Source organism: Ranitomeya imitator, chromosome 2, assembly GCF_032444005.1.
Source record: "Ranitomeya imitator isolate aRanImi1 chromosome 2, aRanImi1.pri, whole genome shotgun sequence".
Taxonomy (NCBI): domain Eukaryota; kingdom Metazoa; phylum Chordata; class Amphibia; order Anura; family Dendrobatidae; genus Ranitomeya; species Ranitomeya imitator.
Window position 1 is genome coordinate 150,023,517 of NC_091283.1, and position 60,948 is coordinate 150,084,464.

Consider the following 60,948-nt stretch of genomic DNA (forward strand, 5'->3'; position numbering starts at 1 on the left):
GTTGAGCCTCCTGCCCCGGTTTTGGTGGAGGGGGAATTGGAGTATATTGTGGAGAAGATTTTGGATTCTCGTGTTTCTAGACGGAAACTCCAGTATCTGGTTAAATGGAAGGGTTATGCTCAGGAAGATAATTCCTGGGTTTTTGCCTCTGATGTTCATGCTTCCGATCTTGTTCGTGCCTTTCATGCGGCTCATCCTGGTCGGCCTGGGGGCTCTGGTGAGGGTTCGTGACCCCTCCTCAAGGGGGGGGTACTGTTGTGAATTCTGTGGCTGAATTCACTCCTGTGGTCACAAGTGGTACTGCAGCTTCTGAGCTTCCTCCCTCAGGTGTTCTGGTGAGCTCGTTAAGTGCTTCATTACTTAACTCCGCCTGATGCTGCTATCCTTGCTCCTTGTCAATGTTTCAGTGTTGGATCTGAGCTTCTCCTGATTGTTCCTGTGACCTGCTGCTCTGTATAGCTAAGTGCTTTTTGCTTTTTTGTTGCTTTTTTTCTGTCCAGCTTGCCTTTTGTTTTGCTGGAAGCTCTGAGACGCAAAGGGTGTACCGCCGTGCCGTTAGTTCGGCACGGTGGGTTTTTTTTGCCCCCTTTGCGTGGTTTTGCTTTAGGGTTTTTTGTAGACTGCAAAGTTCGCTTTACTGTCCTCGCTCTGTCCTAGAATATCGGGCCCCACTTTGCTGAATCTATTTCATCCCTACGTTTTGTCTTTTCATCTTACTCACAGTCATTATATGTGGGGGGCTGCCTTTTCCTTTGGGGAATTTCTCTGGGGCAAGTCAGGCCTATTTTTCTATCTTCAGGCTAGCTAGTTTCTTAGGCTGTGCCGAGTTGCCTAGGTAGTTGTTAGGCGCAATCCACAGCCGCTTTTAGTTGTGTTTAGGATAGGATCAGGTGTGCAGTCTACAGAGTTTCCACGTCTCAGAGCTCGTTCTTGTATTTTTGGGTATTTGTCAGATCTCTGTGTGCGCTCTGATCGCTAAGCACACTGTGTTTCTGGATTGCCTTCATAACACCTGTCATTAGCAAACATAACACTGAACCTATTTACTTAACTATATACGAGTTGGCGACTCTAGGTTCAGCACCTGTTTAATTACAGCAGGTCCGATACCCCTCCACAGAGAGAGAATTTTGGTCTAGGAAGAGGTTTCACATGTACCCATTCAGATGGAGACGTTTATTCTCAGCGAGGTAAGGCAAGTGTAGGACCTGGTATAAGAGAGATGCCGTAAAGGGGCTACCAGGTACACATAAAATTGGCCATTTTTATGCGCTAAAAGCTCTCATTTTTCATATTTCTAGTGCAGTAATGCAGTTTTCAAATTTTGTTTTTCAAGTTTGTATGTTCTAGCGCTGCAGTGTGCTGCCTTATTTACTTAACTATATACGAGTTGGCGACTCTAGGTTCAGCACCTGTTCACACTGAGTCTATGTTTGGATGTGTCGGTCAGGTTTTTGAAATGTATTCTCTAGCCTTCTGATCGTGCACTCCGCCTCCTAGCCACAGGTGTTTTAATTACAGCAGGTCCGATACCCCTCCACAGAGAGAGAGAATTTTGGTCTAGGAAGAGGTTTCACATGTACCCATTCAGATGGAGACGTTTATTCTCAGCGAGGTAAGGCAAGTGTAGGACCTGGTATAAGAGAGATGCCGTAAAGGGGCTACCAGGTACACATAAAATTGGCCATTTTTATGCGCTAAAAGCTCTCATTTTTCATATTTCTAGTGCAGTAATGCAGTTCAAATTTCGTTTTTCAAGTTTGTATGTTCTAGCGCTGCAGTGTGCTGCCTTATTTACTTAAGTGTATCTAAACCTGTCATGTGTGATCCAGACTGTTGGGCTGTGTATCTAATGCTATCACGTGTGATCCAGACTGTTGGGCAGTGTATCTAATGCTGTCATGTGGGAAAACATTGCGCGTTACCAGGTTTCAGTAGTATTGATGCATGTACCCCAGTAATGCCCTTAGTTATAGTTAAAGGGAACCTGTCAGCAGTTGTGGCCTATATAAGATACGGCCATCACCTTTCAGGGCTGATATACAGCATTCTATTATCCTGTATATCTATCTGCCCCAACCCAACCTGCAAGAGCAGAAAAATAACTTTTATTATATGCACGTGTGGGGCGGTCCGGTTCGATGGGCGTCGCTTTTCTTGGTCCGGCGCCTCTTCTTGCGATGCCGTCCTCCTGCTGCTTTGTGTGGATGACGCGTCCCTCCGTCACCCACAGTCTCCTTGGCACAGCGCTCCTGCTCCTGCACAGGTGTACTTCTCTGCCCTGCTGAGGGCAGAGGAAAGTACTGCACTGCGCAGGAGTCGGGGCTCTTCGGCGCCTGCGCAATGGAGCGGGTCACCAGCCAGAGCTGGATGATGGACGGCTGCGAGATGGTTGAGTCAGGGGGAGAAAACATACCTCCCTGACTCAATAGAGGTATGGCGGGAAATTTATAAAAGTCATAATTTCAGTGTTCCTAGGGATAATAAACATAAGAGCCACCTTCACAGAATGCAGCCTTAGGGCTCTTTTCCATTTGCGAGAAACACGTCCGTGTCTCGCATGTGAAAACCAAGCTCTGGCGCCGGCACTTGTGAGCGGAGCGTGCAGCCACACAGCAACACATGGAGCCGCATGCTCCGCTCCCAAGTGCTGGCGCCAGAGCTTGGTTTTCACATGCGAGACACGGACGTGTTTCTCGCAAATGGAAAAGAGCCCTTAGTGCTGCTGAAGGTGGCTATTTTACTTTAATAGACCCTGGGGGAGGGGGGGGGGGGGGCAGGTTCCTTTTAAGGGCTCATACTCACTTGCGAGCAAAACGGACGAGTGCAATACGATAAAAAATCTGATTGCACTCGGACCAATGTTATTCAATAGGTGACATCTCATTTGCGATTTTTTTCTCATCCGAAACTGGACTGAGAAAAAAATTGCAGTATGTTGCGATTTGCTGTGAGTCTCGGATGAGACTCGCCAACGCAAGTCAATGGGTGCAAGAAAAAAACAGATGGATTACGGACCATCCGTTTTCCGTTCGTTTTTAACAGATACCTTACCATTTCGTGGCATAGAACACTGTAAATGGTCCTGTAGATGATTGTATAAAAATAGTTCCTGAGAAAAAAAACACATTGCATACGGATGTCATACGGATGTAAAACAGGTGGTGCGATTAAAAATCGCATTGAACTTGCATGACAATCGCATAGTTTGCATCCAATTTTTTTGGTTCAGATTACGGACCGTTTTTTACTCGCAAATGTGTATGAGCCCTAAGGAAAAGGTTTATACAAAATCATATGGGAACATCAATAATGATGAACAATGTGTGTGCATAACAGAACACAATGAAACACAGGAAGCGACAATATACACCTAAGGCCAGTCTCACACGTCCAGATAATTCCGGTACCGGAATTATCCGTGTCCGTGTGCTTACCGTGAACATCAGTGTGGCACACGTGCGGCAGCCGTGTGCCGCCCGTGTGCCAACTGGGTACCACACGGACCGTGCAGGAGACAGCGCTACAAGTAAGCGCTGTCCCCTGCATCTGGTGCTGAAGCCGCCATTCATATCTTCTCTCCAGCAGCATTCGCTAGAGAGAAGATATGAAAAATCCTTTTTTTTTTTCTTGTTTAAAATAAAGATCCCTGTCCCCACCCCCCTCCCACCCCCCTGTGTGCTCGGCCGCTGTTACTAAAATACTCACCCGGCTCCCTCGAAGCGTCCTCTCCGCGCCGCACCTTCTCCTGTATGAGCGGTCATGTGGTGCTGCCCATTACAGTCATGAATATGCGGCTCCACCCCTATGGGAGGTGGAGCCGCATATTCATGACTGTAATCGGCGGCACCATGTGACCGCTCATACAGGAGAAGCTGGCACTGAGAGGATGCTGCGAGGGAGCCGGGTGAGTATTTTATTAACAGTGGGCGGGCGCACAGGGAGTGGGAGGGGGGAGGGGACAGGGATCTTTATTTTAAACACGAAAAAAAAAAAAAAAGGATTTTTCATATCTTCTCTCCAGCGAACGCTGCTGGAAAGATATGAATGGCGGCTTCAGCACCACGCTGGGGGGGACAGCGCTTACTGTAGCGCTGTCTCCTGCACGGCACACGGACTGCACACGGACAACGTCCGTGTGCGGTACGTGTTTTACACGGACTCATTGACTTTAATGGGTCCATGTAATCCGTGCGCTCCCACGAACATTGACATGTCTCCGTGTTTTGCACACGGACACACGGTCCGTGAAAACACGCTGACATGTGCAGAGACACATTGATTTCAATGTGTCTACGTGAGTCAGTGTCTCCGGTACGTGAGGAAACTGTCACCTCACGTACCGGAGCCACTGACGTGTGAAACTGGCCTAACAGGAGAACAAAAATGCATATATATATTGATTTATTTTCTTTGCTCTCTTTTTCTTCTTCTCCCCCACCTCTTTTCCCCTCATAATTATTAACAAACATTAATGCAATATATGGAAAAGTGATCATATTTTATCTTCTTGCCCTGTGGATATTTAGTGCTCGGTTTCAAAATAAGAAAGGTTCCCTCAGATAAGGTGCGTCAGCCAGTTACCTCCCCTGGGCAGTTTTTTTTAATCCTTTCTATACCATAAAACCTAAGAAAAACTCTGTGTTACTATTATGCTCTAATGCAAAGCGTTTAACACCAGGACAAATGTTCTGCAATTCATCTGTTCAGCTTTGTAATTGTACATCCAATGTAACGCGTACTGCGCTCCATACAACACACCACATGGTGCGAATCACAATAGATAAAAATATCTAGAATGCGATCTCCACCCTGCCGTTGATGGAACACAGATTTTTTTCTCTCCACAAAAGGACAAACATTTCAACGATCTCCCCTACATCCAAAAAAGCTCTCTGTGCCAACCATGTATCGTAGTCCCTGCAGTTTTATAAACTAGGAAATACCATATTGCCTATACAGGTCCTTCTCAAAAAATTAGCATATAGTGTTAAATTTCATTATTTACCATAATGTAATGATTACAATTAAACTTTCATATATTATAGATTCATTATCCACCAACTGAAATTTGTCAGGTCTTTTATTGTTTTAATACTGATGATTTTGGCATACAACTCCTGATAACCCAAAAAACCTGTCTCAATAAATTAGCATATCAAGAAAAGGTTCTCTAAACGACCTATTACCCTAATCTTCTGAATCAACTAATTAACTCTAAACACATGCAAAAGATACCTGAGGCTTTTATAAACTCCCTGCCTGGTTCATTACTCAAAACCCCCTAGCGACCTGACAGATGTCAAGAAGGCCATCATTGACACCCTCAAGCAAGAGAGTAAGACCCAGAAAGAAATTTCTCAACAAATAGGCTGTTCCCAGAGTGCTGTATCAAGGCACCTCAATGGTAAGTCTGTTGGAAGGAAACAATGTGGCAGAAAACGCTGTACAACGAGAAGAGGAGACCGGACCCTGAGGAAGATTGTGGAGAAGGACCGATTCCAGACCTTGGGGAACCTGAGGAAGCAGTGGACTGAGTCTGGTGTGGAAACATCCAGAGCCACCGTGCACAGGCGTGTGCAGGAAATGGGCTACAGGTGCCGCATTCCCCGGGTAAAGCCACTTTTGAACCATAAACAGCGGCAGAGGCGCCTGACCTGGGCTACAGAGAAGCAGCACTGGACTGTTGCTAAGTGGTCCCAAGTACTTTTTTCTGATGAAAGCAAATTTTGCATATCATTCGGAAATCAAGGTGCCAGAGTCTGGAGGAAGACTGGGGAGAAGGAAATGCCAAAATGCCTGAAGTCCAGTGTCAAGTACCCACAGTCAGTGATGGTGTGGGGTGCCATGTCAGCTGCTGGTGTTGGTCCACTGTGTTTCATCAAGGGCAGGGTCAATGCAGCTAGCTATCAGGAGATTTTGGAGCACTTCATGCTTCCATCGGCTGAAATGCTTTATGGAGATGAAGATTTAATTTTTCAGCACGACCTGGCACCTGCTCACAGTGCCAAAACCACTGGTAAATGGTTTACTGACCATGGTATTACTGTGCTCAATTGGCCTGCCAACTCTCCTGACCTGAACCCCATAGAGAATCTGTGTGATATTGTGAAGAGAAAGTTGAGAGACGCAAGACCCAACACTCTGGATGAGCTTAAGGCCGTTATTGAAGCATCCTGGGCCTCCATAACATCTCAGTAGTGTCACAGGCTGATTGCCTCCATGCCACGCCGCATTGAAGCAGTCATTTCTGCAAAAGGATTCCCGACCAAGTATTGAGTGCATAACTGAACATTATTATTTGATGTTTTTTTTGTTTGTTATTAAAAAACACTTTTATTTGATTGGATGGGTGAAATATGCTAATTTATTGAGACAGGTTTTTTGGGTTATCAGGAGTTGTATGCCAAAATCATCAGTATTAAAACAATAAAAGACCTGACAAATTTCAGTTGGTGGATAATGAATCTATAATATATGAAAGTTTAATTGTAATCATTACTTTATGGTAAATAATGAAATTTAACACTATATGCTAATTTTTTGAGAAGGACCTGTATATCCTTGATTAATAAACCTGTCTTTGACAACTGCACCTTCATCATTGAAAGAGCCTGTATCAGAGCAAATCCGTTTGGCCCATAAAAACTCCCCATACAGAATAGGTTGTATAGAGGGATTCACTCTCTCAGGTAGGCATTATGTAGCATTCACACATCAGTGTGACCAGTACGTGTGGTGACAGTTTTCACACTTACCAGAGACACTTAAGGTACCGTCACATTAACCCCTTTCTGCCATTAGACGTACTATTGCGTCCATGTGGGGTGGGCTTTACTTCCCAAGGACGCAATAGTACGTCATGTGCGATCGGCAGCGCTCACGGGGGGAGCGCCGCCGATCGCGGCCGGGTGTCAGCTGTTTATCGCAGCTGACATCCGGCACTATGTGCCAGGAGCGGTCACGGACCGCCCCCGGCACATTAACCCCCGGCACACCGCGATCAAAGATGATCGCGATGTGCCGGCGGTACAGGGAAGCACCGCGCAGGGAGGGGGCTCCCTGCGGGCTTCCCTGAGCCCCCCGCAGCAACGCGATGTGATCGCGTTGCTGCGAGGGTCTCACCTCCCTCCCTGCTCCCTCCAGCCCCGGATCCAAGATGGCCGCGGATCCGGGTCCTGCAGGGAGGGAGGTGGCTTCACAGAGCCTGCTCAGAGCAGGCACTGTGAAGCAGCCTGCACTCCTATCAGATCAGTGATCTGACAGAGTGCTGTGCAAACTGTCAGATCACTGATCTGTGATGTCCCCCCCTGGGACAAAGTAAAAAAGTAAAAAAAAAAATTTCAAATGTGTAAAAAAAAATAAAAAAAAATATTCCAAAATAATGAAAAAAAAAATAAAAATATTATTCCCATAAATACATTTCTTTATCTAAATAAAAAAAACAAAACAATAAAAGTACACATATTTAGTATCGCCGCGTCCGTAACGGCCCGACCTATAAAACTGGCCCACTAGTTAACCCCTTCAGTAAACACCGTAAGAAAAAAAAAAAAAAAACGAGGCAAAAAACAACGCTTGATAATCATACCGCCGAACAAAAAGTGGAATAACACGCGATCAAAAAGACAGATATAACTAACCATGGTACCGCTGAAAACGTCATCTTGTCCCGCAAAAAACGAGCCGCCATACAGCATCATCAGCAAAAAAATAAAAAAGTTATAGTCCTGAGAATAAAGCGATGCAAAAATAATTATTTTTTCTATAAAATAGTTTTTATCGTATAAAAGCGCCAAAACATAAAAAAATGATATAAATGAGGTGTCGCTGTAATCGTACTGACCCGAAGAATAAAACTGCTTCATCAATTTTACCAAACGCGGAACGGTATAAACGCCTCCCCCAAAAGAAATTCATGAATAGCTGGTTTTTGGTCATTCTGCCTCACAAAAATCGGAATAAAAAGCGATCAAAAAATGTCACGTGCCCGAAAATGTTACCAATAAAAACATCAACTCGTCCCGCAAAAACCAAGACCTCACATGACTCTGTGGACCAGAATATAGAAAAATTATAGCTCTCAAAATGTGGTAACGCAAAAAATATTTTTTGCAATAAAAAGCGTCTTTCAGTGTGTGACGGCTGCCAATCATAAAAATCCGCTAAAAAACCCGCTATAAAAGTAAATCAAACCCCCCTTCATCACCCCCTTAGTTAGGGAAAAATTAAAAAAATGTATTTATTTCCATTTTCCCATTAGGGCTAGGGTTAGAGTTAGGGCTAGGGTTAGGGCTAGGGTTAGGGCTAGGGTTAGGGCTAGGGTTAGGGCTAGGGTTAGGGCTAGGGTTAGGGCTAGGGTTAGGGTTAGGGCTAGGGTTAGGGCTAAGGTTAGGGCTAGGGTTAGGGCTAGGGTTAGGGTTAGGGCTAGGGTTAGGGCTAGGGTTAGGGTTAGGGCTAGGGTTAGGGCTAGGGCTAGGGTTAGGGCTAGGGCTACAGTTTGGGTTGGGGCTAAAGTTACAGTTAGGGTTTAGATTACATTTACGGTTGGGAATAGGGTTGGGATTAGGGTTAGGGGTGTGTCAGGGTTAGAGGTGTGGTTAGGGTTACTGTTGGGATTAGGGTTAGGGATGTGTTTGGATTAGGGTTTCAGTTATAATTGGGGGGTTTCCACTGTTTAGGCACATCAGGGGCTCTCCAAACGCGACATGGCGTCTGATCTCAATTCCAGCCAATTCTGCGTTGAAAAAGTAAAACAGTGCTTCTTCCCTTCCGAGCTCTCCCGTGTGCCCAAGCAGGGGTTTACCCCAACATATGGGGTATCAGCGTACTCAGGACAAATAGGACAACAACTTTTGGGGTCCAATTTCTCCTGCTACCCTTGGGAAAATACAAAACTCGGGGCTAAAACATATTTTTTGTGGGAAAAAAAAGATTTTTTATTTTCACGGCTCTGCGTTATAAACTGTAGTGAAACACTTGGGGGTTCAAAGTTCTCACAACACATCTAGATTAGTTCCCTGGGGGGTCTAGTTTCCAATATGGGGTCACTTGTGGGGGGTTTCTACTGTTTAGGTACATTAGGGGTTCTGCAAATGCAATGTGACGTCTGCAGACCATTCCATCTAAGTCTGCATTCCAAATGGCGCTCCTTCCCTTCCGAGCTCTGCCATGCGCTCAAACGTTGGTTTCCCCCAACATACGGGGTATCAGCGTACTCAGGACAAATTGGACAACAACTTTTGGGGTCGAATTTCTCCTCTTACCCTCGGGAAAATACAAAACTGGGGGCTAAAAAATAATTTTGGGGGGAAAGATTTTTTTTTTTAATTTTCACGGCTCTGCGTTACAAACTGTAGTGAAACACTTGGGGGTTCAAAGCTATCACAACACATCTAGATGAGTTCCTTAGGGGGTCTAGTTTCCAAAATGGTGTCACTTGTGGGAGGTTTCTACTGTTTAGGTACATTAGGGGCTCTGCAAATGCAATGTGACACCTGCAGACCATTCCATCTAAGTCCTCATTCCAAATGGAGCTCCTTCCCTTCCGAGCCCTCCCATGCGCCCAAACAGTGGTTCCCCCCCACATATGGGGTATCAGCGCACTCAGGACAAATTGGACAACAAATTGTGGGGTCGAATTTCTCCTTTTACCCTCGGAAAAATACAAAACTGGGGGCTAAAAAATAATTTTTGTGGGAAAAAATTTTTGTTTTATTTTTACGGCTCTCCATTATAAACTTCTGTGAAGCCCTTGGTGGGTCAAAGCGCTCAGCACACATCTAGATAAGTTCCTAAGGGGGTCTACTTTCCAAAATGGTGTCACTTGTGGGGGGTTTCTACTGTTTAGGTACATTAGGGGCTCTGCAAACGCAATGTGACACCTGCAGACCATTCCATCTAAGTCTGCATTCAAATGGCACTCCTTCCCTTCTGAGCCCTCCCATGTGCCCAAACAGTGGTTCCCCCCACATATGGTGTATCATCGCACTCAGGACAAATTGGGCAACAAATTTTGGGGTCCAATTTCTCCTGTTACCCTCAGGAAAATACAAAACTGGGGGCTAAAAAAATAATTTTTGTGGGAAAAAAATTTTGTTTTATTTTTACGGCTCTGCATTATAAACTTCTGTGAAGCACTTGGTGGGTCAAAGTGCTCACCACACCTCTAGATAAGTTCCTTAGGGGGTCTACTTTCCAAAATGGTGTCATTTGTGGGGGGTTTCAATGTTTAGGCACATCAGTGGCTCTTCAAACGCAACATGGCGTCCCATCTCAATTCCTGTCAATTTTGCTTTGAAAAGTCAAACGGCGCTCCTTCCCTTCCGAGCTCTCCCATCCACCCAAACAGTGGTTTACCCCCACATATGGGGTATCCGCGTACTCAGGACAAATTGTACAACAACTTTTGGGGTCCAATTTCTTCTCTTACCCTTGGGAAAATAAAAAATTGGGGGCAAAAAGATAATTTTTGTGAAAAAATATGATTTTTTATTTTTACGGTTCTACATTATAAACTTCTGTGAAGCACTTGGTGGGTCAAAGTGCTCACCACACCTCTAGATAAGTTCCTTAGGGGGTCTACTTTCCAAAATGGTGTCACTTGTGGGGGGTTTCAATGTTTAGGCACATCAGTGGCTCTTCAAACGCAACATGATGTCCCATCTCAATTGCTGTCAATTTTGCATTGAAAAGTCAAACGGCGCTCCTTCCCTTCCGAGCTCTCCCATCCGCCCAAACAGTGGTTTACCCCCACATATGGGCTATCAGCGTACTCAGGACAAATTGTACAACAACTTTTGGGGTCCAATTTCTTCTCTTACCCTTGGGAAAATAAAAAATTGGGGGCGAAAAGATAATTTTTGTGAAAAAATATGATTTTTTATTTTTACGGTTCTACATTATAAACTTCTGTGAAGCACTTGTTGGGTCAAAGTGCTCACCACACCTCTAGATAAGTTCCTTAGGGGGTCTACTTTCCAAAATGGTGTCACTTGTGGGGGGTTTCAATGTTTAGCCACATCAGGGGCTCTCCAAACGAAACATGGCGTCCCATCTCAATTCCAGTCAATTTTGCATTGAAAAGTCAAATGGCACTCCTTCGCTTCCGAGCTCTGCCATGCGCCCAAACAGTGGTTTACCCCCACATGTGGGGTATTGGCATACTCAGGACAAATTGTACAACAATGTTTGGGGTCCATTTTCTCCTGTTACCCTTGGTAAAATAAAACAAATTGGAGCTGAATTACATTTTTTGTGAAAAAAAGTTAAATGTTCATTTTTATTTAAACATTCAAAAAATTCCTGTGAAGCACCAGAAGGGTTAATAAACTTCTTGAATATGGTTTTGAGCACCTTGAGGGGTGTAGTTTTTAGAATGGTGTCACACTTGGGTATTTTCTATCATATAGACCCCTCAAAATGACTTCAAATGAGATGTGGTCCCTAAAATAAAATGGTGTTGTAGATATGAGAAATTGCTGGTCAACTTTTAACCCTTATAACTCCCTAACAAAAAAAAATTTTGGTTCCAAAATTGTGCTGATGTAAAGTAGACATGTGGGAAATGTTACTTATTAAGTATTTTGTGTGACATATCTCTGTGATTTAATTGCATAAAAATTCAAAGTTGGAAAATTGCGAAATTTTCATAATTTTCGCCAAATTTCCGTTTTTTTCACAAATAAACGCAGGTACTATCAAATAATTTTTACCATTGTCATGAAGTACAATATGTCACGAGAAAACAATGTCAGAATCACCAGGATCCATTGAAGCGTTCCAGAGTTATAACCTCATAAAGGGACAGTGGTCAGAATTGTAAAAATTGGCCCGGTCATTAACGTGCAAACCACCCTTGGGGGTAAAGGGGTTAAGCGACGCTGCAGCGATATAGACAACGATGCCGATCGCTGCAGCGTCGCTGTTTAGTCTTTGTGTGGTCACTGGAGAGCTGTCACACAGACAGCTCTCCAGCGACCAACGATGCCGAGGTCCCCGGGTAACCAGGGTAAACATCGGGTTACTAAGCACAGGGCCGCGCTTAGTAACCCGATGTTTACCCTGGTTACCATTGTAAATGTTAAAAAAAAACAAACACTACATACTTACATTCCGGTGTCTGTCGCGTCCCTCGCCGTCAGCTTCCCGCACTGACTGTGAGGGCCGGCCGTAAAGCAGAGCACAGCGGTGACGTCACCGCTGTGCTTTACGGCCGGCGCTCACAGTCAGTGCGGGAAGCTGACGGCGAGGGACGCGACAGACACCGGAATGTAAGTATGTAGTGTTTGGTTTTTTTTAACATTTACAATGGTAACCAGGGTAAATATCGGGTTACTAAGCGCGGCCCTGCGCTTAGTAACCCGATGTTTACCCTGGTTACCAGTGAAGACATCGCTGGATCGGCGTCACACACGCCGATTCAGCGATGTCAGCGGGTGATCCAGCGACGAAATAAGGTGCTGGCCTTCTAGCTCCGACCAGCGATGTCACAGCAGGATCCTGATCGCTGCTGCGTGTCAAACACAACGATATCGCTATCCAGGACGCTGCAACGTCACGGATCGCTATCGTTGTTAAGTTGTTCAGTGTGAAGGTACCTTAACACACATAGACCTATTGAAGTGAATGGGTTTGTGCAAATGTCAGTGTGTTTCCATGGATCGTGTGTCTGTGGACAAAATATGCTGACATGTCCGTTTTTTAACAGTAGCCCAAGTCGTAAAACGTTCCACGCACGTGCACACGGATGACACACTGGGATGTCATCAATGTGACATGTACCGGTGCTTGGAAAGCAGCGGTACAGTTAGCGTTGTTCCCTGTCGCCGGGTGCTGAAGACGGCTCTCATCATTCTCCCCTGCTCTCCAGGTGATCAGCGCAAGCAGGGAAGAATGATGAGTTATTTTCAACTGATAACAGCGTCAGCAGGCGACAGCGGATGGGACTATTACTCTCATTAGCCTTCACCCGCTGCCGCTAATAACAGCGAGAGCAGGCAGCGGCTGATGGGAATATTCATCAGCCGCCGCCTGCTCTATAAATGAATAAATAAATAAAACGGCTTGGATTCCCCTGTATTTTGAATAACCAGCCAAGCAAAGGCTAATCAGACAGCTGTGGGATGATATTAATAGCCTAGGAAGGGTCCATGGATATTGGCCCCTCCCAGGGTGAAAACATCAGCTCTCCGCCACCCCAGAAAAGGTGCATCTATAAGGTGCACCAAATATGGCACTTAGCCTTGCTCTTCCCACTTGCTCTGCATTGGTAGCAAGTGAGGTTCATGTTTGTGGGGTTGATGCCACCTTTGTATTGTCAAGTGACATCAAGCCCACAGGTTAGTAATGGAGAGGCATCTATAAGACAGTTATACATTAGTAACCCCATAGTGATATTTTATAAAAACACACACACCAGAATAAAGTCCTTTATTTAAAATGATAACACTGACTCCTTTAATGAATCTTAATTAAACCATACTTACCGAATGCCTAATCCACCAATGTCAACATCTCCTGCAACAAAAATAAAATAAACCACAATATTCCTCCCCTGTCCACCGAGAAGATAATCCATAATGTCCCACGACGATCCTGATCACTTTGAGAGCAGTCACTGATGTGACTCCTCTTAAAGACAGTCGGCGATACACTGACAGGAGGTAATCACTCCCGCAGTGTATCACTGAGATGCCGTGAGAAAGTTCTCACGCAGTGGTGCTGTAAGTGAGAGCACCAAAGATGATCAGCTGATGAACTTCGGTGAACTGTCACAGCAGCTCAGTGATACACTGCGGGGGCGATTACCTCCTATCAGTGTATCGCCACAGGCCGGGTAGAGCAGTCACATCTCTCGACTCAGTATTAGGCTGGTGTCACACTTGCGAGTGAAATGCGAGAAACTCACGCATCGATTCTCGACACTGCCGCTGGCGGTTCGGGCCAGAGCGTTCAACTGCAAAGAAATACATGCAACTTCACACTCTGGTCCGAGTGCCGGTGACAGTGCCAGAATTGATGCGCGAGATTCTCGCACTGCACTCCCAAGTGTAACACGGCCTTATATGGACTACGGCAGGCAGGTGAGTATAGGTGATTTAGTATTTTATAGTATTTCTAGGAGACAAAGGGCATCAGGAATTTGGTGTTAGGTGAGTATAATGTTTGTTTGTTTTTATTTGAATATGTATGTAACTATTTAACTTTTTTTTTTTAACTGTGAGCACAGGTGCTGGCAGATGAGACTACATCTCCCATCAGCGGTATCTGCTGTCACTGTTATCAGTGACAGCAGACGTAGCCCAATGGGAGCAGTAGTCTCATCAGTCCACGCCTGCTGAACTGCAGTAAGCTTTTTAACACAGGTCATTGCTGCGGGGTTACTCTGACAGCATGACCCCGCAGCGCTCTGACCGACGGTGACATCTAATGGTGAGAGTGTTACCGTTTGTCACAATCACAGCTGCGGAGTCATGCTGACATCTGACAGCGTTACCCTGCAGCGTTCTAAAAACGCAAACAAAAAATCAGCAAATCTGCAAACATTTTTATGCCTACGTTTTTGCTGCAGATTTGACTGACTCATTTGAAGTCAATGGGCGAAAAACACTGCAGAAACGCACAAAGAATTGACATGCTGCAGAAAAAAACGCATAATTAAGGTAATTTACTGATCATGTGCACAACACTTCAGGATTATCATTGTAATTCGCTTTAGCTTGCACAAGGTTTCCATAGCATTTTTGGCTCATTTCCGCACGAAAAAACGCACCTTTGTGGAGCACCCTGGCTGGGCCTAGGGGTACTCGGTATCAGGACTGGTCATTATTAAAGGAGTGGTCAGGGTGGTAGCGACCCGGTCCGTGGCCCTGGGCGTGCAAATTAAAGAAAGGGCTTTAAAGGGTTTGTTGAATAAAGTTTGTTCGTGACGCCACCTGTGGTATTCGGTCAGGGATGACCGACGCTGCTTAAAGGGGTCCACTGGGGTGATGTAATGGCAGCAGGAATAGTATGGCTTCCCACAGGTGAAGCTGAATCCCCAGGGCTCCCGGTGTAATAAATAAAGATGGTGTAGTAAGAAGCAGAGGACACAAGGTTGCAGTCTCTTTTCCTCTTTACTGGTGTAAGGCAGCTACAGTCCAGGCCCCCGGATCACAGGTACTGGCTTGGAAGCGACTAAGGAATCCCCTTAGCCAGGTGGGGTTGGAAGCCTTACCTTCCGCGCTGTGCTGTAGTCCCTTGCTGCCTTAGGCCTCACACAAGGTCCACACATTCTCTCTGTCCCCCTTGCTGGTAGGACACTACCCGCATGGCAGGTAACTCGTGCCTTTTTACAGGGTCTCTCAGATGACTCCGGGTTCTATCTACTACTGTGCCTTCGGGTGTTAATGGTGGACAGGCGACATGCAATCTCCTGTCCGCCGGTTTCTGCCGTGGGGCATAGAGTTACCCCCACAACCTCGGTCTTCTGGCTACCGGAATTCTGCGATTCAGCGTAGAGGAAGCTCAGTCTCAGCTTCCCTCCAGCTCTTTACTTCTCCTGCACTTCACTTCCCCTCTCAGTCTCCTACAGACTGCTCTGTTCTCGTTACTTCCAGGAGCTGCAGCACCTCACGTGGCTGCACGGCCCCAGCTTTCCTCTCAGACTCTCTCTGTCTACTTCCACTCTCTTCACTCTCCTCTCACCAACTATCCACTGCTCTCTGCCTCTGACAGACTAACTAACTCCTCCTCCAGACCAGAATATATCTATACCTAGGGAAGCTCCCCTGAAACGTTTCAGAGCTCCCCCTTCTGGCCTGGAGTCAGAACAGTGTTGCATGTACTGCCTACCTGTTAAAGGGATCCTTTCTCGCTTCCAAGCATGACATCACTCCCCGTGAGGAAAGCAGTGCCACTGTAACAGGCGGTTATCTGGGGTGTTACATGTGCACACATCCTAATTCCACAAAATCCCTTGTCTCCTGTAATAAAACAAAAACAAAAAACAACAATATCCCTCACCTGTCTGACGTTCTGTCCCATGCCATAATTCATGTCTGGGGATAAATAATTTTTAACCTGGATGGTGCCAAGATGCGACCGTCCAGGCTCCGGTCGTGTTCTGGGATTATGGTGTGTATGTGAGGGAGTATAATGTCCAGTATCCAGACTCTTCTAATCTTCATTCCAGGTGCCCTGACTACTCGGCGGTGCATTGATTTAGTGGATCCAGTGTTGTGGCCACTTCTAGAAAGTGTCCCAGGAAACGTTTTTCTATATGACAACAGCAGGCTGTATGTTCCTCATATTACTGTGTGCATTCTGCTCCCATAGCTATAGCATCTCCGAACTTGTCTCCATTGGAGACATCATTGGTCGGTGATCACACAGGAGCTGCCAGAGCGGATCCTGATGATTTACCCAGGTGCATTCAACGGCAGAACCTTCCTCAGACGACCATTCATAACATAACATCAGTGACCGCAGCTGAGGCTGGGAGTGCCGGGATCTCTGCACGGGGCTCAGACTCCAGACTGGATACAGCCAGAATTTTTTTCTTTTAGGGTATGTTTCAACATTCAGGAAACCCAGCGCTTTGGACACAGCGGATAGCCTGCTCCGCCCAAAACACCGCCCCATAGTACGCATGGTGATTCCAGATGTGTTCATTGAGCTCATGCGGAATCGCCGCATTGTATTTATTGACTCCGCAAGATAAATAGACATGCTGCGGTCTGTAAAGACGCGTTGCATGTCCGGATACACAGGGCCACTGGATGCGGCCCTGCGCACATAGTGGAGACAGAATTTCATAAAATCTCCTCCACTATGCTATAATGTCTGGACGCTGCAATCTGCAGCAAATCCTGATGTAATCTGGCACATGGAAACATACCCTTATTGTTTCATCTGTCTTTATTTTTATCTGCACTGAGCAGCTTTTATATGATGTTACCGGTATGTTATGTTTTTGGGAAAAAATTTTTTTATCTCTCTGACATACAAGGGTTTGTCATTATAGTAATGCCCCATGTGTTTTGGGCTAGAGATCCCAGGCTGAATTTACAGGACCAGTCATTGTACATCAGTCATTGCCGGGCTGGTGACCTGTAGAGGATATCCATCCCTTTACAGCAGCAGCTGAGGTCTGGGCTCTTCCTGTAATCCTAGAAAGGTGATTGACACCTCTCATCTGTGTGACTTGCCAACATGGTGGCTGTCCCGTATGGCCGACACTTCCTTGAAATCCCATTCTCTATAAACAACCCAGATCCATGGCGCTCATTCCAATCTCATCAGGACCTCATCCACCAAAGTGTTTGTTCTACCAGAAAAGCTTTATCAGCCCCAAACACACACAGGATTTCCTCTCCCAAGTGTCCAGCCCAGTCCTGATTTATACAGGAAGAGGGGCATAAAAAGATCCCTTTTGGACATTTAAAGTAACACGACTTGGGCTTTAAAACAGTTCTAGGGCGGGATAAGAGTAGACCTCGAGGATCTCCAAAGAAGCATCTTCTCCTTCCAAGATGAGCAGGTCCAAGGAGCCTCCGGAGTCACGGGGACCACCAGTTCTGGGTCCCGGCCCTCCTTCTCCTCATCCAGCAGGTACATTTCTCAATCATTGCTGCTTTCTGCGCCTTCTCCGCAGCCCTGACTTGTTTCTTTACATGCCAGAAGAGACTTTAGTGCAACATTTACACCGGAGTCTTCAGATGACGGCTCTAATTCAATTACCGCGCAACATTTAATTAGAAGTCTCTCAGCAGGGAACAATGTGACGGCTTTTATGTAATTGTCTCATTCTCATACAGGGACTTTTTTTTATTTTTTTTGCTAAGAAAAAAAAAGTGAAACTTTATAAATCACACATATCCACCGAGCTCCTAGTGCCGGCCCCTTGGAATCTTTTCTGACATTTCTATCCATCTTTACTCCTTTATATAATTTGTTATCATGCGATTGGGTTTGGTGACGATGAAAATTTAGAATAATTCTATTTGTTACTGATTTACATTACGCTATATGGGTATTTGCACAAGTTCAGAAAAATCTGCTGTAAATACTGATATGTTGGCAAGAAAAACACTGCGTAAAATACTCATTTTTACGATTTTTTTTTCCCCCATTCATAAAAATGGGTTAACTAAACACTGACAGAATTGACATGATGCAGACATGAAACTGCTTCAAATCTGAAAAAGATTTGATAACCAACATGTGCATGAGATTTCAGAAATCTGTAACGGTAAAATGCTGCAATTTTCACATTAAAAAAAAAACACGGCATGTGAACATAGCCTATAAACAGGACCAACCAACCACAGCCCAGCCAATCACAAATCAGCTTCCCTAAATGTATGCAGTGCGACATAATGAACGCTTCCTTCTGATTGGCTGCAATCAGCCCTTCATTGTAACAAGGAAAGTGGCACAAAGTGATATTCTATCACAGAACAGAGTTATTATCTCGCCAGTGTGATGCAATATCTGAGCTTTTATAGCACAGCCTCAGTGAGCTGGTATCTCTGAGCACTGACTCCATGGTAGGAGGTAGAGTCAGTTAGCGGAGATCTTATCTCAGGATTTACCGTCTTGTTTCTCCTTGGCTTTTTTCTTGCTAATTCCCCTTTATTATGAGTAAATCCAGAATATTTTTGTTTTTCTCCCTTTGGCATTCCCACCACATCCCAGGAGAGCACATCTAGCAAAGCCTCCCCTAATTGATTCCTTGTCTGCGGCCGCTTCTCCCACCGCTCTGTAGGACCCGAGTGAATTCTCCATTTACCATTAACTTTCCACCTGGGGGTTTATGGGGTCCTAGGCGCGTGGGGCTTCTGAGGGTGTGGGTCCAGTCATAGACCCAGAGTGATGAAGGATGGAGGCCAAAGAATAAGACTGCCCCAAATCTTACCTAATTATATAAAACTATGACATTGCCGCCACTAGTGGTGTCGTTACAATGTGGCAGTGTGTCTGTCATCAATAATTGGCTGCTCTCAGAAACTGCGCCATTCCTGGCCATGGGCCGCGTCTCACATGTCCGCCAATAAGGCTGAGATGCAATACCTGACACAGCCTGTAGACAAGGGGGCGCTGATTCTGGTGGAAAGTGGTTCCTTTAATTACTAATTTCTTTGCTTTATAATGTCTTGTATGCTGTTGAGCTACAGCCTGGCATTGAGGTGCTGAAGCTTTTCTGCAATGACTTACCTACATAGAAGTGAATGGACTTTCCCAATAATATCTCCATTGACTTCTATGGAGCAGGTCACAGATATGATCACACATTAGTCAGCGGGCCCCATGTGAGACCCCACACGTGGATGTTAACCCTTCAACTCTCTCTATAAATGCCTCATTATAAATAGGATTGTGCATGAAGTGCTGAGTTCCCAGGCTCCGGACATTAGTAACGTTTTCTCCATTCCTCCCCTGCAGTCACATGAGAAGGAGCCGGACCGGCGCCATGAGCAGACAATCCCTGGAGAGGACGAGGTGAGTGCGGGCTTATTACAGAGCCGGGCCGGCTGCTTCTGACTGTGATAGGGACAGATGTGTGAGGTGCAGAAACGCACGTAATGTGCACGATGGCCGAGATCATGGATCCTGTCCGCCAGCTCTGCGCTGCTTCCCTCTACTGAGATCCTCCCCTTTGTCAAATATCTGCAGACGATTCTAAGATGTGTGGCCACGTTCTCCTTTATCCGACAGACCAACAGGTCCATTCATGGCTTGTTACTACAGGGCCCGGTCAGTCAGGCTGGGGTGCGGGGGCAGATCATTGTTTAAGCATGAAGCACCACAGAGCCCAGCATCCAAGTCCTGGTCCCCGCTAGTAAATGATGCTGACATGTGCTTACTGTGGCTAGAAGAGCTCCTGGCTGCCAGTCACCTGGTCTGGGCCTGGGTACACTTAGCAAAGTGGCAAACAAGAATCCCAGCATTGTCTTCCATCCAGAGAATGTCCAGAAGTGCTGAGCCATGTAGTTCTCCCTTCTAGAGAAATAATGGACCCTGCATCTAAACCGAGATTTAGCATGCAGGGTCCTCAGTGGTCCCTCCACTGGGGGTGTCTCCGCCGCCTCCTAGTTATTCTACCCTTTATTTATACAGCACCAGCGTGTTCTGCAGCCATGGACCTGCACTGGGGAAGAGACCCCTGCCCCAACAGCCTGCAATCTAAATAATACTTCTGATACTGATCTGTCCCCTCAAACCCGACTGTGATGGATAGGTATATCCTGCAGATCATTACACCAGTGACCTCTCTGCAGAACATCGCTCCATCTCCTCTAACCCCTGACTGTGATAGATGCTGCAGATCATTACACCAGTGACCTCTCTGCAGAACATCGCTCCATCTCCTCTAACCCCTGACTGTGATAGATGCTGCAGATCATTACACCACTGACCTCTCTACAGAACAGCGCTCCATCTCCTATAACCCCTGACTGTGATAGATGCTGCAGATCATTGCACCACTGACCTCTCTACAGAACATCGCTCCATCTCCTCTAAACCCTGACTGTGATAGATGCTGCAGATCATTACACCACTGACCTCTCTACAGAACATCGCTCCATCTCCTCTAACCCCTGACTGTGATAGATGCTGCAGATCATTACACCAGTGACCTCTCTGCAGAACATCGCTCCATCTCCTATAACCCCTGACTGTGATAGATGCTGCAGATCATTGCACCACTGACCTCTCTACAGAACATCGCTCCATCTCCTCTAAACCCTGACTGTGATAGATGCTGCAGATCATTGCACCACTGACCTCTCTACAGAACATTGCTCCATCTCCTCTTACCCTTGACTGTGATAGATGCTGCAGATCATTGCACCACTGACCTCTCTGCAGAACATCACTCCATCTCATCTAACCCCTGACTGTGATAGATCCTGCAGATCATTACACCAGTGACCTCTCTACAGAACATCGCTCCATCTCCTCTAACCCCTGACTGTGATAGATGCTGCAGATCATTACACCAGTGACCTCTCTGCAGAACATCACTCCATCTCATCTAACCCCTGACTGTGATAGATGCTGCAGATCATTACACCAGTTACCTCTCTACAGAACATCGCTCCATCTCCTATAACCCCTGACTGTGATAGATGCTGCAGATCATTACACCAGTGACCTCTCTACAGAACATCGCTCCATCTCCTATAACCCCTGACTGTGTTAGATGCTGCAGATCATTGCACCACTGACCTCTCTACAGAACATCGCTCCATCTCCTATAACCCCTGACTGTGATAGATGCTGCAGATCATTGCACCACTGACCTCTCTACAGAACAGCGCTCCATCTCCTCTAACCCCTGACTGTGATAGATGCTGCAGATCATTGCACCACTGACCTCTCTACAGAACATCGCTCCATCTCCTATAACCCCTGACTGTGATAGATGCTGCAGATCATTGCACCACTGACCTCTCTACAGAACAGCGCTCCATCTCCTCTAACCCCTGACTGTGATAGATGCTGCAGATCATTGCACCACTGACCTCTCTACAGAACATCGCTCCATCTCCTCTAAACCCTGACTGTGATAGATGCTGCAGATCATTGCACCACTGACCTCTCTACAGAACATCGCTCCATCTCCTCTAACCCCTGACTGTGATAGATGCTGCAGATCATTGCACCACTGACCTCTCTACAGAACATCGCTCCATCTCCTCTAACCCCTGACTGTGATAGATGCTGCAGATCATTACACCACTGACCTCTCTACAGAACAGCGCTCCATCTCCTATAACCCCTGACTGTGATAGATGCTGCAGATCATTACACCAGTGACCTCTCTGCAGAACATCGCTCCATCTCATCTAACCCCCGACTGTGATAGATGCTGCAGATCATTGCACCACTGACCTCTCTGCAGAACATCGCTCCATCTCATCTAACCCCTGACTGTGATAGATGCTGCAGATCATTGCACCACTGACCTCTCTGCAGAACATCGCTCCATCTCATCTAACCCCTGACTGCGATAGATGCTGCAGATCATTACACCAGTGACCTCTTTGCAGAACATCGCTCCATCTCCTCTAACCCTGTGATAACTGCTGCAGATTATTGCACCATTGACCTCTCTGCAGAACATCACTTTGTCGCCTCTATCCCGACTGTGATAGATGCTGCAGATCATTGCACCACTGACCTCTCTGCAGAACATCGCTCCATCTCATCTAACCCCTGACTGTGATAGATGCTGCAGATCATTACACCGGTGACCGCTCTGCAGAACATCGCTCCATCTCCTAACCCTGTGATAACTGCTGCAGATTATTGCCCCACTGACCTCTCTGCAGAACATCGCTCCATCTCATCTAACCCCTGACTGTCATAGATGCTGCAGATCATTGCACCACTGACCTCCCTGCAGAACATCGCTCCATCTCATCTAACCCCTGACTGTGATAGATGCTGCAGATCATTACACCAGTGACCGCTCTGCAGAACATCGCTCCATCTCCTAACCCTGTGATAACTGCTGCAGATTATTGCACCATTGACCTCTCTGCAGAACATCACTTTGTCGCCTCTATCCCCTGACTGTGATAGATGCTGCAGATCATTACACCAGTGACCTCTCTGCAGAACATCGCTCCATCTCCTCTAACCCTGTGATAACTGCTGCAGATTATTGCACCATTGACCTCTCTGCAGAACATCACTTTGTCGCCTCTATCCCCTGACTGTGATAAATACTGCAGATCGTTGCACCAGTGACCCTTCGGCAGACCATTGCTCCATCCCCTCTCACTCCTGTGATATAGTCTGCAGATCATTGCACCAGTGACCTCTGCAGACAATATGTCTGTTTCGGTACTAGGCAGTTGCACATACTCTGCTATCATGTATGTGGCCCGTGGTGTCCATTCTCCTCCATAGCTGGGGACACCTGCAGGTGGGGGGCTCCAGGTCTCCTGTCCTCCCTCTTGCCATCCTTTGCGCGGTCTCAGGCGCGGGGTCCAGGCTGCTCAGTATCCTTGGAGGAGGGCGCCCAGGTGATGACATCTGTGTGATGTCAGGCAAGTGCTGGGCCCCATCCAATGGGAAAAAGGCAGGAGGAAGGGGGGCATTCCCACTGCAGGCGGGGGAGGGGGCCCAGGACTCCCTGTCACTTTCCCACTACACATCAATGTATAGTTCTGTCCATGAACTCAATACAACCAGCAACCAAAGATTTACCATCTGCAGGGAAAACACCCACCACTACCTAAGCCCCATGGATTACTGATTGTGTTGGGTCCAGAGAGGAAAGTGTTGTGTTGTGGGTGTCAGAGCTGCGCCCCTTCCTGACCCTGGGAGTAACAGTGAGTACAATCTTCCCCTATGTATCTCCATGTAAGCCAGCAGTGCAAGAGTTAAACAGCCTGTCATGACACATGAACTGACTCTCAAACTACAAGACCCAGCATCCACTAGTGTATGGTGGGATGTGTAGTCCAACAATAGATCAACTAGTCAGACGGGGTAATGCTGGGACCTGTGGTCCCCCAAGGATTACAGACCCATATATATTCAGTCATTACTTCTAGTTTATTCCCTCAGAGCAGAACTCTCTCTCTGCGCTGTCCTGACCTCTGATAATATGTACACCCCCACCCTAATATATTACATTAATAGCGAGGCCACACGCCGATTCATAGAAAAGTGAAGACAGCTAAAGTGTCGTCTTCTCCTGTCCTGATCAGGAGGCGATTGATTCACTAGGTTGTACTTGACCAAGTCGTCTGGGAATGAAGAGGTTAAACATTGCCATTGTCAGGATGAAGGTGTAATAGAAAGCAGCCAGAAGCTGGAGGGGAAGGAAGATCCCCCAAACCTGCACAATAATAGAAATCTATATATGTGTGTATGGTTGATTATGGGATGCATTGTATCCTTACATTGTGGAGGGGGATTCTGTCAGAGGAATGTGCTGCCCCCAGCAGAACAGAGCGCAGCTCCTGGGAATACAATGCCACCTGCTGGCTGCCAGGAGGGATTACATCTTCAGGCAGCAAGGGGTTAGTTCTTCTCAATGATTTCCATGTCTAAATTCTGCTGTTAATAAACGTCTCTCTGCCGGCCCCAACACATAAAGCTCTTCTCCCCCATCATCCCCAGTATTGGGTGGGTTCCATCACCAGTGTGGCACAGGGATCCCGGTTATTGGGTGGGCTGCATCACTCGTGGTACAGGGATCCCATGGGGGGCGCTGTCTCTGGCCACTGTTGGTTATATATAAAGTTTGCTGACTGATTGGCAGAACTGATCACTCATCTACAATAAGGCCGGAGCCACACAGCCCCATAATGTGTCATCTACCAGTGCGGAGAAACGTGATGCTGTGTATCTAATCTCATCCACTGTCTGCGGAGCTGTATCTAAGCCTATTCTGCGTGTGATGCTAGGCTGTGCCCTGTGTGTCTAATCTTAGGTGTGATACTGTCTGCTGAGCTGTGTATCCAATCCTGTGTGGAGTTCTGGCTGTGGTGATACAGATCTGCACTCACTTCAGAGGGTCCCTCCATTACACGTGGGGGGATCGGCTCGGTTTGTTGCTCTTGTTTCGGAGGTGAATGTGATTGTACTGATGTCTCGTGCACTTTGTGTTTCAGTATTTCGTCCAGAGCCGGGAGCAGCCGAGCATCCAGGACCCTCATCGTCTCCACGAGAACTCTCAGCAGGACCCCAGGGAAGGATGTGGGGAGTCAGCTGCGTGCTCATGGGCTGCCTGCTAATCCTAGACCTCGCGGCTGCAGATCTCCTGTACCGCCCAGGGTAAGACCCTCGTACTGCATTAATATCAGGGGTTCCCTCTTCACACAGAGCTGCTCCATCCACAACATCCAACCACTGGTGACTGGAAAGTCAGGACCATGGTGCTTTTCAGGAGACTCGGCAATGGTGGGAAGTGACATCTGCCCGTCTCTGGCCGCCCTGCAGTAATTATCTCTGAAGTCTATAAACCCTGCTGTCTCTTCTACACAGCTTTGGTAGAATTGCTGAGGGTTGTAGTACTCCAGACACAGACTCCTTAAATACTTGTTTTTCCCCAGTCAGTTGTTGCCATCTTCTCCCAGAGTCTGCTCTGTTTCTTCCCTCGGTCCAGGGTTCACATGTGGTTTCCATTACACGTAATCCATATAGATCTGTCACCTCGGATGCCCTGCTGGGAGGTGAGGGGTTAACCTTCGCTGTGTGTCAGCACCTTCTTCCTTATAATTAAGAGTCTCACAATTTAGCTTTTATAGCCCATATAAATCTGCGGTGATTGCAGTGCGGACCCCCTATTGCTACAGAAGGTAAGGGGGGCTATCAGGTTTGCTGAGATACAGAGTGCAGTGAGAGGGGGTTCACATTCCAATTGGGGGATTGTTCCTGGCACAGAATGTAATCCGGAGTGAGGGACAGGAGTGATGGGGGCTGTAAAAGGGGCTTTATGGGAAATCTCAATTTTTATAAACGTGTGATTGGACAGGATGTTAAGGGGAAGCATACGCGAGGTCTGCAGCGGCGTGCACAGAGGAGGCGGTCACGGCCGTGCTCAGAGTATTTGCGGTCGTGTCGGCTTTCAGCCAATATTAAACACACCTACAGAATACATGGCACGTGATGCTGCATAAACTCCGCCACAGCCCCTCCGTCATAGGCTCTCACGATGACACAACCGATCTTAACAAAGAGGCGCTGCAGGGCTTTACTGGTCACCAACATCTACAAAGTACTACAAATCCCATGTGCCCTGTGCTACAAAGCTCACAGCCCGGGAAACCTGCGGCTTCACATCATCTGTGCGATCGCTCAGGTCATCTCGAATTCCACAATGCTGCTGCTTAGTTACTGGGAATTATTCATTATGGATCTATAGCCCTGCTGTACTGACACTACAACGTCGAGAATGCCTCGTTAGTTGAGGTACATATTAATTTAGAAAAAAAAATTTTTTTTCAGAATAAACAACATTTTTATGAGAAGCTAAAAAACAGACAAAAAAAAATCCGTCATCATCTGTGTTTCTGGCGGGGGCCCTGCAGGCGCCTCTCACAGGTCACAAGTGTTGCCTTTGAGCTTTGGTCACACTTAATTATTGATGAAATGCACCTTGTGTGAGCAGCACTTCACTGACGTAGCGGTGTACACATAATGAAGGAGGTGTTACATAGGACTGCAGGTGGCACTGTGATAACTCCATGAGTAAAGATAATGCTGTGGATGTCACCTGAAGTCCTATGTAACACCAAAGGTAAGTGATACCGGAGAACAGCTAATGTAGTAGATGTCACCTGAAGTCCTATGTAACATGAAAGATTACAATGATAACTTTGAGTAGATAATGTAGTAGATATTTAGTTAAAGGGTCAGAAATTGGGTTCTCAATATTGTACCATTAGATGAATCCATAAGGTATGGGAGACAGTTAGGATTATTAGGGGTGTGAGCGACCTTACTAGATACTCACCGATATGGGGTACGGTAATTTGTATCTACCAGAATTTGGGCAATTGAAGGGTTTCCGCACTTGGAAAGAGGCAGGTATTAGTAGGATTGGGCAGTTGAGGTCTCAGGGTAACCTTAGGACTTTTGAGGAATTTCAGTTACCACGGTCTGAACTATATGGCTATATTCACACTTTGCGGATTTTGCTGCGGATCCGCAGCGGATTTGACCGCTGCGGATCCGCAGCAGTTTCCCATGAGTTTACATTACAATGTAAACCTATGGGAAACAAAAAACGCTGTGCACATGCTGCGGAAAAATCCGCGCGGAAACGCTGCGGATTACATTCCGCAGCATGTCACTTCTTTTCTGCGGATTTTCACCTGCTCCAATAGAAAACTGCAGTTGAAAATCCGCAGAAGAAAACGCAGTAAAAACGGCGATAAATCCGCAGTAAAAACCGCAACGGGTTTTCACTGCGGATTTTGCAATTCCGCTGCGGAAAAATCCGCAGTGGAATCTGCAAAGTGTGCACATAGCCTATCAGTATAACTGCATCACTCACACATATCTGGCACAAAGTAAAAGGAGTCCCATAGTGTTGCACGTTGATCTTATGCTGGACTTCATCCTTAAAAACAGTGGTACGAAGGGGGCGATTTCAGGGATATATGAGTATCTTCTCTTTTCTTGATAAGCACCCTATTAAGGCTAGAGGTAAAAGGGAAGCGGAATTGGGAGTAATTGATCAAGATAAATGGGAATCAATTTTAGAGTACGTGCCTAAGATTTCTATGAGTGAGCCGGGGAGGTTGTCGCAACTATTTGTAATTCATAGGGCCTATAGAAGGCCAGACGTGCTATTCAAAGCTGGGATGAGGCCTGATTCACAATGTCCTAGGTGCTCACAGTCTGAGGCGGGTATTCTTCATATGATGTGGCTATGCCCTAGACCAGTGTTCCCCAACTCCGGTCCTCAAGAGCCACCAACAGGTCATGTTTTGAGGATTTCCTTTGTATTACACAGGTCAGTGAATGCTTGCCTGTGCAGGTGATGCAATTATCACCTGTGCAATACTAAGGATATCTTGAAAACATGACCTGTTGGTGGCTCAAGGACCGGACTTGGGGAACACTGCCCTAGACTGTCCTCCTTTTGGATAGTGGTATTAAATAGAATTGAGTTGGTATATAATTGTTCTGTTCCTAGGCACCCCTTGGTTTGCATATTGTGGAGGAGATAGCAATTGATAACACATTTAAAATAGTTATTGCTACGTTATTATTTATTGCAAGGAAATTGATCGCCAAATTCTGGATTAGGGAGGAGCCTCCGACGAGGAGAGATTTTTGGGCACAGGTGGACCACATTCTTTCATTGGAGAGAAGTATATACACCAAAAGACATAAGCTGGACTTTTTCTTCAAGCTTTGGCAACCATGGATTGATTTGAGCTTAGGGGCTGGGTCTGAATTTGCGAGCTTTAGGGCATCTTGGGTGGGTTTTAGGTCAATTACTTTTTATCTACAGGACGGTGGAGTCCGTTGGCTCTTGGTGGGTCTCTAAGGGGGGGAGGGGTTAGGATGGGGTCGGGCTGTTATATTTAAAATGTTATTGGAGTTGTATACAAAATGTAATGAATACTATTTGTATTATTTTGATTGTCCAATAAAAATGTATCTGATAAAAAAAAAAAAAAAAGAAAAAAGGGGGTTTGGTACAATGTTAGCCAGTTGAAAAAATAATGCTCTCATTGGGAAAAACAAGATAATCTTGTAGTTATGATACCTTGTAATGGCTAACAATAACAAAATAAATGATGTTACAAAGCAAGCATTGGAGACTTCTTAGGTCCCTTCCTCGGGCATAGTATAAGTCTCCAAAGCTGCTTTGTAATATCATTTATTTTATTTTTGTTAGCCATTAAAAGGTACCGTAAGTACAAGATTATCTTGTTTTTGCCACTAAGAAGACTTAAAAAAAATAATGTTATGTAACACCAAAGATTACAATGATAACTTTGAGTACAGATAATGTAGTAGCTGTCACCTGCAGTCCTATGTAACACCAGAAAGTAATAACGTAGTACAGATAATGTAGATGATGTCACCTGCAGTCCTATGTAACACCATAAAGTGATAAGTGAGTGCAGATAATGTAGATGATGTCACCTGCAGTCCTATGTAACACCACAAAGTGATAAGTGAGTACAGATAATGGAGCCAGCTCTTCCCTCTCCTAGTGTATCCTCACCCACCCCCTGCAGACTGTGAGCCCTCGCGGGCAGGGTCCTCCCTCCTTATGTACTCGTGTGCCTTGTTATCTGCTCATGTTTAATGTATTTGTCTATATTTGCCCCGTATTCACATGTAAAGCGCCATGGAATAAATGGCGCTATAAAAATGTATAATAATAATAATAATGATGTCACCTGCAGTCCTATGTATCACCAGATAACCCTGAGATTTGTTGTACGTTTCTTACAGCGCCAGCCTGTGTTTTCTAATGGTGAATATAATCATTTTTGGCTACTGATACATTTTTGTCTTTTCTCTTCCAGGAGGAGGATTTGTTCTTCCGGCGGCCATACTGGTTTTGTGTCTGTGACGCAGTCGTACGTGCAGCCGGTTCACAAGCCGGTAATCACCATGTGTGAGGGGCACAAAGTCTGCAGTACATACAGGTCAGTGACCGTTCAGTGTACGCAGCACCCGAGCGCCTGATCTTAAAGCCAGGGCTGTGGAGTCGGTAAGCCATAGTTGCGACTCCGACTCAGACTCCTGGATTTTATCAGGTTCCGACTCCGGCTCCAACTCCTTCATAAATGGCAAATTCGTAACAATAAATTTACTGTTGTCAAATATTAACATTGTGCTTATTCAGTTTCTCACCATCATATAAGTAATCAGACCACTTTGAGCAAAAACTATATTTATTAGAATACAATTAGAATATAGCAAATAACTTTTATAAACTTTTCTAAACTCTTGTAAGTAAATATGCAATAAACACTGTTATGCAGTTAATAAGAAGAAATCCATAAATTTGTCCTCAGAAAAAGTATTGCCTCTGTCAGATCCTCCTTCATGGATGCCCTCAAATCTGATCTAATTATTTTGAGAGCAGAGAACAACCTGTTTAATGTGACGCTTCTTTGACATTCTCAGGTTTTTAATTCTGCATTCACAATCCAAATGACAATTGTTTTTCCTAAAAACAATTGTACAAAATTATTGCCAGGTCGTACACCTGATATAGTGGTCAGTAATATTGTTATTCCTCATGTACTCACAGTTACCTGATGCAAAGTTTGAAAGGATAATACTTCTTACAGTCTTCCTCTTCTGAGTAGCAGCTGTGAGATGCTTGGAAGACGCACACCAAACATCTAGTCTAGAGGAGCTTTACTACTAAGAATTTGCAACACACTTTCAGTTTCAGTTTCATACATTGTAAGTAGGGGGGTTGGGGCAGCATGAGGTTAACCAAGTATAAGATTAGATAAGGGCAGTGGAGAACAGTGTCACACAAGAAGTAAGAAATGTCTATCTCCAGCACAACTGCTTATCACTGTTGTTCATAGTTTGATAGAACATATATATTTGAGTAACATTTATAAAATTCATATGAAAGTTCAATTATGAAATATTAATACATTTTTTTAAAAGCTGGAGTCGGAGTCGGTACATTTCTACCGACTCTGACTTCAACCAAAACTAGCTCCGACTCCACAGACCTGCTTAAAGCTGATCAATAACATACACAAAATAGCATAAAACATATTTTATGCTGAAAATAGCTTGTGAAGATACCGTAGGGTTTCTGTGTTGCACAATGATCCAATGCGCCATTTTTTTCCATTGGTAGAACAACGTACAAGATTTCCTACAGACAAGTATCGAAGGAAGCATCGCTGCCACTGTACACATGCTGCCCGGGTTGGAGGAGGATGAATGTGCACAGCTGTGATAATGGTAACCGCAGTCCTGTCGCTGTATACGGGGGCAGCTGTCGCTGTAGGTCCCGCTCATTCTGTGGCGGGGATATCGGCTGGTAATCCGGCACATCTGTTTGTACAGTATGGGGATCACGTTTCCACATTGCACTGATCTCTCCCATTGTGCAGAACATCAGTACATCTGTTGCGGATTATCTGCATATTCCTGGGTTTATATTTTTGCTGCAGGCCACGAGGGTCCACGATGTGTCCTATTGCGTCATGGCCAATTAGATTCAGCCCCTCGGACATGGCTACAAAGTGTCTCGGTCTTAAAGTGTTTGATGTTGAGCTGACAAGAGTGGATGATTACAGCGTAGAGTGTGCAGTAAAGCAGCTCTCCATCCGACCTGGGAGGGAAGGGGCAGAACTGGCAGGAACTTCCCAGGGATATTAGGGAGGGCTGGGGGAAATATTCAGCTTTCAAGGTCTTCAGTGCATGCTGTGAAAATGAAAAATAATCTGTGTGATAACGGCAGCCGTGACATCAGTTACATTCACTGACAGGTGTCTGCAAGAGCTTCTGCAGCAGCTGAATGTAGTTTGTACAGTTGCTATGTGTGTTAATAAGCACTGTCCTGGACACCTGCCTCAGATTACGGCAGTAACAGCGACACCTAGAGGCCATTTATTGAGGTGTGTTAACAATTGTCATTAGAATAGAATTACTGGCCATCGGGGTCTCTGATGAGAAGGGGATTTGGTGACTTACGTATCACTCAATATCCACTTGTCGTTCTCCTTTAGTGTCTTGTCGGCTTCTATGCCAGAATGGAGGAACGTGCGTTGGCTACAACAGGTGTCAGTGCACCGAGGGCTGGAGCGGGAATCACTGCCAGTCAGGTAGGACATGGGTGTCTGAGCTGTATTATTGGGCCACGGTGACAGCTGAACGTCACATGACATGTTCTGCGGGTGAGAACCCGACATTCACACACGTATGCAGGATCTGAAACCTGCCCGCATACATAAGACGCTGTGACCCATCTGACAGATACAGGTGTACTCAAAAGTTTACACACCCTGGCAGAATTTTTGCTTTCTTGGCCTTTTTTCAGTGAATATGAATGATAACACCAAAACTTTTTCTCCACTCGTGATTAGTGGTTGGGTGAAACCATTTATTGTCAAACTACCGTGTTTTCTCGTATTAAATCATAATGACAACCCAAAACATCCAAATGACCCTAATCAAAAGTTCACATACCCCATTTCTTAATACCGTGTATTGCCCCCTCTAACATCAATGACAGTTGAAGTCTTTTGTGGTAGTTGTGGATGAGGTTCTTTATTTTCTCAGATGGTAAAGTGCCCACTCTTCTTGGCAAAAAGCCTCGAGTTCCTGTAAATTCCTGGGCTGTCTAGCATGAACTGCGCACTGGAGATCTCCTCAGAGTGGCTCAATGATATTGAGGTCAGGAGACTGAGATGGCCACTCCAGAACCTTCACTTTCTTCTGCTGTAGCCAATTACAGGTCGACTTGGCTTTGCGTTTTGGATTGTTGTCATGTTGGAACATCCAAGTAATAATAATAATAATCTTTATTTTTATACAGTGCTAACATATTCCACAGTGCTTTACAGTTTTGCACACATTATCAAGTACATCCCATGCGCAGCTTCCGGGCTGATGAGTGCAAATTTGCCTCCAGAATTTGCTGATAACATGCTGCATTCATTTTCCTTCAACTTTGACCAAGTTTCCTGTGCCTTTGTAGCTCACACATCCCCAAAACATCAGCGATCCACCTCCGTGCTTTACAGTAGGAATGGTGTTCCTTTCATCATAGGCCTTGTTGACCTCTCTCTCCAAATGTAACGTTTATGGTTGTGGCCAAATAGTTCAATTTTGGTCTCATCACTCCAAATTACCTTGTTCCAGAAGTTTTGAGGCTTGTCTCTGTGCTGTTTTGCGTATTGTAGGTGAGATACTTTGTGGCATTGTGGCTGAATGAAAGATGCAAGAGTCTGTCTGGATCCCAGAAACTCACTTTTATGCACACACACTGATTACAAGCAAACAGGTCACAGGTGAGGATGTTGCCTTTAGTAGCCATTCAAACTAATTTGTGTCAACTTCTGTGCATATTATCAGGCCAAAATCACCAGGGTATGTTAACTTTTGATCAGGGTCATTTGGATGTTTTGGGTTGTCATTATGATTTTAAAAAGAGAAAACACAGAAGTTTGATAATACATGGCTTCACCCAACCGCTAATCACGAGTGGAGAAAAAGTTTTGGTGTTATCATTCATATTCTCTGAAAAAAGGCCAAGAAAGCAAAAATTCTACCGGGGTATGTAAACTTTTGAGCACAACTGTATATAGAAACTTCAGGGTTTTCCCAGAGAAAATTAGAACTTTTTTGGACTTTCCTTTATAATTGTAAATCCATCTCCTTGTTATACCAAGAAGAAGAATTCAGTTTTTTCTCTAGATGTGGACGAGTGTGAGACTGGACAGCAGCGGTGCTCACAAAGCTGCACCAACACCCATGGGAACTTCCACTGCGGCTGCTATGAAGGATTCAGCCTTTCCAGTGATGGGAAATCTTGTCATAAAGTGGAAAAGGTGACGACTGCTTCCCCGTCACCTGCACAGTCATCAGCAAACGGGACAGGTCAGTATCGTGCCACCTTTGTAGATGGACAACTGTGTAATAGGCCACATGTACACGAAATGTGATCAGAAAATAGCACGGCTTCATTACAAATGACAAATCCATCTGTGATTTTTGTATTTTGCGTTTTTGATGCATTTGATTTTTATTTTGATGCAGGTTGTGGATTATTAGGCTGATATTCACAGATTCCTCACATAAATATCACAGACTCGATACGTAATGTCTCAGAACTGGAGTAAAATGTGATACTTGCATTTTCTGGGTTACAGCTTCCCACCTGAGTGAGAGGAGATAATGGGAGTTGTACTACCGCCAGAGCTGGGCATATTTACAGCACAAGATCCCGGAGAGCCGTCAGGTTGGTGGCCGCACATTATTACTTTTGGTACGCGCTGTGACACATCAAACTCGTACCGTGAGTAATAATGCGCGGCTGCTGGCACAACCATCCACGATTTAAAGGAAGTTCCTGCGGCACCAATCACCGATAATATTAATGGAAGCAGATCCCTCTGTAATACACAGTGAAGGCGGCCATACTGGTTGTCACTAATCTTTCCCAGAGAAGGATATGGTGGTATAGATTTTACTGGTTTGATTGTAGATAGCAACTGATATCAGTATTTGGTTTATGTTGCCAATTTTAGAAAAAGAATAGACCATTAACTGAGCACCTCACCCAACCTTTCTGGCAGCAGTAAATCTGCTGGGTTGTGAGGCTATATGAGCGGTGGAATTAAGCATTCCATAACTAGGCCAATATGCCCTGCAGACAAGCTGGGTGACAACTGCTCTAATGACAACCATTTTGCCGTTTTCTCGCTCCTTTCCAAAAAAGCTGAATATTAATGGATGATATTTATTCACTTCTTTTCTTTGTCTTTCAGTGGAAACAGAAATCATGAGGCAAGAAATGCAAGAACTTAGGAGCAAGATTGAGGTTCTGGAGCAGGTAAGAGCCCTGTGCTGCCCGGCCCCAATGGCCACGGACCACAAAGACCCTGTGTAGTCAGAGCCTCTAGTTGTCGGATGGTAAACTTTCTGACCACTGGTTTTCTGCAGAAAATCCAAGCCTGTTTACAGTATCTGCGCTCCATGTGAATTCATCCTTACTGTCCTTATTGTTTGTGGGTTTTCCAGAAAAGGAAGCAATACATGCCTGACATTGACACCAAAGCTGGTGTGTGATTGAAGACGACATAATTGTCATTCATACATACAGTCTACCTCCCCCACATCACTGTACTATCACATGCCATGGGGACTAGAAAGGGTAGTGTACCTGAGGAAGTGGACAGGATAGTTTTATAACTCTTCTGAACTCTGTGATTCCCTTGCCTGATTCTGGAGGAGCGCGGAATTGTCGGCATCTTGAATATCCTATCCAGAATGCCATGGGGACAACACACCATGTGTTTTACCTTTTAAAGCCACGCGTTGTGAGAGTACACAGAAACCCTCAGCGGTCTGATCACTGTACAAATTTGGTGGCTTAAATTCCTTTGATTCATGTGAGCCCACTGCAGAAACCACCCTCACACTTTACATCACACGTGTTATACCAGTATAAACAGTAGAGGGCGCAGTTTCTGACATGATGGAGAAGCACAGGTAATAGTGTGACCATTTCACCACTAGAGAGACAGGACTGGGGCTCAGATGAGGGACGATCATTTGGGTATTCCTGCTCCTGGTTGCTTGTGCCCTAAGTGATGAACAACTGACTAATCCAAAATATAAAGGTAAATGATGGAAGGACAGACAGACTTGTCGCTCTGAATAATTCCCTGTGTTCTCTCCGTGCAGAAACTGCAGTTGGTTTTGGCTCCATTTCATAGTCTATCGACCGTGTCCCCTGAAGATGGCCTGGGCCCCGTCACGTTCCTGACGCATTCCTTCCAGCAGCTTGACAGGATAGACTCACTCAGCGAGCAGATCTCGTTCCTGGAAGAGCGTCTGGAGACCTGTAAGTACAGACTCAGCCCTGTGACCTGCCAACACAAAGGTTCAGAGACTGCCCTGCTCACATGTGGTGGGCACACCTACCTGCCTGCCCCCCAAGAACATCGTGGATACACACAGCAGGAAAGGTGGCAATTGTCCAATAGTCTAACATTTGAATGCCTCCCCAAAAACCCAGAGAATATTATGGAATTGTCATTTTAAGCATTTTGCCCATATAATTTAGTACAAAGCAAAGCTGCAACCTCATTGTACAACTGCTGCAAAATTAATATCTATGTTCCGTTACGGGAAAACTTACATTTCAGTCATCAATATTTCCTTGGCTGAAGTTGTAAAGCCATTGTCCACAGAAGGAAGGGCATGGTCACAGTGACCATAGTGGGCTCCTCCTATCATTTACCTTAATGTGTTAATAGCCATAAAAATTATATGCCGTAGCCCGTCAACCCTAATCCACCATCCTAAGTTGGGAGTGGGTTATACTGGGGGAAAGTTCAGCTACTCCTTATTCTTAGAGGCATTTTACTAATATCCTCAGAGTCCTTTAAATCGGCCACTTCCTCCCTGTCCTGTGGGGTAAGTGCTTCTTACGTTAGTGGGTCGGTTCACTTCAGTTTATTTTTTCTGGCCACTTTATTATTGCGCTTTAATGAGTGAAAACTATAAAATCTCCTGTCTGGTGGCTCATGAGCGACTAATATAAAATCTCCCATCTGTCCTGGTGCGGGGATGACTATACACAGTGGCGAGTACGGCTGCAATGTTCGTTTGCTTAGTAATTATGCTCCGCTTTTACAATCTTCTCCTCACATCCAGTTTTACACTCTGCTTCTGGCCAAACATTACGGTGAGGTTTTTGTGCTTATTAGGACAGCGTCCAATAATGGGAAATAACAATCTGTCCTTGATCTTAATCCAAATCTCGTCACGGTTAATGAAGCGTCTGACTCTTGCCATCTGAGAGGATGTAAGGGCTGCTCATAGCACAAGTTTAAATATCCCATTAGACGTGACAATTAATGAATATTTTCCCAACAGTGATCTCCATGGGGCTGGAAACCATAAACTCCTGGAACACATCACATCTACAATAGATTCTCTCCTCCTGGGAGAGCGGCTGAGTGCAGGCTCACTGGTAATTACCCGTCATACAAAAATGACACAGAAAAGGCAATTGGATCTTTTACAGAAAGATTACAAGGCTCCTCACCTTTGTGCCTGGCACAACAAAGTCCCTATTTGCTTGAGCTGAACTTGAGCTATGGAAATCCATATTTAGGCTATGCGGATACGCAGCGTTTTTGGACGCGCAGAATTGAATCAAATCTGCAGTGTAGTGCACAAGCAATGTTAGTCTATGTGAAATTGACATTTGGTGTGCACATGCTGCAGAAAAAAACGCGCGGAATCGCTTTATTTTCCGCAGCATGTCAATTCTTTTTGCGGATCTGCAGCATTTCTGCACCCATTGACTTCCATTGTGTCAGGCCAATCCGCAGCAAAACCGCAGGTTTAAAAAGGATCTGCAGTTTTGCTGAAGATCGGGAGGGAGATGAGTGTGTGGGCGGATACTGTGTGTGTGTGTGTGCGGAGAAGATGTGCCGGTGTTTGTGTGTGTCTGTGCGTGCGCACGCAGCCGTGTGCGTGGGTCTGCGGGGCTGTGTGTGTGTGTGCGGCTGTGTGTAGGCAGGCATTGTACGATGGGACTACTAGTCCCATCCGGCTATGCCTGCTACAGTGATAGGTAGCCGGATGATGGGACAGTAGTAGTCCCATCATCCAGCTGCTTTGTTCAAATGTAAAAAAGACCCAAAACACAACACATACACACATATACAGTACATATAAACACACAGTAACATAGTAACATAGTAACATAGTTAGTAAGGCCGAAAAAAGACATTTGTCCATCCAGTTCAGCCTATATTCCATCATAATAAATCCCCAGATCTACGTCCTTCTACAGAACCTAATAATTGTATGATACAATATTGTTCTGCTCCAGGAAGACATCCAGGCTTCTCTTGAACCCCTCGACTGAGTTCGCCATCACCACCTCCTCAGGCAAGCAATTCCAGATTCTCACTGCCCTAACAGTAAAGAATCCTCTTCTATGTTGGTGGAAAAACCTTCTCTCCTCCAGACGCAAAGAATGCCCCCTTGTGCCCGTCACCTTCCTTGGTATAAACAGATCCTCAGCGAGATATTTGTATTGTCCCCTTATATACTTATACATGGTTATTAGATCGCCCCTCAGTCGTCTTTTTTCTAGACTAAATAATCCTAATTTCGCTAATCTATCTGGGTATTGTAGTTCTCCCATCCCCTTTATTAATTTTGTTGCCCTCCTTTGTACTCTCTCTAGTTCCATTATATCCTTCCTGAGCACCGGTGCCCAAAACTGGACACAGTACTCCATGTGCGGTCTAACTAGGGATTTGTACAGAGGCAGTATAATGCTCTCATCATGTGTATCCAGACCTCTTTTAATGCACCCCATGATCCTGTTTGCCTTGGCAGCTGCTGCCTGGCACTGGCTGCTCCAGGTAAGTTTATCATTAACTAGGATCCCCAAGTCCTTCTCCCTGTCAGATTTACCCAGTGGTTTCCCATTCAGTGTGTAATGGTGATATTGATTCCTTCTTCCCATGTGTATAACCTTACATTTATCATTGTTAAACCTCATCTGCCACCTTTCAGCCCAAGTTTCCAACTTATCCAGATCCATCTGTAGCAGAATACTATCTTCTCTTGTATTAACTGCTTTACATAGTTTTGTATCATCTGCAAATATCGATATTTTACTGTGTAAACCTTCTACCAGATCATTAATGAATATGTTGAAGAGAACAGGTCCCAATACTGACCCCTGCGGTACCCCACTGGTCACAGCGACCCAGTTAGAGACTATACCATTTATAACCACCCTCTGCTTTCTATCACTAAGCCAGTTACTATCCCATTTACACACATTTTCCCCCAGACCAAGCATTCTCATTTTGTGTACCAACCTCTTGTGCGGCACGGTATCAAACGCTTTGGAAAAATCGAGATATACCACGTCCAATGACTCACCGTGGTCCAGCCTATAGCTTACCTCTTCATAAAAACTGATTAGATTGGTTTGACAGGAGCGATTTCTCATAAACCCATGCTGATATGGAGTTAAACAGTTATATACATACTCACCAAACAGCTAATCCCTGAAGCCTTCGATTACCTGTAAAAAAAAAAATAAAAATAATAATAAACCAATAGTATACTCCCAGATCCAATGTAATCCATTTACAGATGCGACCGCTCTCCAGGGGCTCCGGGATACAATGACGGAAGGTATCCCTCTGCTGCTGTGAGTACAGAGTTCATACTGTCACTTGTGACACCGCTGCATGGGAAAATTCTCACGCAGCAGTGCCGTAAAGTGAGAGCACATTGAACCCTCAGTGGTAACCCTGCAGGAACCATTGTCTCCTGTGTGTCACTGGAGGCCTATAGAGCTGTCACATCTCCTGATGTGACAGCTCTATAGGGGAGATCGTCGGGAAACACTTGTTATTAAATGGACTACGTCGGACCAGGGAGTATTTGTGTTGGTTTATTATTTTTTTTCTTTTTTCCAGGATATCGAGGGCGTCGCATGGATTGGCAGAAAAATAAAGATGGCAAAACTGTGTACAGTTTTATTTAATTAAAATACTTTATTCTGCATGTGTGTATGTTTATTTAACCCAACAACAACTATAGGATTAGTAATGGATAGGTGTCTTATTGACACCTCTACATTACTAAGCAGGCTTGATGTCACCTTACAATTCAAAGGTGGCTTCAACCCCCAACTATTACCCCATATGCCATGGCTACAGGGCAGTGGGAAGAGAATAAGTGCCGGAATTGGCGCATCTTAGAGATGCGCCATTTCTTGGGCGGCTGAGAGCTGGTGTTTGTGTGTGGGGGGGCAATATCCATGGTCCCTTCCTAGGTTATGAATATCAGCCCGCAGCTGTCTGCATAGCCTTTTCTGGCTATTAATTATAGGGGGACCCCACGTCGTCTTTTTTTTTTTTGAGGGGGGGTCCCCCTATTTTAATAGCCAGTAAAGGCTAAATGTACAACAGCTTAGTGCTGATATTCATAGCCTGGGAAGATCCATGGGTATCAACCTTTCCCAGGCTATAAACATCGGCCCCTAGTCGCTGGCTTTCCCTCTCTGGTGCAGAAAATTGCGTGGGAGCACACGCCATTTTTTTTTCAATTTTTTATAAATTAAACAGATATTGCATTTAAGGTCAGGGTCACACTTGTGAGAAACTCGCACGAGTCTCTTGCATTATTACCGGCACTTGGGGCTGGAACGTGCGGCTGCACGTATTTCTATGCAGCTGAACGCTCCGGTTCCAAGTATCGGCGGCAGTGTCGGGTATTGAGGTATGAGACTCAGGCGAGTTTCTCGCACATGTGACCCCGGACTAACACAGATTTTGTGTGTGTGTGTTTTTAACTCTTTATGTACCATTATATTTTGTTTATTACTAAACATCGGGCTTGGTATTATCTATCTATCTATAGATAGATCTATCTTTCGTCAATCTACCTATCAATTATCTATCTATCTGGTGGTGTAAAAATTATTCTTCAATGGAGTATGTAAATGAAGAGGTTGGACAAGAAATGACATCACAATTTGTTTTTGGGTCAATGATAGATCTTTATTTAGCTGTCAAAAACACATACAAATCCGCATCAAAAGCACATCGAATTTGCGCGGATTTTTACCTGCGTTTTCTGCCAAGAAATGCAGAATCTGCACAGAAAATTCCACAAGCAAATCTGCAACATGTGCACATACCCTTAGGGAGCCAAAACGTTATGGCGTCAAGAGAATTGACAGATCTGAAGAATAATGAAATAATATGAAAATAAAGGGAGTCTGTCACCCCAAGATGCATCATCCATTAGCTGTACAGTGATATCGGGCCCTTAGCCCCTATAAAATCATACCAGTACTGTACAGTTTAGTAGCCTGTTCCTTATATCACTGTGCAGCTACTTTAATATAGATTTTGGGGGTGATAGACTCCCTATAATCATCAGCATCCATTATGGGGCTCGGAGGCTGTACGGTTCCAGCACCCCTTTATTTTCTGAAATTCTTGCTGTATTAACATTTAGTTTGTTTATTTTTTAGGCTCCTGCAAGAATGATCTGTGATCTTCACAAAAAATGGGAAATGCCAAGAACGTGGATGAGCGGTCTGTCTCGCCAATCACTTATGTACATGATTTACAGTCCGGCTCAGCATGAACCGAGCAACCTTTGTAATAAGAATATCGGACATTTACTGCGCAGAAGAACAGATGTGGCTGGTTCACGCTTCTGTGCTGGTACCATGTGATGTTGTGTTATAGATGTATATGATACACCAATAAGCTAATGTTTGTAAGGATATTAGCAGTGCTACATCCTACCACTGCCTCTAGACCCCTCATACATTGCCCCGGGGGTCCTGTACTACAGGTGGGCCCTGCCGCTGTGAATGGCATAGTTAGCTTTTTTAAATTACAAGCACCAACAAAAACCTGAAGTCCGCAAAATGTTACTTGGATTGATTCAGAAAAAAGGAAAAGTGAGCAATGGCGGCAGCAAACACATCACAACCGAATCCATGAAGGACAGAACTGTGATCATTGGAGGGTGTCACACTCAGTTTCTAAATCACTTTTTCACGGTACTGGATTCATTTTTGTAAAATAAAACTATTTTATGAAGTATTTGTTTCAGTAATAAATCTGCACCCATGGATGTGGCTCTTTAGTACCCAGCAACGAGCGGAGAATGGTCACAAGTAGGGATAAGCGAATCAATTTACAGGACTTTGGTCTAACGGTCACATCAGCAATCCATGGTCGCTGGACGAGAGCCCTGTGAACAGACTCTTCTGATTAGTAGGGCTGGTAAGACGTCATGTGTGGGTCATGACATAATTAATGATATTACCTAAAGCCTACCACTCAGAAGAGGTGTCGGGGAGTCCAGTAGGTAAGAGACGTTTCACAAGTTTCTGTCCAGCGGTGTGGTTAGTGTGGGGTTACCCTTTAGGCATGTGCACATCAGAAGACACTTCAAGAAAACTCCAAAGTTGTTTCTTCATTAAACGCCTTTGCGGATGAATTTTGCACCACAAGAAATTTTCTTTTTTACTTTTAAATATAAAATAATGACAGGTCTGAGCAATAGTCAGGTCACTTCCTTTTACCAAGAAAAAAGAATGAACAGCTCACCCACAGCTTGCTGAAGCGCGGATCTCGTGCGGTCACACGTGTAGTACTGATGAGAAAAAGGAGATGTGTTCCGGCTTCTTTGAATCAAAAAAATTATTAGAAATTTCATTTTTGGATTTACACTTGGAAGGTGTGCATGGAAGGAATATTATCACATCTACATTTTACAAGCCCCTATCCTGCAATACCTTTTACATGTGAAAAGCATTCATCCCTAACATACAACTAAATCTACACCAGTAGGGCAGGAGTGGGCAGTTAATTTTCCCAAGGGGCCACATGAGAGACCGTGACTGTTGTGGAGGGCCGAAAATAATTCTGCTCAAAATTAATATCAATATATTATAATTATATTATTAATAATTTAATTAATATTAATTGAATCACTTAATATTGAGAATTAAATATGCTGACATCCCTCTATATATTGTCTGAACCTGAGTACAGCCCCTTCTGTATATCGTATGAGCCCCCCAACAGCCCCTTATATGCGGCATGAGCCCCACACAGCCTCCCCCATATGCATCATGAGGCCCACACAGCCTCCCTATATACAGCATGAGCCCCACACAGCCTCACCCATATTCAGCTTAGGCCCCACGCAGCCTCCCCCATGTGCAGCATGTCGCCCCCATAGCCTCCCCATATCATCCCCCCCCCCCATGTGCAGCACCATGTCACCCCCTCAGCCTCCCCATGCCCACCCAAACAGCCCATACACAAGAGAAAAAAAGACCACCACATATTTTCCTCGGTCCCGTTCCATGACGCTCTGCTTCTCTCCCTTTCTCCGATGCGCGGACTATCCAGAGTGCACAGCTGACGCCATGAAATGACATTGTCGCGTCAGTTGTTTCACATGCTGATTGGTGGAGGAAGTGGCCGGAGGCCCCTCCTCCACCGAAGGCAGAGGTGTATTTAGGTTTTCTGGCTCCCAGGGCAAGAATTCAGGTTGACGGCCCCCTTTCCCAAGTACATATGTGATTTGCACACTTAGTCATGTACCCACGAGCTCCTCTCCCTAATGCTCTCAATGTTATTATTATTATTATACATTTTTATAGCGCCATTTATTCCATGGCGCTTTACATGTGAATACGGGGCAAATATAGACAAATACATTAAACATGAGCAAATAACAAGGCACACAGGTACATGAGGAGGGAGGACCCTGCCCGCGAGGGCTCACAGTCTGCAGGGGATGGGTGAGGATATACTAGTAGAGGGTAGGGCAGGTTGTGCGGCGGTTCAGTAAGTTCAGGATCACATGTTCATGTTCAGTGAAAAACTTGAGAGAAGCAGGAAGAGAAGCTCGATGTCACAGGACCATACGTATGAAAGTCACATATGAGTGAAGTGTCCATGTGATGACTCCTGGAAACTGCAGAGCTGAATCCTGACATTGAAGCTTTTGAATTCTCACAACAAATGCACTGCACACTTTTAGGATTCTCCCTTGCCGGTGGACAGTCATGTCAGCACAAGCATGTGATTTGTATCCTTCTGGCCACATTTTGACTAGACGTGTCTGACCTCACTCGGTCAGCGCATGTCTACATGTATGTAAATTGCCGGCACAAGAGAATCCTAACAGTATGCAGTGAGCGCTGTGAGAATTCAGATGTCTGCAGTCACGTAGAATGACTGTCGACCCATCACAAACCTAGACAACCCCCTTTAATGCTCCAAACATAAACAAAAAGATGAGAATTGGTCATTATCACCAATAATATTTACATCCAGGTACCTTATAGATGACGTCATCTCTGAAGTTGTTCTCCTTCTTGTCTTCATCTTGTCCAGACCCCATGAAGAGTTTTCTCATCCACAGCCGTCTCTGCAGACTTCCATCTTCTCCGGTCTTCCGCAGCAAATCTCCACGATACCTTTAAAGATACCAGAGTCATTATAATGCTCTTGAGTAAAAATATCTGCCCTACGCTAAGCCCCTAAATAAATAATTGCCCCTCACTATATTGTCTGCACAAAATATGACCCCACGCTGTCCCTCTTATGGTATATGCTCTTCACACTGACCTCTCCTTTCCATACCGGCCTCCCTCTTCACACTGTCCTCTCACACTGTGTCCTCCCTATAGGGCCCAGTCTCTATACTGTACTCTCTCATCACACTCCTTCCTCCTCTGTCCCCTCCTGGCTGTACACTTACACTGTCCCCCCATGCTACACCCCCCACACTACTCAGTCTCTATTCTGTGCCCACCCACTTTTCTCCCCCCACCCACTTTTCTCCCCCCATTACTGTCTCCTCACACCATTACCCTCCCTCCTGATACTGTCTCCTCACACTATTACCCTCCCTCCTGATACTGTCTCCTCTCATATCCCCCCTGTTCAACATACTGTCTCATCATATATTTACCCTGTCACTCTCTATACTGCCTACTCACATATACTCCTGACTCCCCATACTGTCTGCACACATCCAATCACCCTCACTCCCCATACTGTGTCCACATACATTTTCCCATTGCTACTCATACTGTGCCCGCATACATTATCCCGTTCACTCCCCATACTGTCTGCACTCATCACCCACTCACCATACTGTGTCTGCATCCATCCCCCCATACTGTTTTCTCATCCATGCCCCCATTCCCCCGTACCATTTCCTCATACATGCCCCCTTACTGTTTACTTCTACATGCTCTGCATCTCCCCCATTGCTCCTCATTTTGTGTCCTCAAATCCCCCACAAATTATATACTCCATCCCCACTCCAAATCTCCCCACACATTTAATTCCCCATCCCCACTCCAAATATCCTCCACACGTTAAAGCCCCCCCATCCCCACTCCAAATCTCCCCACAAACATTAAATCCCCTCATCCTCACTCCAAATCTCCCCACACACATTAAATCCCCCCATCCCCACTCCAAATCTCCCCACACGTTTAATCCCCCATCCCCACTCCAAATATCCTCCACACATTAAATACCCCCATCCCCACTCCAAATCTCCCCACAAACATTAAATCCCCCCATCCCCACTCCAAATCTCACCACACACATTAAATCCCCCCCATCCCCAAGCTAAATCATTTCCCGTGCACTAAACCTTGGATGTCTTCAGCTCCATTGGAGCACTTACCACCAATGTGCTCCTCTGCAGGGCGGCGAGTGACGTCGGCAGCGTGATCACATGATCTGATCACGCTGCTCGCATCGCTCTGATCTGGTGGTCAGAGCTTCAATTGTATTCGAATCTGCGAGTACAATTGATCCCTGGGATCCGTTGCACTGCAGCTTCTCTGTCAAGCTGACAGCCGAGTCCGGGGGGTGGCAGAATGCAGCCCATGCCTTGGCTGCCCCCCTCCCAGATATGCCTCTGACAAAGGAGTCAGCTGCACAGCGCAGATGGAAACAGTGAGCGGGCGGGCACTATGCGGCCCGTGGACCTCTGATTTCCGGCTCCACTGTCTCGGTCCATTGGCCGGACTGAGACAGCCAGAGAGCCGTATGTGGCCCGCGGGCTGCATTTTGCCCAGGTCTGCAGTAGGGGAATTAACTCGCTTCACTAGAAAGTGCAATGAGGATGCCATTCTGGAGGAAGGAAATAAAATATGCTGTGATAAGTAAAAAAGAAAGGGTTATCCTCAATGGTCTTTGAATAGAACAGTGGACATAGTACACAGAAAGGACAGGATCAAGTCCCCAATGGGTAACAAGGCAACTCTTTCTATTCAGTATATCCCTCAGTTCTATCAAATTAAATTGCTAATTCAGAAACATAGTCCTATTGTTATATGAGGATTCTACTTTATCTACCATTTTAGAATTGTGTTGTCACATAGTTGCTAAGAGAGCTGTGACATTGGGAAATATTATTTCACCTAGCCTCTTCAACCCCTGCACCCCCTGAGTTTTTTCTGTTTTCCTTTTTCTTTTTTCACTCCCCTCCTTCCCAGAGCCATAACTTTTTTATTTTTCCATCAATATGGCCATGTGAGGCCTTATTTTTTGCAGGACGAGTTGTAATTTTGAATGACACCATTGGTTTTGCCATGTTATGTACTAGAAAGCAGGAAAAAATTCCAAGTGCCGTGTAATTGCAAAAAAGTGCAATCCCACACTTGTCTTTTGTCTGACTTTTTTGCTAGGTTCACTAAATGCTAAAACTGACCTGCCATTATGATTCTCCAGGTCATTACGAGTTCATAGACACCAAACATGTCTAGGTTATTTTTTTTATCTAAGTGGTGAAAAAAAAAATCCAAAATTTGCTAATAAAAAAAAAAATTGCGCCATTTTCCGAGACCCATGGCGTCTCCATTTTTCGTGATCTCGGGTCAGATGAGGGCTTATTTTTTGCATGCCGAGCTGACATTTTTAATGATACCATTTTGTGGCAGATACGTTCTTTTGATCGCCCGTTATTGGATTTTAATGCAAAGTCGCAGTGACCAAAAAACATAATTCTGGCGTTTTGAATGTTTTTCTCACTGCGTCATTTAGCGGTCAGGTTAATTCTTTTTTTATTGATAGATTGGGCGATTCTGAACCCGGCGATACCAAATATGTGTATGTTTGATTTTTTTTTAAATTTTTTTATTTTGAATTAGGCGAAAGGGGGGTGATTTAAACTTGTATATATTTTGTTTCCATATTTTTTAACCCCTTAATGACCGCCGATACGTATTTTAACTGACCTGAGATACAAGAGAATAGCATCCCCATACAGGAGACATTACTGCAGCTGTCAGCTATCCACTATAGCTGACAACTTGTGGCATCAGCCATGATCAGTGTTTGCATGGTCCAAATCTGTTTAACCCGTTAGATGCTGCTGTCAATTGAGACTACATCTTTATAAATGGTTAACAGAGTGTGGGGGCTTCCTCTTTATCCCAATTGGTGCCCTCAGATCATGATTTTGTGGTCCTGATGTTTGCCATGGCAATTAACGACCAAATAGCGGCCTAAGGCCATGTGCACACTATGCGGAATTGGTGCGGATTTTTCCGCGCAGAAACGCTGCAGTTATGCAATGTGATTTACAGTACAATGTAAATCAATTGCGAAACAAAAAGCCTGTGCTAATGGTGCGGAAAAATCCGCACTGATTCCGCAGCGGATTGAAAAGAAGTGCATGTCACTTCTTTTATGCGGAACTGCAGCGGATTTGGACCCTTCCATGATAGAAATCTGCAGGGGCAAAATCCGCACAAATTCCGCACAAAATCCGCATCAAAACCGCAGCTGTTCCGCACCAAATCCGCACAAAATCTGCACCTGCGGATTCTGCCAGGAGATGCGGATTTGGTGCAGAAAATTCTGCACCCCATTCCGCAACGTGTACACATAGCCCTAGAGTCTGACGGCTGCTGTAACCTGTTCAGAAGTTAGCGACATTTAGGTGGTTAAAATACACATTTTCATTTGTGTCATGCCACTTTGCATTCATTTCTGAAAAGTTAATAAACTACCTGACAGCAGTTTTCAATATGTTAGGGAGTGCTGTTTTTAAAATGATATCACTTTTGGGGTTTTCCCAATATATGGGACCCCTAAAGGCACTTCAAACATTTTACAAATAGTGCTGATGTAAAGCAGGCATGAGGGAAATGTTGTTTATTAATGTTTTGATATGGTATAACTATCTGGATTAAAAGGGTAATCATTCAACATTTTCAAATTGCTAATTTTTAACATTTTTCTCAAATTTCTGATATTTTTTATAAATAAACACAAAACATATCGACCTAAATTTACCATTATCATAAAGTATAATGTGTCACGAAAAAACAATCTCAAAATCAATGGAATTTATTGAAGCGTTCCAGAGTTATTGCCACATAAAGTGACTCTGGTCAGATTTCAAAAATTTGGCTCTGTCACTAAGGGGTTAAAACATTTTTTTTACTTTTGCCATGCTTCAATAGCCTCCATGGGAGGCTAGAAGCTGGCATAGCCTGATCGGCTCTGCTACATAGGGGCGATGCTCAGATCACTCCTATGTAGTAGAATTACCGCAGTGCTATGAGCGCCGACCACAGGGTGGTGCTCACAGCAATCTGGCATCAATAACCATAGAGGTCTCCAGGAGACCTCTGGTTGTTATGCCAACACACCGATGACCCCCGATCACATGACGGGGGTCACCGATGCGCACATTTCTGTCCGGATGCGCTTGTTAAATACCGCTTGTCAGCGTTTGACAGCAGCATTTAACTACCGTAGTTAATAGCGGCGGGTGCATCGCGATTCCACCCGCAGCTATTGCGGGCACATGTCAGCTGTACAAAACAGCTGACATGTCCTGGCTTTGAGCGGGCTCACTGCCATCGGACGTACTATTCCGTCCCTTGGCAGAAAGGTGTTATGGCTGGCAATCAGGCAACACAGCGTGCAGTAATCAGCGCACATACAGAGATCTGGCAATAACCAAAAACAATAGGACGAGCTCTGAGACGTGGAATCTCTGTAGACTGCAGTACCTGATCTATCCTCACACAACTATAAGCAGCAGTGGATTGCGCCTATCAACTACCTATGCAACTCGGCACTGCCTGAGGAGCTGACTAGCCTGAAGATAGAAATACAAGCCTGACTTACCTCAGAGAAATACCCCAAAGGAATAGGCAGCCCCCCACATATAATGACTGTTAGCAAGATGAAAAGACAAACGTAGGAATGAAATAGATTCAGCAAAGTGAGGCCCGATATTCTAGACAGAGTGAGGATAGCAAAGAGAACTATGCAGTCTACAAAAAACCCTAAAACGAAAACCACGCAAAGGGGCAAAAAGACCCACCGTGCCGAACTAACAGCACGGCGGTGCACCCCTCTGCTTCTCAGAGCTTCCAGCAAAAGACAATAGCAAGCTGGACAGAAAAAAAACAGAAAACAAACTAGAAGCACTTATCTAGCAGAGCAGCAGGCCCAAGGAAAGATGCAGTAGCTCAGATCCAACACTGGAACATTGACAAGGAGCAAGGAAGACAGACTCAGGTGGAGCTAAATAGCAAGGCAGCCAACGAGCTCACCAAAACACCTGAGGGAGGAAGCCCAGAGACTGCAATACCACTTGTGACCACAGAAGTGAACTCAGCCACAGAATTCACAACAGTACCCCCCCCTTGAAGAGGGGTCACCGAACCCTCACCAGAACCCCCAGGCCGACCAGGATGAGCCACATGAAAGGCACGAACAAGATCTGGGGCATGGACATCAGAGGCAAAAACCCAGGAATTATCTTCCTGAGCATAACCCTTCCATTTGACCAGATACTGGAGTTTCCGTCTAGAGACACGAGAATCCAAAATCTTCTCCACAATATACTCCAATTCCCCCTCCACCAAAACAGGGGCAGGAGGCTCCACAGATGGAACCATAGGTGCCACGTATCTCCTCAACAACGACCTATGGAATACATTATGTATGGAAAAGGAGTCTGGGAGGGTCAGACGAAAAGACACCGGATTGAGAATCTCAGAAATCCTATACGGACCAATAAAACGAGGTTTAAATTTAGGAGAGGAAACCTTCATAGGAATATGACGAGAAGATAACCAAACCAGATCCCCAACACGAAGTCGGGGTCCCACACGGCGTCTGCGATTAGCGAAAAGCTGAGCCTTCTCCTGGGAAAAGGTCAAATTGTCCACTACCTGAGTCCAGATCTGCTGCAACCTGTCCACCACAGAATCCACACCAGGACAGTCCGAAGACTCAACCTGTCCTGAAGAGAAACGAGGATGGAACCCAGAATTGCAGAAAAATGGAGAGACCAAGGTAGCCGAGCTGGCCCGATTATTAAGGGCGAACTCAGCCAACGGCAAAAATGACACCCAATCATCCTGGTCAGCGGAAACAAAACATCTCAGATATGTTTCCAAGGTCTGATTGGTTCGTTCGGTCTGGCCATTAGTCTGAGGATGGAAGGCCGAGGAAAAAGATAGGTCAATGCCCATCCTACCACAAAAGGCTCGCCAGAACCTCGAGACAAACTGGGAACCTCTGTCAGAAATAATATTCTCAGGAATGCCATGTAAACGAACCACATGCTGAAAGAACAAAGGCACCAAATCAGAGGAGGAAGGCAATTTAACCAAGGGCACCAGATGGACCATTTTAGAAAAGCGATCACAGACCACCCAAATGACCGACATTTTTTGAGAAACGGGAAGGTCAGAAATGAAATCCATCGAAATATGTGTCCAAGGCCTCTTCGGGACCGGCAAGGGCAAAAGCAACCCACTGGCACGTGAACAGCAGGGCTTAGCCCTAGCACAAATTCCACAGGACTGCACAAAAGCACGCACATCCCGTGACAGAGATGGCCACCAGAAGGATCTAGCAACCAACTCCCTGGTACCAAAGATTCCTGGATGACCGGCCAGCACCGAACAATGAAGTTCAGAGATAACTTTACTAGTCCACCTATCAGGGACGAACAGTTTCTCGGCCGGACAACGATCAGGTTTATTAGCCTGAAATTTCTGCAACACTCTCCGCAAATCAGGGGAGATGGCAGACACAATGACTCCTTCCTTGAGGATACTCGCCGGCTCAGATAACCCCGGAGAATCGGGCACAAAACTCCTAGACAGAGCATCCGCCTTCACATTTTTAGAGCCCGGAAGGTATGAAATCACAAAATCAAAACGAGCAAAAAATAACCACCAACGGGCCTGTCTAGGATTCAAGCGCTTGGCAGACTCAAGATAAGTAAGGTTCTTATGATCAGTCAAAACCACCACGCGATGCTTAGCACCCTCAAGCCAATGACGCCACTCCTCGAATGCCCACTTCATGGCCAGCAACTCTCGGTTGCCCACATCATAATTACGCTCAGCAGCAGAAAATTTCCTGGAAAAGAAGGCACATGGTTTGAACACTGAGCAACCAGAACCTCTCTGTGACAAAACCGCCCCTGCACCAATCTCAGAAGCATCAACCTCGACCTGGAACGGAAGAGAAACATCTGGTTGACACAACACAGGGGCACAGCAAAAACGACGCTTCAACTCCTGAAAAGTTTCCACGGCAGCAGAAGACCAATTAACCAAATCAGCACCCTTCTTGGTCAAATCGGTCAATGGTCTGGCAATGCTAGAAAAATTACAGATGAAGCGACGATAAAAATTAGCAAAGCCCAGGAATTTCTGCAGACTTTTCAGAGATGTCGGCTGAGTCCAATCCTGGATGGCCTGAACCTTAACCGGATCCATCTCGATAGTAGAAGGGGAAAAGATGAACCCCAAAAATGAAACTTTCTGCACACCGAAGAGACACTTTGATCCCTTCACGAACAAGGAATTAGCACGCAGTACCTGGAAAACCATTCTGACTTGCTTCACATGAGACTCCCAATCATCTGAGAAGATCAAAATGTCATCCAAGTAAACAATCAAGAATTTATCCAGATACTCACGGAAAATGTCATGCATAAAAGACTGAAAAACAGATGGAGCATTGGCAAGTCCGAACGGCATCACCAGATACTCAAAATGACCCTCGGGCGTATTAAATGCCGTTTTCCATTCATCTCCCTGCCTGATTCTCACCAGATTATACGCACCACGAAGATCAATCTTAGTAAACCAACTAGCCCCCTTAATCCGAGCAAACAAGTCAGATATCAATGGCAAGGGATACTGAAACTTAACAGTGATCTTATTAAGAAGGCGGTAATCAATACACGGTCTTAGCGAACCATCCTTCTTGGCTACAAAAAAGAACCCTGCTCCCAATGGTGACGACGATGGGCGAATATGTCCCTTCTCCAGGGACTCCTTCACATAACTGCGCATAGCGGTGTGTTCAGGTACGGACAAATTAAATAAACGACCCTTAGGGAATTTACTACCAGGAATCAAATCGATAGCACAATCACAATTCCTATGCGGAGGTAGGGCATCAGACTTGGACTCTTCAAATACATCCTGAAAGTCCGACAAGAACTCTGGGATGTCAGAAGGAATGGATGACGAAATAGACAAAAATGGAACATCACCATGTACTCCCTGACAACCCCAGCTGGTTACCGACATAGAGTTCCAATCCAATACTGGATTATGGGTTTGTAGCCATGGCAACCCCAACACGACCACATCATGCAAATTATGCAGTACCAGAAAGCGAATAACTTCCTGATGTGCAGGAGCCATGCACATGGTCAGCTGGGCCCAGTACTGAGGCTTATTCTTGGCCAAAGGTGTAGCATCAATTCCTCTCAACGGAATAGGACACCGCAAAGGCTCCAAGAAAAATCCACAACGTTTAGCATAATCCAAATCCATCAGATTCAGGGCAGCGCCTGAATCCACAAACGCCATGACAGAATATGATGACAAAGAGCACATTAAGGTAATGGACAAAAGGAATTTGGACTGTACAGTACCAATAACGGCAGAGCTATCGAACCGCCTAGTGCGTTTAGGACAATTAGAAATAGCATGAGTAGAATCACCACAATAGAAACACAGTCTGTTCAGACGTCTGTGTTCGTGCCGTTCTACTTTAGTCATAGTCCTGTCGCACTGCATAGGCTCAGGCTTACTCTCAGACAATACCGCCAGATGGTGCACAGATTTACGCTCGCGCAAGCGACGACCGATCTGAATGGCCAAGGACATAGACTCATTCAAACCAGCAGGCATAGGAAATCCCACCATTACATCCTTAAGAGCTTCAGAGAGACCCTTTCTGAACAAAGCCGCTAGTGCAGATTCATTCCACAGAGTGAGTACTGACCATTTCCTAAATTTCTGACAATATACTTCTACATCATCCTGACCCTGGCATAAAGCCAGCAGATTTTTCTCAGCCTGATCCACTGAATTAGGCTCATCGTAAAGCAATCCCAGCGCCTGGAAAAATGCATCAACATTACTCAATGCAGAATCTCCTGGTGCAAGAGAAAACGCCCAGTCCTGTGGGTCGCCGCGCAAAAAAGAAATAATAATCAAAACCTGTTGAATAGGATTACCAGAAGAATGAGGTTTCAAGGCCAAAAATAGCTTACAATTATTTCTGAAGCTCAGGAACTTAGTTCTGTCACCAAAAAACAAATCAGGAATCGGAATTCTTGGTTCTAGCATCGATTTCTGATCAATAGTATCTTGAATCTTTTGTACATTTACAACGAGATTATCCATTGAGGAGCACAGAGCCTGAATATCCATGTCCACAGCTGTGTCCTGAAGCACTCTAATGTCTAGGGGAAAAAAAAGACTGAAGACAGAGCTAAGAAAAAAAAATGATGTCAGGATTTTTTTTTTCCCTCTATTGGAAATCATTGGAGTGGCTCCTTGTACTGTTATGGCTGGCAATCAGGCAACACAGCGTGCAGTAATCAGCGCACATACAGAGATCTGGCAATAACCAAAAACAATAGGACGAGCTCTGAGACGTGGAATCTCTGTAGACTGCAGTACCTGATCTATCCTCACACAACTATAAGCAGCAGTGGATTGCGCCTATCAACTACCTATGCAACTCGGCACTGCCTGAGGAGCTGACTAGCCTGAAGATAGAAATACAAGCCTGACTTACCTCAGAGAAATACCCCAAAGGAATAGGCAGCCCCCCACATATAATGACTGTTAGCAAGATGAAAAGACAAACGTAGGAATGAAATAGATTCAGCAAAGTGAGGCCCGATATTCTAGACAGAGTGAGGATAGCAAAGAGAACTATGCAGTCTACAAAAAACCCTAAAACGAAAACCACGCAAAGGGGCAAAAAGACCCACCGTGCCGAACTAACAGCACGGCGGTGCACCCCTCTGCTTCTCAGAGCTTCCAGCAAAAGACAATAGCAAGCTGGACAGAAAAAAAACAGAAAACAAACTAGAAGCACTTATCTAGCAGAGCAGCAGGCCCAAGGAAAGATGCAGTAGCTCAGATCCAACACTGGAACATTGACAAGGAGCAAGGAAGACAGACTCAGGTGGAGCTAAATAGCAAGGCAGCCAACGAGCTCACCAAAACACCTGAGGGAGGAAGCCCAGAGACTGCAATACCACTTGTGACCACAGAAGTGAACTCAGCCACAGAATTCACAACAGAAAGGGGTTAATCCCACAGCCAGACAAAAGACATGGTTAACCCCTTCCCGACGTGTGCCGGACCTATACTGCACTGAGGGAACTGTGTTCCCGCAAACAGCAGTATATGTACGCAGCAGCAATCGCGCAGCCTCACCTTGAGCGACGTGGCGATCGCATGCGGGTGTCAGCTCTGTGTGAGAACTCACACCCCGGAGAAACGCCAATGATTAAGCACCAATTGCGGGCATTTAACCCCTCAGATGCCGATGTCAGTATTGACAACGGCATAGAGTATCATCGTGCAGGGAACTCATTCCCTTTGCACTTCCATCAGGACAACGCAATGTGGTCACGTTGTCCTGATGGTCTCCATAGAGACCTCCGTCCCTAAGATGGCTGTGGGGTCCTTTCGGGTCCTGCAGGGAAGGTGGCTTGTAAGCGCCTGCCGAGAGAAGGTGCTGAAATGCCTCCCTCCCTGCCTGTCAGATCCTGATCTTATACTCTGCAGTACAGAATATCAGATCTGCAATTTGACACTTTTACATTGTCCCATCCTAGGATATGACAGTACAAAGTAAAAGAAAAATTTTAAATATTTTGTTAAAAATCCCTAAATAAAGAAAAAAATGAGTATTTTTCCAATATATGTAAATAAAAAAATAAACAATAAAAGTACACATATTTGGTATCGCCGTGTCCGTAACGACCCGCTCTATAAAACTGTCCCACTGGTTAATCAATTCAGTGAACACTGTAAAAACTAAATAAAAAGAGGCAAAAAACCATGCTTTAGCATCATACCGCAGAACAAAAAGTGCAATAAAATGCAATAAAAAAGACGGATTTTCAGCAGAAAAATTATAGATCTCAGAATAAAGCGATGCAAACAGAATTATTTTTTCTGTAAAAAAAGTGTAAAAGCGCAAAACATTAAAAAAAATATAAAAATGAGGTATAGCTGTAATCGTACTGTCCCGAAGAATAAAGCTGCCTTACCAATTTTACCACATGCAGAACGGTATAAAAACAAAAAGCAATTTCTGAATTGCTGGTTTTTGTTCATTCTGTCTCCCAAAAAGCAAGAAAGCGATCAAAAAATGTCATATGCCCAAAAATGGTACCAATAAAAATGTCAGCTTGTCCAGCAAAAGATAAGCCCTCACTTGACTCTGTTGGCCGAAATATGGAAAAATTATAGCTCTCAAAATATGGTGATGCAAAAAACTAGTTTTCGCAAAAAAAGGTGTCTTTTAGTGTGTGACAGCAGCCACATTTATTCTGTGCACTGCGCTGAGCGCTTATACCGGGTTTTCTGTGTAAATCTCTGAAATACGTGATTCAGATGGAACCCCCGGTGGAAGATTCCCTATAATGAGGCAGATGGAGGCACTGTGGATGCTGTCTGACCTGTGATCCGGCGGTGTCTGTCTTTTTAGGATTGCATAAAAGTGCCGTCGACCACACTTTTTTGTGCACTTCTGAAAAGGACACTGCTGAACAGAGGCCAGACAGAATCCAGAGTAACTCTCAGGGACTTCATCTGTCACGTTACTTTGGAGTTTCCATCTAAATCTTTGAGTAAGTGCTCAGCATAGAGCGCCGGAAAAAGGTGATCCCAAACATTATGTAAAATGTTCCCAATAAAAGCTTCAACTGAATTCACAAAAAAGCAAGTCCCCACTCAGGTCTGTCATCTGTTAACGGAAATATAGGGGACTTCCACGTTACTGGTAGAACAAAGGCTTTGGAAAAGCAAAATGGCTCCTCACCTCCCAAAAGAAATTCAGCAAATTCTCCGCTCCAAAATCCAAATGCCTCCTCCCTTCTGAGTCCCAGTGTGCTTAAACCAAATTTAGCGCCCACATTTTTGGCATTTCAGTAGTGATGAGAGCCCGCCTAATTTACAGGTGCGTGTCTCCAGAAGCCTAATCTGGGCATAACGTACTGGTCACTAGAGCAGCAGTTTGCAATTTTCACTCGGCAACATCCACTGCTGCTAGCTTCTGGAAAACGCCCATGGAGCCAAAATTCGTCACTACATCTGTAGATAAATTTCCAAAGGGGTATAATTTTCAAAATGGGGTCACTTGAGGGGGGATTCTGCTTTTCTAGCACTTAGGGTCTTTATATGGAATCAGCAAACTAGTCTAGGAAAATCTGCGCTCCAGAAGGCAAATAGCACTCCATCCTTCCTGAGTCTCTCCATATTGGTAAGTAGTACTGTAAAGCCACATATGGGGTATTTCTACATTCAGCAGAAATTGTGGTACAAATTTTGGTGCCATTTGTACCCATTTCCCAGTATGAAAATGTAAAATTTGGGGCTAATACACAATCTTGATGGTAAAAAAGTAAATTATTTTTTCTTCACTGTCCAATGGTATAAAAGTCTGTGACACATCTGTGGTGTCAATATAATCACTGCACCCCTAGATGAGCTCATTGAGAGGTTTAATTGGTAAAATGAGGTCACTTATGGGGGTTCTGCTGTTCTGGCACCTCAGGGGCTCTGCCAATGTAACATGGCACCTTCAAACAAGTGCAGCAAAATCTGCACTGTAATATGGCGCTACTTCCCTTCTGAGCTTTGCACTGTGCCTCAAAGGTAGTTTTCAACCACATATGTGGTTTCGGTGAATTCAGGAGAAATTGCACAACAAACTTTGGGGTCCATTTTTTCCTTTTGCCCTTGTGAAAATACAAAATTTGTAGCTAAAAAAGATTTTTGTGGGAAAAATGTGATTTTTTTTTAATCTTATTTTCACGGCTTAACGTTATAAACTTCTGTGAAGCATCTGGGGGTTCAGGGTGCTCAATACACATCTAGATAAGGTCCTAATGGGGTCTAGTTTCCAAAGTGGGGTCACTTGTGGGGGCTTCCACTGTTTAGGCACATCAGGGGCTCTCCTAACGCGACATGGTGTCCGCTAATTATTCCGGCAAATTTTGCATTCAAAAAATCAAATGACGCTCCTTTCCTTCCAAGCCCTGCCGTGCGCCCAAACAGTTGTTTTCTTCCACATGTTGGATATCGGCGCACTCAGGAGAAATTGTACAACAAATTGTATGGAGCAATTTTTTCTGTTACCCTTATGAAAATGCTAAATTTGGAGCTAAAAAGATTTATCTGAGAAAAATGTGATTTTTTTTTATTTTCACAGCTCTACGTTATAAACTTCTGTGAAGCACCTGTGGGTTCAAGGTGCTCAATACACATCTAGATAAGTTCCCTGGGGGGTCTAGTTTCCAAAATGGTGTCACTTGTGGGGGTTTCCACTGCACCTGAAGGATTAATAAACTTGAATGTGATTTTGAATACCGTGACAGGTGCAGTTTTTAGAATGGTGTCACTATTGGGTATTTTCTGTCATATAGGCCCCTCAAAGTCACTTCAAATGTGAGGTGGTCCTTAACAAAATGGTTTTGCAAATTTTGTTGTAAAAATGAAAAATTGCTGGTCAACTTTTAATCCTTATAACTTAACAAAAAAAATCATGTGAGAAATGTTATTTATTAACGAGTTTGTGTGACATGACTCTCTGATTTAAGGGCATAAAAATTATAAGTTTTAAAATTGTGACATTTTCAAAAAAAATTCCGTTTTTTTCCACAAATAAACGCATATCATATTGAAGAAATGTTGCCACCATCATAAAGTACAATATATCACAAGAAAACAACCTCAGAATTAGTGGGATCCAAAGAAGCGTTCCAGAATTATAACCTCATAAAGGGACAGTGGTCATAATTGTAAAAACTGGCTGGTCAAGAAGGTGAAAACAGGCTCTGGGGTGTAGGGGTTAAACCATTTGGGTTTCTTTGGCTGGGAGTATCTAGATCAGTGTTCCCCCAACTCCGGTCCTCAAGAGCCACCAACAGGTCATGTTTTCAAGATTTGATGGTGGCTCTTGAGGACCGGAGTTGGGGAACACTGGATTCTAGATATAGAACATGGAAACATTCTGCAACAACTCTTACATTCTCCAACCGTATTTACTCGAGTATAAGCCGACCTGAGTATAAGCCGACCCCCCTAATTTTGCCACAAAAAACTGGGCAAACTTAAAGGGACACTGTCACCTGAATTTGGAGGGAACAATCTTCAGCCATGGAGGCGGAGTTTTTGGGTGTTTGATTCACCATTTCCTTACCCGCTGGCTGCATGCTGGCTGCAATATTGGATTGAAGTTCATTCTCTGTCCTCCATAGTACACACCTGCACAAGGCAATCTTGAGTTGCGCAGGCGTGTACTATGGAGGACAGAGAATGAACTTCAATCCAATATTGCAGCCAGCATGCAGCCAGCGGGTAAGGAAAGGGTGAATCAAACACCCAAAAACTCCGCCTCCATGGCTGAAGATTGTTCCCTCCAAATTCAGGTGACAGTGTCCCTTTAATGACTCGAGTACAAGCCTAGGGTGGGAAATGCAGCAGCTACCGGTAAATGTCAAAAATAAAAATAGATACCAATAAAAGTAAAATTAATTGAGACATCAGTAGGTTAAGTGTTTTTGAATATCCATATTGAATCAGGAGCACCATATAATGCTCCATAAAGTTTATGATGGCCCCATAAGATGCTCCATATTAAAATATGCCCCATATAATCCTGCATAAAGGTTAATAATGGCCCCATAAGATGCTCAATAGACACATTTGCCCAATATAATGCTGCACAAATGTTGATTATGGCCCCATAAGATGCTCCATAAAGATATTTGCCCTGTATAATGCTGCACAAACGTTGATTATGGCCCCATAAGATGCTCCATACAGACACTTGCCCCATATAATGCTGCACAAACGTTATGGCTAGGGTTGAGCGACCTTGACCTTTTTAGAGTCGAGCCGTGTTTCGCGAAACCCGACTATCTTAGAAGTCGAGTCGAGTGGAATCGGCCGATTATCGCGAAAAGTCGGGTATCGCCCGAAACACGAAACCCAATGCAAGTCAATGGGGGAGCATAGTCGGCAGTGAGTGGAGGCCAGGAAAACACCTACACTGCCCATTTTAATGGCAAAAACATCCATTCTTGTTAAAGAAGCTTGTCAATCGTAATTTACCTTACAATAATTGGAAGGCATTTGAAATTGGGGGTCATTTGGCTAAAGTTGTGGGGGGTAGGGCTGGTTCAAGTACAGGTCCTTCTCAAAAAATTAGCATATAGTGTTAAATTTCATTATTTACCATAATGTAATGATTACAATTAAACTTTCATATATTATATATTCATTATCCACCAACTGAAATTTGTCACGTCTTTTATTGTTTTAATACTGATGATTTTGGCATACAACTCCTGATAACCCAAAAAACCTGTCTCAATAAATTAGCATATCAAGAAAAGGTTCTCTAAACGACCTATTACCCTAATCTTCTGAATCAACTAATTAACTCTAAACACATGCAAAAGATACCTGAGGCTTTTATAAACTCCCTGCCTGGTTCATTACTCAAAACCCCCATCATGGGTAAGACTAGCGACCTGACAGATGTCAAGAAGGCCATCATTGACACCCTCAAGCAAGAGGGTAAGACCCAGAAAGAAATTTCTCAACAAATAGGCTTTGCCCAGAGTGCTGTATCAAGGCACCTCAATGGTAAGTATGTTGGAAGGAAACAATGTGGCAGAAAACGCTGTACAACGAGAAGAGGAGACCGGACCCTGAGGAAGATTGTGGAGAAGGACCGATTCCAGACCTTGGGGAACCTGAGGAAGCAGTGGACTGAGTCTGGTGTGGAAACATCCAGAGCCACCGTGCACAGGCGTGTGCAGGAAATGGGCTACAGGTGCCGAAATGGGCTACAGAGAAGCAGCACTGGACTGTTGCTAAGTGGTCCCAAGTACTTTTTTCTGATGAAAGCAAATTTTGCATGTCATTCGGAAATCAAGGTGCCAGAGTCTGGAGGAAGACTGGGGAGAAGGAAATGCCAAGATGCCTGAAGTCCAGTGTCAAGTACCCACAGTCAGTGATGGTGTGGGGTGCCATGTCAGCTGCTGGTGTTGGTCCACTGTGTTTCATCAAGGGCAGGGTCAATGCAGCTAGCTATCAGGAGATTTTGGAGCACTTCATGCTTCCATCGGCTGAAATGCTTTATGGAGATGAAGATTTCATTTTTCAGCACGACCTGGCACCTGCTCACAGTGCCAAAACCACTGGTAAATGGTTTACTGACCATGGTATTACTGTGCTCAATTGGCCTGCCAACTCTCCTGACCTGAACCCCATAGAGAATCTGTGGGATATTGTGAAGAGAAAGTTGAGAGACGCAAGACCCAACACTCTGGATGAGCTTAAGGCCGCTATTGAAGCATCCTGGGCCTCCATAACATCTCAGCAGTGTCACAGGCTGATTGCCTCCATGCCACGCCGCATTGAAGCAGTCATTTCTGCCAAAGGATTCCCGACCAAGTATTGAGTGCATAACTGAACATTAATATTTGATGGGTTTTTTGTTTGTTATTAAAAAACACTTTTATTTGATTGGATGGGTGAAATATGCTAATTTATTGAGACAGGTTTTTTGGGTTATCAGGAGTTGTATGCCAAAATCATCAGTATTAAAACAATAAAAGACCTGACAAATTTCAGTTGGTGGATAATGAATCTATAATATATGAAAGTTTAATTGTAATCATTACATTATGGTAAATAATGAAATTTAACACTATATGCTAATTTTTTGAGAAGGACCTGTAATTAGTGGGCCCAGTAAATCTGGACCACGTCACGGCAGTGGAGCAGGGAGAGGTAAGTATTTCAACTTTGCAAGTGCTGTGATCCTGAGCAAGCAGGGGGGGCCCACTCGTTGGCACTGGCACTGGCACAGGGCCCCTCAAAGTACAGCGGTGTGTTTGCATGGCGGGGGCGCCTCCCACCGGCAGCAACACTTTTGCGTACTATGAGAGGCCCTGTGCCAGTGACGTCGCCAACTAGTATTCCTCCCCCCACCTGATGAAGGAACCTGCACTTTCATCTGCACCTTCCTCTTTGTCCCCGTGTAAGGTGGTATGGTATGCGGGAAGAGGAACCTGACTTTCAGCAGGGTCACAATCTTGCTGTGTAGCGTGCACGGGGAATTTTGCGTTATGGGTCAATGTACCAGCAGACTCATCTATCACTGGCTGGGCAATGGGCAGGATGAGGAGGAAACACAGATATAGGCCCAAAGAATAAAGTTGGCTAAATGCAGTTCAAAATTGGTAACACAGGACTAACCAGGGGGCATTGCAGTGGAGGACAACTGGAATGAGAGGCTGACACAGAGAGTAGGCCCAAATCAGTAAGTAGTCGAAATGCAGTTCAAAATTGGCAACCGTAGTAAACAGGCGGCACAGCTTTGTTCAGTGGAGGAGAACAGCAAGGAGTGGCAGACACCGATAGTAGGCCCCAACCCAACTAGTAGGCCAAATGCAGTCTAACATTAACAACTACTTAACGAGAGCCTGAAAATGGAATTTCAGGACAGGAAACCAGGAGAACAGCAAGGAGTGGCAGACACCGATAGTAGGCCCCAAACCAACTAGTACGCCAAATGCAGTTGTTCCGTTTAACCACAATTTAATGAGAGCCTGAAGATAGAAGTTCAGGAAAGGCAACCTGGAGAACACCTTGGAGTGTAACAC

General features: G+C 45.0%; 1 protein-coding gene across 3 annotated transcripts; it reads left to right on the forward strand.

Moving 5' to 3' along the window:
- The first annotated feature begins 17,445 nt into the window (after positions 1 to 17,445).
- Positions 17,446 to 40,793, forward strand: EGFL7 (EGF like domain multiple 7). Of its 3 annotated transcripts, XM_069747473.1 has the most exons (10): positions 17,446 to 17,592; positions 19,426 to 19,482; positions 24,618 to 24,780; positions 29,001 to 29,123; positions 30,308 to 30,414; positions 31,185 to 31,280; positions 32,875 to 33,057; positions 33,948 to 34,012; positions 34,867 to 35,026; positions 40,211 to 40,793. In XM_069747473.1, the coding sequence occupies exons 3-10, from the start codon at positions 24,701 to 24,703 to the stop codon at positions 40,231 to 40,233; spliced, it is 837 nt and encodes a 278-aa protein (XP_069603574.1). In that variant the 5' UTR covers positions 17,446 to 17,592; positions 19,426 to 19,482; positions 24,618 to 24,700; the 3' UTR covers positions 40,234 to 40,793. The 3 variants fall into 3 exon arrangements, with proteins under 3 accessions (XP_069603574.1, XP_069603576.1, XP_069603575.1); XM_069747475.1 differs by lacking the exons at positions 17,446 to 17,592; positions 19,426 to 19,482 and adding an exon at positions 23,134 to 23,327; XM_069747474.1 differs by lacking the exons at positions 17,446 to 17,592; positions 19,426 to 19,482 and adding an exon at positions 24,300 to 24,436.
- Positions 40,794 to 60,948: the final 20,155 nt, after the last annotated feature.

What these genes read in the sequence shown, in the direction of transcription:
- EGFL7 (XM_069747473.1), top strand. Translation starts at nt 24,701, where the DNA reads ATGTGGGGAGTCAGCTGCGTGCTCATGGGCTGCCTGCTAATCCTAGAC. An exon ending in TGTGCACAGCTGTGATAATG is followed by an intron (nt 30,415 to 31,184) that starts GTAACCGCAGTC and finishes GTTCTCCTTTAG; the next exon opens with TGTCTTGTCGGCTTCTATGC. An exon ending in GTCATCAGCAAACGGGACAG is followed by an intron (nt 33,058 to 33,947) that starts GTCAGTATCGTG and finishes TTTGTCTTTCAG; the next exon opens with TGGAAACAGAAATCATGAGG.